Raw genomic sequence first — 72,089 nt, 5'->3', positions numbered from 1 at the left:
GTGAGCTAAGTAACAAAAACCTTTGTATTTAAGTATTATATTTGTTAATGTTAATTACTTTTTCAAAAGAGAACACATATTTTTAAGGATCAAAGATAATTGAAGTTAGTCTCATGGTTAGAAGTTGAACAAGCTTAAAAAGCCTAATTCGCAAATTAAGCATATAATTATAGATTATGAATTGTTTCCATTGTGCAACATTAGTTATGATGTTATGGATAAAGCTTACTTTCAGCCTTTGAGAAGAGGTGGCATCGGCATACAAATACATTTTGCCTTCCACTAGGTGAGATGACCATTACGTTAGATGATTTTTTGTGTTGTTACATATCCCTATTAAGGGACGATTCTTTCCATATGGTGTGTTGGATTTCGATAGTGCCTCAAGTTTATTGGTGGAGTTGTTTGGGGTGGATATGGGTGATGCGACTATAGAAATTAGACATTGTTGTGTTTCCATGTCAAATTGAATTGGCTCCCATAAGTATATGTTGACAATTGTGTCCACCAAAAATGGGACTGTTCATCAAGGCCTTACCTATGGCATCTAGTGGGATGCATTATATTTCCAAATAATAGTGTGACATCAATTAGCATATCATACTTGTAGTTGTTATGTAATATATGGATGTGTGATTGCTACTCGTGGAGAGTTGCGACACTTACCCATATGTATGATCAATTAGTGGATGTTTGCTTTGCCCAGGTCAAGTAAATAGTATAATCACTACCAAAAAATGTGTAAATACAAACTATTATTTTTGTAATTCACGTCATTTTTAACCGCTATTATTTACTCGAGTGACGATTTCTAGAAACATCGTAATTCTTGTCGTCACAAAGTATAATATGACGGTTAAAGCTGAACCGTCGCAACAACCGTCATTTTATACTACGTGTACAATGAAAGTTTGAAGAGGTAAAAAACGTCAGTTAAAATTGACGTAATATTTTAATTGGAGAACAAATATAATGAAAAAAGATGACATTTTAAACTAACATTATTATCATTATATTGTGATATTTTTAATTGTGAACATTATAATATAATTAATTCTCAAATTAATTACATTATTATCAAGTGTAATAATTTTAATATTTTAATTATTTATTATTTTTTAATTTTTATTATACTTTCATAATTCAATAAAATTATTTTTTGATGATAATTTAAAAAATACAAAAAATTATAACACTATAAAATAGAAATGAACCAACTAAATTGTTTCATTGTCAAAATAACATAACTACACCAAAGTACCAATTGAAGCACCCAAAAACAAAGACAACCTTAAGAGTACCAAAATATTCGAACATCTAAAAAAAATGACGACACTAAAAGTCCTAAGTTTAAGGTATTTTTCTTCCACCACTTGATCCTAGTATATTGTGTGAAGATGCACACCATTTCCAACATATGGTGTTTGTAATGAAGAAATAATCTCTCTCTCTCTCTCTCTCTCTCTCTCTCTATATATATATATATATATATATATATATATATATATATATATATATATATATATATATATATATATATATATATATATAAAAGAGTAAGTGAAATTGAAATAAATTAAGAGATTCATAGTTCTCATATTGTATACTATCATGAAATTTAAACTAAGTATTTTTTAAAAAATAAAATCAATGTTTTATATTTTAATAAATAAATAGATGATATCTAACATATTTAAAAATTAAATTATTATTCATCTTAATAATTACTAAAAATTGGATGGCCTATCTTTCACACTGTGATAATTACAACTTGAAAAGTTACAAATTCCTGTTGATAACTCAATGACAAAGTACAGAGAGAAAAAAAGGTGTGTTTAATTATGGGTTGTGCTACGATATCAATTTTTTTTTCATATGATATGTAAAAGAAAGAAAAGAAAGAAAAATACTAATAGAAAATAAAGGAAATAATTACTAACGTTAGTGTAACGTCCCAATTAAATAGATAAATCCAAGTAAAATGAAACGTCGCATACATAAAGTATTCGGAGAGTACAAAATTTGGGCTATGGAGGTATATTGCACCCCATACATATCCATGCCAAAAGAAAGAGACCACACACGGCCCAAACGAAGAACGCTAGTTTAAAGGTAGCATAAAGGTAAGCTGGTGTAAAAGATTCTTATATCATAACACTCAACATTCAATCACAAAGTCAAGCATAAATAACAGGAAACCACCCATGAGGTACCAAACCATCTAAGACTCCAAAACTAGACTATCCGGATACGCATAGTGAGACACCACCACGAGACCGTGGAATTATGTCCTACTAGTTAGGCATCACCGCGAGGCCTTCGCGGGATTACGTCCTGGCCTTGAGGCACCACCACGTTACTCTCGTGGAATTACGTCTTAATGTTGAGGTACCACCATGAACTCTCATCTCGAGGTTCATGGAATTAAGTCCAATAGGTGAGGCGCCACCATGGACTCTCCCTAAGAGGGCCCATTGAATTATGTCCATATGATGAGGCACCACCACGAGTCCCCGTTACAAGGTTCAAGGGATTACGTCATACTCAACCTTTCTAATACCTTATCGACCAATCATGAAGTTCCTATGCATACCATTAACATGTCATTTCGTATAAATAACCAACCATCAAACATATCTCATGCCAAGCTCAATACCAACTCATTATTTCCCACCCATAACATACATAGTACATGCATATCCACTCCCATTATATAATAAATCAGTGAATCAACCAATCAAACAACCAACAACTTTCAGAAAATGAAAAACAACAAGAATCCGAGCTAGGTCTCGCTCAAGCTGGGAGCCCTCGCTCAAGCGAGAGGAGTACTATCGCTTAAGCTGCAGACTCTCGCTTAGGTGAGACTGCGATAGTGACTCTAGGAGATTTCACGAGCTCTCGCTTAGACAAGGCGGTCTCGCCTGAGCGAGACAGTTCGTCGCTCAAAATACAGCGTAAGACCAGTAGATTCATATAAATAATAACTAATAAAGTACAAGTAATTGTGGGTTGAGAATAACCTAAGAGAATTTCTTGACAAGTATTATATAAGAAATAGTACTAGCTTAAGTGGTTGAGAGTACTTAGTTCTGTTGAGAGGACTTGGGTTCAAGTCTTGATGTGCCATTAGTGTGATATTTTAATTGTGTTTTATTTTACCAATATATTATGAGTGCGGAAGCATGGTTTAAGCTTGTATGTATGAGTGAATTAACATGAATCATGTGATAGTTTGTTGGTGTGCATGTGTTTGATGGGTAGGAAGGATGTGGGTTTGAATCTTGGCTAGAGTGAATATTATCTTTATGTTTTACTATTTTGCCAAGTGGTTAAATGATTTAGAAACTGTAGAAATTCTCTGGAAATCAGAAAGGTAGAAGTTTAGGTGTAGTAATGGCTATTAAACTTTAAATTTAAATTAATTTCGTTTTTTTATAATTTTTATTTATTTATTTTGGGCTGAATTGGTGAGAGGGAGAGGACTGAGTGAGAAAACAAAGAGTCATAGTGTGTGGCAAGTGAGTTCTGAGAAAGTGCAATCCAAAGAGGGAATTAGAATGGAGGCAAGGAGGGGAGCTTTGGGAAACAAGGAAGAATTCATTTGGAATTGTTTGAAGGTAAAACACTAGGTAAGGAGAGCTGCACATAATTAATTAATGTGTGAATAATGCATGTTTTGGTTGTATGTTGAATGCATGAGCCTTTTTTCTTTCGTTTTTTGATGGGAAAATCATGAGGTTCACGTATAACTGTGTGTTATCAGGTTCGCGTGATTAAACTGTACACGAATGAAATCTGAAAGCATGATTGGGGTCTTTATGTGTGCAATTGGGGGATTGGGTTGAATTAATGGTGCAGCCTGGTTCTTTCTGCATAAATTGAGGCGGCGTTAAAAAAACGAAGTATCTGTGATCTATTTTATTTTGTATGTTCTTAACTATTTCATTTTGTATGTTCTTAAATTTTCGTTGGTGGCACTGCAAAGCTAGAATTCAATAAGTAGATTCTTTTCTTTAGTAGGGTTAAGACAATGGTTATTTTGATGGGACATTTTCACCTAACCCTTGGTACTCTCTCCAATTTTACGTGTGGTGACTTGTGACTTGCAAGCCTTTTGGTTTCAAATAAAGTAACCAAGCAAAACCACTGTAGTACACCAAAGTGGGGTCTACAAATTTTGTCATTGAAATTGTTAGTAAGTGTGGGTTCCTTTTGTGGTCATGAATCCAAGTTCTTTCTTTTATTCTAGCTGCGGGTCCCATTAGTGTTTAAGATGCATTAAAGTGGTATTATATTGTCCTTGATATGTGTGTGGTGTATACCTTTTACAATGCATATACAATGGTACCTATTGTTTACGTGATGGATGGATTACGTGATTTCAAAATGGAAGTCATGGTTCACTTTGATTAAAAATGGTATATTATAAGTATTATTATTATAAGAATAATATGATTGAGTGGTAAATGATTGAGTGCAGAAGAGTAGTTTTCTGTGTGGACAAAATAGATTATAGAATAGTTCTATTTTGGTTGTTGTTTGGTTTACTGCATGGTACTAAATTATTATTTTTATTTTATGACCATTGGAAGAATTGATTTTGCTTAGATTAGTTGTAGCTTGAAAAGGATGTTCCTTGCTTTGTTTCCACTGCATTATATTCATATGACATAGTAGAAAAAAATGCTTTCAAAGTGTTAATGTTAGTTAATTGTTTTTTTTGGTTATTTTGATATTTAAGGTGTTTGAGTCCTTTAATTATTATGAAACCAGTGGTGAGTAATTTTTGGAATCCTGACAGTAATATAGTTAGATTGGATAAGTAAAACAAAATTAAAGGTATATTAAAGTTTACGTGTAATCTAATTTGTATAAAGTTAAATATATCATAGTGTACAAGAGTTAAAATTTGGATGATCTAGTGGAGTAAGAATATTTTTGGGTGATATAAGTTTTGGTTTATGGGTAGAGGATTCTTCTTCTAAGGTGCAGTAAATATTTTTTTATATATTATTTTATAATTGTATAACGTTGATAAAATATTATATGAATATAAAGGTTAGATTAGATAAGTAAAACAAAATTAAAGTTATATTAAAGTTTACGTTTAATATAATTTGTATAAAGTTAAATATATCATAGTGTACAAGAGTTAAAAGTTGGATGATCTAGTGGAGTAAGAATATTTTTGGGTGTCTTAAGTTTTGGTTTACGGGTAATATAGTTAGATTGGATAAAGAAAACAAAATTAAATTTATATTAAAGTTTACGTGTAATATAATTTGTATAAAGTTAAATATATCAGTGTACAAAAGTTAAAAGTTGGATGATCTAGTGGAGTAAGAATATTTTTGGGTGTCTTAAGTTTTGGTTTACGGGTAATATAGTTAGATTGCATAAGTAAAACAAAATTAAAGTTTTATTTAATGTCTTCTAATGTGTCAAATTGCATTCAACCAGTGGGAGAAGCAACGTCGTTAGGCTGGTTACTCAGGTCAACATTATCAAAGTTATCCTCCTCATCTAAAGTAGGAAGACCACAATCTTCATCTGCTAAACTAATGTGATCCAAACATATTATGTCATCTTGTTGCCCATTTTCCATCTACGGATGAAATAAAAATGCTAAGGAAAGAAGTGTAAGCAGACATGTAGAAAATTTGAAACCTTGTGAACAACTTCATAAATATTTTTTCCAATAGTAAATTAGTTTTATTTTATTACATTAATTAATAAGTAATATGATTTTCTTGATTAATGGGTTTTATAGTTTGGAGATGACCATGATAAAAGGAGGTTTATCTCATGGAGATGGTGGACAAAGAACTACTACATCAGTCATAAAGAGCACAATGAATATGTTAGGGTTAATTTTTGTGTTATTGTTGTTGATTCCATTGATGTAAGTGCAACTAGAGTTATTGTGCACCATGGATTCTCTAGGGAACCCAAGGATTACTTGTTGTTAGTGAGATTTGGAGATCATGTTGTAATTAGATTGTGGAAGGGTGAGCTAAGTAATAAAAATCTTTGTATTTAAGTATTATATTTGTTAATGTTAATTACTTTTTCAAAAGAGAACACATATTTTTAAGGATCAAGGAGAATTGAAGTTAGTCTCATTGGTTAGAAGTTGAACAAGCTTAAAACACATATTTCACAAATTAAGCATATAATTATAGATTATGAATTGTTACCATTGTGCAACATTAGTTACAATGTTGTGGATAAAGCTTACTTTCAGCCTTTGAGAAGAGGTGGCATCAGGATACAAGCACATTCTACCTTCCACTAGGCAAGATGACCATCACATTAGATGATTTGTTTGTGTTGTTACATATCCCTGTTGAGGGACAATTCTTTCCATATGGTGTGTTGGATTTCGATAGTGCCTTAAGTTTATTGGTGGAGTTGTTTGGGGTGGATATGGGTGACTCGACTATAGAGATTAGACATTGTTGTGTTTCCCATGTCAAATTGAATTGGCTCCCATAAGTATATGTTGACAATTGTGTCCACCAAAAATGGGTATGTTCATCAAGGCCTTACCTATGGCATCTAGTGGGATGCACTATATTTCCAAATACTAGTGTGACATCAATTAGCATATCATACTTGTAGTTGTTATGTAATATGTGGATGTGTGGTTGCTACTCATGGAGAGTTGCGACACTTACCCATATGTATGATCAATTAGTGGATGTTTCCTTCGTCTAGGTGATGTAAATAGTATTATCACTACCAAAAAATGTGTAAATACAAACTATTATTTTTGTAATTTACGTCGTTTTTAATCTCTGTTATTTACTCGAGTGACGATTTTTAGAAACGTCATAATGCTTATCGTCACAAAGTATAATATGACGGTTAAAGCTGAACTGTCACAAGAACCGTCTTTTTATATTACGTATACAGTGAAAGTTTGAAGAGGTAAAAAATATTAGTTAAAACTGACGTAATATTTTAATTGGATAAGAAATATAATGAAAAAATATGACATTTTAAATTGGCATTATTATCATTATATTATGATATTTTAAATTGTGAACATTATAATTAATTATAATTAATTATAATTAATTATAATTAATTCTAGAATTAATTACATTATTATCAAGTGTCATAATTTTAATATTTTAATTATTTATTATTTTTAATACTTATTATACTTTCACAATTCAATAAAATTAAATTTTGATGATAATTTAAAATATATAAAAAAATTATAACACTATAAAATAGAAATGAACCAACTAAATTGTTTCTTTGTCAATATAACATAACTACACCAAAGTATTGTTGGGGAAAAACCTCCCGAGAATCACTTTATTAATAGAGAAATAAAATAGACACAAAGAAACACAGACAACACACCCATGTCCTTTGGCCTCGAGTACACCCACACTCTCCGAAGTAATAATTTAACCTAAACCACGCTCTTATTACAAGAGTATTAACAAATAAGAGTGAGTCAAATATAAACTTTAAGTGTCTTTGACTCGGGACAGGAAACATCATGGACTTAGAGCCCATTATGTAGTCACTAACACCCACTTTCTTGGTTGTCCTAACATTCTCCATCTCGATTAAAATAAACACATCTTCATTGTCTATATCAACAATCATACTCAACCATAAGGGATATCACTTGGAATCAAGTTCACCCGAGAATTTTCACTTGGAATCAAACTATCCCAAGAATTTTCACTTGGAATCAAACCATCCCAAGAATTTCCACTTAGAATCAAACCATCTCAAAAATTTATACATGGAATCAAACCACCCCAAGAATTTTCACTCTGAATAGTTATCCCAAGAATTTCCATGGATCCTGCATCGATGCTAACCAATGCCTGTGTATAATCACCACACACCTCGCATCAATATTAGTCAATGCTCGTGCATAAACACGATACACCCTTTGTCCGGTGGAACCATGCTGCAACCCATGACACAAAACCACAAAACATTGAGAAAAGCAACAAATTGAACATTTGTACTTTGTAGCAACCGTGTCGTCTGACTCCCTTGCCGAAGACGCAACACCTACTGGCATAGCACCTCTATTGACTCTTGTCGAAGCAGATTTGTAAATCGTAGAGCACTTCCTCCACGTTGTTTTTTCAAACTATGACTCACACAAATCAGATCTCCATCATACATCACTCACCGAGCCATGCGAGCACCAACTACGGTGTCCTCTGCAGATCCAGGAGCATCTCGCCACACGCGTACTCCACTGCAGATCCAACACTACTCACAATCCTTGCACCACCATAAACACAACTACAAATTCACCACGTCAACACAACACTGACAATGATTCTTCCATCAAATTTCTCGTTGCAACTTCAACAACCAAGGATGATTCTCTAACAATAAGGCATTAATATTTTCTGATGTGGAAGATCAGACTAGACTACACTGCAACAACAAAGCATACTAAGAAAAAATCCTACCAACAAATAATAATTAATCTTTTCTGATGTGGAAGATCAGATTACACTGCAACCACATAGCATACTAAGAAAAAATCCTATCGAACCATGGCTCTTAATACCACTGTTGGGAAACCCCCCCCCCCTTATTAATAGAGAAATAAAATAAACACAAAGAAACACATAGACAACACACCCATGTCCTTTGGCCTTGAGTACACCCACACTCTCCAAAGCAATAATTTAACCCAAACCTCAAAACACTCTTATTACAAGAGTATTAACAAATAAGAGTGAGTCAAATATAAGCTTTAAGTGTCTTTGACTCGGGACAAGAAACATCATGGACTTAGAGCCCATTATATAGTCACTAACACCCACTTCTTGGGCTGTCCTAAGCAATGTGGGACTTTTCAAGACATGTTATTTTCATCAGCCCAACATTAATTTTTTTCCCGTGATAGAGGCCAAGTAAGTCGAGTCACAATCGAATAAATCATGGTTCTTGGGCTTGGTTGCACTCTTAAGTAAAAAGAGTTGTGCCCTGACTAATGGCTATAGCTTTTGGCCTAGTGGTAAGCGCTCGATCCCAATAATTGGTATCAGAGCCAAGGTCACGAGTTCGATTCCCAATGGGCAATTATTAAGGGGAAGATTGTTGCGTCACAATCCAAGTGGGATTCCTGGTAGGACAATTGCTGAGGGGGAGATTGTTGCATGTGGCATCAATTGTCCCGTGACAAAGACAACCTTAAGAGTACCAAAATATTCAAGCATCTAAAAAAATGACAACACTAAAAGTCCTAAGTTTAAGATGTTTTTCTTCCACCACTTGATCATAGTATAGCGTGTGAAAATGGCACACCACTTCCAACTTCTGGTGTCTATAATGAAGAAATAACCTAAGTATATATATATATATATATATATATATATATATATATATATATATATATATATATATATATATGAGTAAGTGAAATTGTAACATCCCATTTAATAAATAACTTAATTAAATGAAATATCACATATAATATAATATAAAGAGTCACACAGAGAAGTATATTTGTATCAACCGTTACAATTATCCATAAATGTGCTGGAGGTAAAGACTAGGCACACAAAGATGCCATGAATAGATTTAGAAAGAAAGGGGTCTAACAAATGTACTGGAAGGAAAGACTAGGCACACAAAGATGCCATGAACATATTTAAAAAGAAAGGGTTAATGAAAATTCTTCAAGCGTGGGCTCAATAGTGAGCCCAATACCAAACCATGCCCAACTAAGCTGTAGCATTTCCATCATCACTGCAATCACCAAGAGTTACCACATCCACTAAGACCAAGGGATTGGTGATCATTGCTAAAAGGAAAACCACACGATAAGACAACACAAACAAGAAGGGTAAGCTAGAGTAAAAAGGTTTTCATCACACAATTAATCATACAATTCACAAGTCAAAAACACATCAATCAATCAAGCATGTGATAGTAAGCAACATGACTCTAAGACTCAATTATCCGGATACATATAATCAGTTAGATTCATTGGATGCTTGCACTTGTAGTGACCTCTACTGCTCTACAGAGCCATTGCCAATGGGTTTCACCCTACCACGCACAAGGTTAGCCTTCGAACATCTAAGGCCATTATCCTGCCAAAGACTAGGGCCTCCTGCTACTCACCACTTGAGTCAGTCTGCTCTACATGAGACTAACAGACTCTTTAGAGTTTCAAGATGCAATCCTTACTTGAATCCTTACCTAATATTATATACACTAAGGTTCATGGAATTATGTCCATCACACAAGGTACCACCATGAGATCTCACCAAGAGGTTCATGGAATTACATCCAACTCATACCATTGCCATGTCTCACCAACCAACCATAGATTTATCATGCATATCAATCCCATGCCAATATCCAACCAATCAACCAATCATGATTCATGTATTTCTTCATACCAAGCTCATCAATTCCAGTCCCATACAATCAGATAACACATGCATATTCACATACTTCATGCTTTAGATATGGTAATCAAATCAATCACACAACCAACAACCGAAAACATGGAAGATAACAACCATAGAGCAAGTTCCTGCACTAGTCTCACTCAAGCCATGGCCCTCGCTCAAGCGAAAGGAGTCTTTCGCTCAAGCTACAGGCTCTCGCTTAGGTGAGACTACAACAAGAGAGCCTTGCAGGTTTTACGAGTTCTCGCTTGGGCGAGACCTGTAAGACCTGTGAAAATTAATTAATTAAATAATTAATTAATTAATAAATGCGGGTCGTGGAAGCCTTTATGGCATTTGATAGTGGTTGATGTGACGTGGAAAAGTACTAGCTTAAGTGGTTGAGAGTACTTTGATTGTGTGAGAGGACTTGGGTTCAAGTCTTATGTATGCCAATTATGTTTTATTTAATTATTATTGTTTTAATAATATGAATGTGCGGGTTAAGTAAGAATATAGTATTTGAATTATGTTAGTTAGCACGAAACATGAAATGGCTTGATGGTTTAGCATTGACTTCATATTTGCAAGGTTAGGGATTCAAACCTTGGTGAGACCTAAATTAAGTTTTCTTTTTGCTAAACTTGATTTTTGGCAAAGAAGAGAAGAGGTAGAGAACCCAGCAGCCACGTTAAGGTAGCCAAAAAGGCTGAAAAATAACCCCATAATGGTCTTGAATGACACTTATCACAAGCAATAAAACCAATTTTCGTTTTTGGCTAATTAACCTTCATTAAGAAGTAATTAAAAGACAAAATTGAAGGGAGAAAGAAGGTTTTTCTTGGTCTAGACTGGTACTGCACGAAAAGGGAGAGAAATCAGAGTGAAGAGAGTGAGTTGGGTGAATCTGTGAGGCGTTTTTCAGGAGGACTAAGAGAGACCTTTGAAAGCAAGTGGAAATCTAGAGCCATTCAAGTTTTAAGCAAAAGGATCTAGGTTAGGGGAGTTCTTCTCGATGTTTTGTATGATAAATTATATGTCTTGTGAGAAATATGATGAATGGAATACAACTGTCTCTGCATTTCTTTAAAGTTCACCGCATTCTGGAAATTCCAGAAACTGCCTTGTGGCATCGTGGCAGCCCGCCAGGCGACACATGCGCCAGAACCCAAATACTGGGTTTTCTCTATGAATCGCTTGGCGGCTAAGGATGATCCGCCAAGCGGCACAAGTTGCGTTGCCCAGATTTTTCTACTTTTTTTGGTGTTTCGTTGTTGTGATGATGTGTAGATTGAATTTTATTGCACGTATATTATTGGTAAATTAAATTACGATTGAAAATTATTAATTTGGCGGAAATTGCAAGAACTCACAATTGGAAATGGGGGTTAGGGTTTATGATGGAATCAGTGATAGATAAACATGAGTTTTGTCAGTGATTGGTGGGTTGGTTTTGCAGAACTGTTGTTACTGTGTATGATGTATGAATTCTGGATGATGTTTTGATAGAAAATTATGTCAGTATGAAGGGGGAAACTAGGATTGGAAGGTTTGGGTGTGGATCAGTGCAGGAAAAATCTGGAGATTTTCCAGATATGTACGCACCGCCTGGCGGTGCATGAACTGCTGCCTGGCGGCCTGCCAGTGCAGGAGGTCTTATGTAGTTTTGTTTGGGCTTTGTGTCGTTGGGTGCTTAATGGGCAAACTACATGTGTATGATTTAGAAATTTAACAGGTAAGAAGAATTTGACTTAAACGAGAGTAAGGGAGATTGAATTAAATGAAAGTGGGAGGTGTGATATAGATTGTAGTGATCTTTGAACGTTTGGGTGTATGTGGTAAGTTAGATTCAGAAAGTATGTTAATGTGGTAGAAAGAGTGAGATGGATTATATGAAATGGTATGCTAATAAATGAGAAGAATGCCAAGAGCAATGTGTGAAGTGCAATTCAGTTTATTAACATGTAGGGATATATGAGGATTATGTTTATTGGATGTTGTAGTTAATATGCTACATTGTTTGTGTTATTTTGGAGAAGTGTGTGCAATCTTGGTGACTATAATTTACATGATTAAAAAGGCGTGTATGAGTTGCTAGTGATAGAACTATGCTTGGTGTGTGTCCTAATTATTCTATAGTTTGGTGTGTTGTATGATTTGAGGTCCATTGGGATCTGTTTAAAGTGCTAAGAAACCAGTAGCTGGGTGCTACTGGTATGGCGCCTGACGGCGTGTGCGGGCTGCCAGGCGGACGAGACACAAACATGTGACAGTGGTCACAGTGTGAGCAGGGCGCCTAGCGGTAGGGAGGGTTCTGCTAGGCGGAATGGTGCAGTAGAGACCCTGATGTTGCGGTGGCGCCTGGCGGCGTAGGGCAGGTGCGCCAGGCGGTGGCCGTGAGTGGCGCTTGGCAGCATGATGGAGTCCGTCTGGCGGTGATGGTGCAGTGATGATGCTGCAGGTGCGTGGCGCCTGGCGGTGTGTGATGCCCGCCAGGCGGTTTGGACCCAGTGTTTGCCTAGTGACGTGAGATGTGCGCCAAGCGGTTTTTGTTCAGTGATGGTGCGTGAGGAAAGGTTTCTACACAACTTTAGGTGATGTCCATGATGCGAGGCTTTGGCTGGGGGTCCAGTTACGAGTGTAACCCGTATTGGAGTAACACGTGACCACTCTAGTTTGTAGCCTGGTGGTTTAAGAAGTCCATTGGAGTGTGCGAATTGTGGCTCGTACGGCGAGGTTCGGGTGATTGCCCTCTTCAGAGTATTCTGATAGAGTTTTGGTAGTCTGGAACAACTACAAACTTTATGTTTGTTTCGGGGAGCTCCATGGTGTCACGGTGAGATGCTGTGACAAGGTTATTCCCACGTGTGGACTACCAGGTGGTGGCCTGTAGTCGGAGGGGCGAGTAGACACTCGTGTAGCAAAGATCGATCATTGTTCTCACCTAAAGGGTATATAAATGATAGAAGTCTAATGAAAGTATCGAAAGTGGAGAAGTAAGGAAAAAGGGAGAAGCATACTAACCCGGGTTTAAATGTTTTGACGTTGTATTTAATATTTTATTAGTTGGTTTTATTTAAATGAGCTCACCCTATCTGTGTGTGTGTGGCGATGATCATGTAACTTGTTACATGGGAGCGGATGTTGATGCAGGTGAGCAGACAGGTGCATAGAGACAGAGTGGGGATCTCTTGGGGAATTTTCTCACTAGTTATTTTATTGGACTATGGTGTTATTGTAATAATTTTATTGACCATTATAATTGTATTACAGTATTAATGCGAATTATTTTATCTGTTTTGGCGCGTTGAACTTAAGGTTTGAAATATTTCCCGCGTTTTGGGAAATTGTTGAATAATAAATGAGGTTGTTTTATTGAATTTTATGTTTGTTTTATTTTAATAAGTAATTTTCGGCTAGGACGTTACAAGACCTCCTCGCTTGAGCGAGATTGCTCTTCGCCCAAAGGTGAGGTCTCTTGTAAGATCCGTAGAAATTAATTAATTAAATAATTAACTAATTAATAAATGTGGGTGGTGGGAGCTTTGATGTCATTAAATGTTAATTGGTATGACATGGAATAGTACTAGCTCAAATGGTTGAGAGTACTTTTTTGTGTGAGAGGACTTGGGTTCGAGTCCTATGTATGTCATTTATATGATGTTTGATTTATTATTATTTTGATAATATATTTGAGCCTGTTAAGTGATAGTATAATCATAGGATTATAATAATTATCACTAAATATGAGTTGGTTGGATGGTTATGCATTGAATTAGCATTGTGTATGGTCACAATTCAAACCTCGATAAACATGAATTAAACCATTTTTTTTGTTGGAATCAGCTTTGGCTTGAATGTGAAAGGGGAGAGAAAACCCTAGCAGAAGGGGCAGCCAAGAGGGGCTGAAAAACCACTAAATAATGGTCCTTAAATAGAAATTAAACCAACCATAAAGCCCATTTTCGTTTCAGCACTTAAAACCATCTTTAAGACACCTATAAAAGGCCAATAAAAGGCCAATTCTAGGTGAGAAGGAGGGTTTCTGCAGTGTGGTTATTTTAATTTTGAGAGGAGAACGAATTGAGAGACTGAATGGTGATTTTGAGAGCACAAGAGATTGAATTGGGAGAAAGTTTGAGGCAAAGCCTGGTGGGAAAAGGAACACTCATTTTCCCAACTTTAAGCAAGGATTCAAGGTTAGGGGAAGTTGTCCTTATGTGTGTAAATCAAATTATAGAGTTGTGCTTCTGCATTTCTTTCTCAATTGATTCTGTATGTTATGGAATTCGTGATATACCTAATGTGATTGAGAAGTCAGGGTAAATTGATGTTGTTGTAAAGTCTTTTATGCTTTGCGTGTCTAGAATGAGGGTTTTGGTACTACATTGGTTGCCTATGGTTAAACATTTGGTTTTGGCGATTCGAATGGAATTAAAACAGGTTCAAGTGATATGCTTGTTGATATACACTATTTTGTAATAGATGTTATGTGTTTTGGCATGCCCTCAATTGTTTGCTTGCGTGAACAGAGACAAAACTCTGCTATTTTCGCCCAAGCGAGTCACTCTCGCCTAAGCGAAAGTTGTAGAAACTCATCCCTGGTGCTGGTTCACACATCTCGCTCAGGCGACCAATTTTGGACTTGAGCGACACGTTCACTCGCTCAAGCGAGAATGGCTCGCCCAACCAAGGTCGTGATGAAACAGGTCACGTCTTGCGTTCGAATCCTCGTTCAGGTAAGGGATGGTGTGTTTGAGCGAATGAGGGTCTCGCTTAGGCGAGAAGGTTTCGCCTAAGCGAGAGCTCATGGTGAGCCATTGTTTCCCACTCGCTCAGGCGAGGAAGTCTAGCTTGAGCGAGACAGATGCACTCGCTTGGGTGAAGACCCCTAGCTTAAGTGAGAATGGTGAGCATTCATGCTTGTGCGTACTGTTTGCATGAGTTTAGTTGGTGTTTCCTACATTATGGGAATTATATGTATGTGTTTGTGGTGTTTGGGCTTGAAGGACTAAGTCCATAGGATTTGGGATGTGCTTGGCTTGAGTCGTGAGCAAGGAGTTCGTGATGGGTGGACCGCATGCGGAACGTGAACGGGTTAGTTCACCGGAGGTATTCTCATTGGGATGAGTGAGCGAGGGAGTTCATCTCATGCTTAACTTGAGAATGCTATGAACGAGGGAGTTCATAGTAGGAAAGGCGGGTATGCGTGTCCGGGTCCGAGCAAGGAGTTTGGATGACGGGTGAGAGAGTCCGTGAAGCAGGACTATGAACAGGATAAGCTTGCAGGTAGGACCATGAGCGAGGAGGGTCGTGGAAGCACAGGAAGTCCCAAGATTTAGAGTGCATGCATGAACTTATAATGGTTATGAGTGTGGGAAATTGGGTGTTTTGTGAAATAATAATATTTATGATTTGTCGGGTGGGTGTATTTCATATTTATTTATACCTATGTGCATAGCTCACCCTATCTGTTTGTATGTGGCGATGATCGGGTAACTTGTTATCCGGGAGCAGATGATGTTTCAGGTGGGCTAGGATATGCTTAGTGGCAGAGAGTGGGAGAGAGTATATGGGGATTTTCTAAAGACATTATTAAATTTTCATGTAATTTGATTTATAGAATTTTAATGTTTTGACCTTTAAAATTGTAAAGCTAAATTCTGGATATTTTGACTGTTAATAGCGTATTATTAAACTTTAAAGTTTTAAAATTTCCCGCATTTTTGGGAAATGAATTGATAATAAATGAGGTATTATTTATATAAATTGTCATTTTATTTATTGTTTTAAGTAATATCCTACCGGGATGTTACATCTCTCGCCTGAGCTACAACTGAAGCGAAACACATCAGGCTCCCACGAGTTCTTGCTTAGGAGAGACCCTCTTGCCTGAGCGAGATGATTCATCGCTCAAAACGAAAATACCCGATCTCGCCACTGTCCAAACATGCATCAAATAGACTTTACATATCAAACAACAGTTCAAGGTATTCCATGCAACCACAGTAGCACACAAGCCATACAAACACGAGGCAAAGTTGGAAATAGGCAGATATACGCAAAATACGAAAAACCCTAGCTTCCCTTACCTTAACAGTTACAAAACCAATGACAGCATACAAGGGAGAACACCCCAGTTCCACTGTAACTTACGAAGCTGGCACGAAGGAACAAGAAAAACAAAATTGAGATCCTAACAGAGATTAAAGTGGAACCAAGATTTCAAATGGAATAGAAAATTAGTTTCGGAGGTTTAGAGCTCTACTTACGTGAAGGGAGAACGCACTACAGGCTTGGAGGAAAGGAGGAGCTCGCTGAAACCCTAGCAGAGCTCTTTCCTTCAGTAGTGGAAGGGGGAGGGGTTTCTATTTTCTAAGAATAGGGCATAGTGAGGGTGTTAGGATTGGGAAAGAGTTTTGGGACACCCTATAAGCTGGCCTTAGGCCTAATAGTTAAGGCTAGGCCCTTAAACATTAGGACAAGAAAAAGTGGGCCTTACAGAAATTGAAATAAATTAAGAGATCCACAATTCTCATATTGTATACTATCATGAAAATTAAACTAAGTATTTTTAAAAAAATAAAAATGTTTAATATTTTAATAACTAAATAGATGATATGTAACATATTTAAAAATTAAATTATTATTCCTCTTAATAATTCCTAAAAATTGGATGGCCTATCTCTCCCACTGTGATAATTGCAACTTGAAAAGTTACAAGTTCATGATGATCACTCAATGGAAAAGTACAGAGAGAAAAAAAGGTGTGTTTAATTAGGGGTTGTGCTATGATATCAATTTTTTTTTCATATAATATGTAAAAAAAAAGGAAAGAAAGAAAAATACTAACAGAAAATAAAGTAAGTAATTACTAACGTTAGTGCAGACTTGTCTTAACAGGAGGAGGAGGAGGAGTAGTGGTGTTGATGACATCACTGAGGCTATTCACCGGATGGTGGATGCAATGCAGACATCGGTAACGGCACAGCCTAGGACGGCGATCGCACCAGTTAGGGTGCCAAAGGTGGAGGTCTTCTTGCGCCACAAGCCAGTTGAGTTCACTAGCAAAGCCTCTCTTGATGAAGCAGAAGCATGGCTCAGCAAGTGTGAAAAGATATTCAGTGTGATGAGTTGTGAGGATGAGCAGAAACTACTATTTGCCACCTACCTTCTGAATGATGATGCTTAGTACTGGTGGGCGGGGATGCAACAACAGATGCAGACCCGAGAGGAACAGATAGATTGGACCAACTTTAGGACGCGTTTCCTGGAGAAATACTTCCTAGACCCGGCTAAACAAGACAAGGAAGCTGAGTTCCTTGCACTATAGCAGGGGGATATGACGGTGCAGGAATATGTGAACAAGTTTGAACACCTAGCGAGGTATTACTCGTAAGCTATTTATGAAGAATGAAGATGTTTAAAGTTTGAGCGAGGACTCAGACATGAGCTGAAGAGGGTGGTAACACCGTTGCGAGAGAGAAGATTCCCAGTTTTGGTGGAACAAGCCAAGAGTGCTGAGGACCTGGAGAAGGGCCCTGGCCCAGTTGTGAGTAGACATCGGAGGAATGTCGCAGAGGCGAGGCAAATGAAGAAGTCATACAGCCGACCACAAACATCTCAGGGTCCCACTTGCTATCAGTGTGGCAGACCCCATTTAAAGAGAAATTGTCTACAGCTGACAGGTGGAGTGGGCGGGTCAAGCGACCGTCGCAAGTGCTTTATATGCGACAAACCGGGACACTTCGCCAACAATTGCTTAGAAAAGAAGAATTTGGGTGTGAAGAAGCCAGCAGCATCGCCAGTAGAGAGAGCTAGAGCGGCTGGCAGGGTCTTTGCTTTGACTTCCACAGAGGCTACTAAATCAGGTAATCTCATCCTCGAGCCATGTTTGTTGTTGGGTCAGTTAGTCTTGGTGTTGTTCGATTCTGGAGCAACACATTCTTTCATTGCTAATGCGTATGTGGGGAGATTGAATTTGGTGAAACGCAATTTGGGGTGTGAGTTGCTTGTTTCAACTCCCTTCTCAAGTCAAGTGGCTACCTTTCAGTCTGCGTTGGGTGTTCAATGGAAGTGGCAGGTCGCAAATTCAAGGTGAAGTTGGTGTGCTTGCCTTTGGAGGGACTGGATGTAATATTGGGGATGGACTGGCTGTCTAACAATCACATTATAATTGATTGTGGACGGCGCAGTTTGGTATTCCCAGAACATGAAGGATTGGAGCTAATCTCGGCTCGGAGAGCGATTATTGAAGTGGAAGCTGGAGCCACCTATTTTATGGTAGTGGCTCATGCAGAGAAGAATAACATCGCCGAGAAGATCAGTGTGATTCTAGTAGTGGAGGAGTATGCAGATGTGTTTCCAAATGAAATACCAGAGTTGCCACCGAGTAGGGATGTAGATTTCACCATCGATCTTATCCCTGGAGTTGTCCTAGTATCCACGGCGCCTTATAGAATGGCACCAGCATAGTTGGCTGAGTTGAAGAAGCAAATAAAAGACTTGCTTGAGAAGAAGTTCATCTGGCCGAGTGCATCACCTTGGGGAGCACTGGTACTCTTAGTAAAGAAAAAGGACGGCAGTTCGAGGTTGTGTGTTGATTACCGTCAGTTGAATAAGCTGACTATAAAGAATAAGTATCCACTACCGAGGATAGACGATCTACTGGATCAGCTGAGGGGAGTCACAGTGTTCTCTAAGATTGACTTGAGGTTTGGATACCATCAGATCTTAGTCAAACCGAAGGATGTGCAGAAGACGGCGTTCAGGTCACCATACGACCATTACGAGTATGTAGTGATGCTGTTCGGGGTGACAAATGCTCCTACTATTTTCATGGACTACATGAACAGAATATTCCGACCGTACCAGGATCAGTTTGTTGTCGTGTTTATTGATTACATACTGATATACTCTAAGAGTCGGGATGAACACGCAGATCATCTGAGAGTGGTGCTGGGAATTCTCAGAGAGCATAAACTGTATGGGAAGCTATCGAAGTGTGAGTTTTGGCTGGATGAGGTACAGTTCTTGGGCCATGTAATCTCAGCCCAAGGAATAGGGGTGGACCAAGCGAAGATTGAGACAGTGGTGAAGTGGGAGAGACCGTAGACAGTTACTGAGGTGAGAAGCTTCTTGGGTCTGGCGGGTTATTACAGGCGGTTTGTGGAAAGGTTCTCCAAGATGATGAGTCCATTGACTCAACTCACTAGAAAGGACCAGCCTTTCTCTTGGACAGATGAGTGTGAAGTCTGTTTTGAGGATATGAAGAAGAGATTGACCACTGCACCGATACTAGCTATTCCTGACATCACTAAGACGTTTAAAGTGTATTGTGATGCTTCATACTAGGGCTTAGGGTGTGTGTTGATGCAGGAGAAACGACCTATTGCTTATGCCTCTTGTCAGCTGAAGGTACATGAGAAAAACTATCCTACACATGACTTGGAATTAGCAGCAGGTTTTTGCTCTCAAAACATGGAGGCACTATTTGTATGGGGCACAGTTTCAGGTATTCAGCGATTACAAGAGTTTAAAATACTTGTTTGATCAAAAGGAGTTGAATATGAGGCAGAGGCGCTGGATGGAATACCTGAAGGATTACAACTTTGAGTTGTTATACCACTCTGGTAAAGCTAATGTCGTAGCAGACGCTCTGAGTAGGAAGAGAGCTCATGTGTCGGCCATGATGATTAAGGAATTGGAGTTGATCGAGAAGCTGCGAGATATGAATCTGGGATTGGATATGGAGGCAGGCCATATACAGTGCAGCATGTTGAGAATCACTAATGAGTTCCTGGATGAGGTTCGGGTAGAACAGGGTAAAGATCAGGAACTGCAGCATATTATTAGTGAGTTGGGCACAGAGAAGGGAAAGGACTTCAGGATGAGCAGAGACGGTATCCTGCATTTCAGAGAGAGGGTGTGTGTACCCAACAGTTGGGTATTGAGGAAGATGCTCTTGGATGAAAGGCATAAGAGTCGTCTTAGCATACATCCAGGTATGACTAAGATGTACAAGGACTTGAAGGTGACTTTCTGGTGGACGGGCATGAAAACTGATGTGGCAGATTATGTAGCATCTTGCTTAGTGTGCCAAAAAGCGAAGATCGAGCATCAGAGGCTAAGTGGTACGTTGGAGCCTCTTGAAATACCTCAGTGGAAATGGGACAACATTTCCATGGACTTTGTTACACACTTGCCAAGGTCGGTGAGGGGGCATGATTTTATTGGGTAATAGTGGATAGACTGACGAAGTGCGCTCATTTCTTGCCAATCAATCAGAAGATGTCCCTCGATAAGTTGGTGGAGTTGTATGTTAGGGAGATAGTCAGGTTGCATGGTGTACCTACGAGTATCATCTTAGATAGGTATCCGAGGTTCACCTCGAGATTCCGGCAGTCACTGCAGAATACCTTGGGCATTGAGTTGAGAATGAGTTCGGCATATCATCCTCAGACTGATGGCCAGTCTGAGAGAACCACACAGTCTCTGGAGGATTTACTGAGGACAGGTGTCATGGATCACCTCAGGACGTGGAATGATGTGCTACCACTGGTGGAGTTCTTTTATAATAATAGCTACCATTCCAGCATTGGGATGACACTATACGAGGCCTTGTATGGCAGAAGATGTCGGACACCTTTGTGTTGGCAGCAGGATGGAGAGTCTGTGGTACTTAGTCCAGAATTTCTACAACAGACCACAGAGAAAGTAAGGGTAATACAGGATGCGTGCAACTCAAAGTCGGCAGAAATCCTACGCAGAGTTACACCTACAACGGGTATTAGGAGGGCGTTGAAGTCTAGGAAGTTGACTTCTCGATTCATTGGTCCGTACCAGATTACGAGGCGAATCAGACCGGTGGCATACGAGATTGCATTGCCACCTCACTTGGCTAACCTACACAATGTCTTCCCTATATCACAGTTGAGAAAGTACGTGGCGGATCCTACTCATGTGCTGGAGCAGGATGATGTTCAAGTGCGTGAGAATCTGACGTTGGGAGTTGGACCGGTGAGAATTCTAGATTCTCAAGTCAAACAACTTAGAGGGAAGGAGATTCGAACGGTGAAGGTTCTCCAGGATGAGGCAACCCAGGAGATGACTTAGGAGATGGAGGATCTCATGAGGAAGTCTTACCCTCACCTATTTGCTGGTAAGTCTTATTTTCGAGGACGAAAACTTTTAAAGGTGGGGGTAATGTAAGAACCGTGAAATTAATTAATTAAATAATTAATTAATTAATAAATGCGAGTAGAAAGAGCCTTTATGACATTAATTATTGTTTGATGTGACGTGGAAAAGTACTAGCTCAAGTGTGAGAGGACTTGGGTTCGAGTCCTATGTATGCCAATTATGTGTTGTTGTTTTATTATTAATTTTAATAATATGTATGAGTATGGAATTGGTATTGTAAGCTTATGATGATTGGAGTGTATCACCAAACTTGACTTGGTTGGATTGGTTGTGCATTTGATATGATAATTGATGAGTCGTGGGTTCAAACTTGGTTGAGAATGATAATTAAATGAGACTTAACCATACCAAAAAGCCTAAATTCGTTTCAGCCCTTTAACCCAATAATAAGACACATATAAAAGGCAAAATTGAGGTAGAAAGGGGGTTTTTGCAATTATTTTCGTTTTGGTTGAGAGGAGAGCGAAAATTGGAAGAGTGAGAGGCTGAAATGAGAGTGTAAGGGCTGAGTGGAAGAGAGAGGTGGAAGCAAAGAATTTGGTGAACCAAGGAATCCCTATTCCCTTCGCAAATTCAATCAAGAATCCAGGTTAGGGGTGCTGAAATTAAGTGTACATGAATTTTGAATGTGTTCCCGAGTTTCTGTTCTCAATTGGATTCTCTGTGGTATGAATTAGTGTTATATGCATTTTGTGATTGAGAATTTGGTACACTTGGTGTTGTTGTCAAGTCCTTTATGTTTAACAAGTATTGGATGGGGGTTTTGGGCTATTACGTGGTTCTTTTGGGTAACTTTCGAGTTTTGGTATCTCCAATGGGTACAAAGCATGTTATATGGGTTTTATATTTAATTAGAGTGAATGGGAATGGTATACATTGTTTTGTAATGCTTGTACTGTGTTTTGGCATGTTTGTGCATTGTTAGAGTGAACTGTGCGCGTCATCAGACTCGAAACCCTGCAAGCCTCGCCCAAGCGACTCCATCTCACCTAAGCGAGAGTTGTAGAGTCTCATTTTTGGTTCTGGTTCGCATTACTCGCCTAGGCGACCTTAGATGGGGTTGAGCGAGGAAACCTAGATTGTTTTGAGCGCGAAACCTCGTTCAGGCAAGGAGTTTTGTGGGTTTGAACGAACTAGGGTCTCGCTCAGTCGAGACGGTCTCGCCTCAACGAGATGTCATGATCAAGTTTGATGTGTTGCTTGCATTGTAGCTCAGGCGAGTTTGAATTGGGTGTTTGGGCGAGAGATGACCTCGCCTAGGCGAACAGACCTCGCCTAAGCGAGGTATCATGGTGAGACCACTGTTTCACACTCGCTCGGGCGAAGTGATTTAGCTTGGATGAGATGAATGCACTCGCTTGGGCGAACATGAGTGGCTTAAGCGAGTTTATGCGAATTGCCATGTGTTTGTGTACTATTTAGATGGTTTTCTTGTTATTTCCTAAAGGATAGAAAGTATATGCTTGTGTTTGTGATGTTTGGGCTTGAAGGACTAAGTCCAATAGAGGTCTGGGATGTGCTTGTTGGTTGGACGCATGATGGGCAAGGAACTGTGTAGTTCCCGTCGGCTACTAAGTGGCGAGGAGTCCTTAGTATGGTGATTACATGCTCGGGCGCACAATGGGCAAGGAACTATGGTGTTCCCGTCGGCTGCTATTGGGCGAGGAGTCCATATAGTATGGTGTCAGGGTCCAAGTCGAGAAGGCTTGGATGATTTACTATAGACGGGGAGTCTGTAGGGTAGGACTATGAGCAGGATAGGCTCATAGGGTTGGACCACAAATGAGTTAGTTTCGTGGGAGCATAGTGAAGTCCCAAGATCTAGTTCATGCAATTGACTCATGAAGGACTATGAGTTCACGGATGGGTAATTTGAAAACAATGAGATATTTAATTATGTTATTTTGGGATGGGTGGCATATTAATTTCATGTGTATTTTTAATTATTGTGCATAGCTCACCCTTTCTGTGTGAGTGTGGCGATGATTGGATAACTCGTTATTCGGGAGCAGATGATTTGACAGGTGGGTCAGGAGATGCTTAGACTCGGAACGAGGGAAAGCTTGGGATTTTGTTTATATGTTTAATTTTTGGTTTTGAGATAATTATGTAACCTTTTGGGAGCCATTTGAACATTATTTTCAGTTTTATAAATTATGGACTCCCGTTTTGATTACATGTATATTAAAATTTTAAATTTCCCATGTTTTTGGGAAATGGTTTATATTAAATGAGGTAATTATTTTTATTTCTGATTTTATTTATTAAATATTAGTAATATTCCTTAGGGATGTTACAACAGTAGTGACTCTACTAGATTAAATAATGAACCTAATATTGATTCCAGAATAGAACAAAATCATCCTAAAAGGTCTAGACATAAAACACCTCTTGCCTATTTACAAGATTTCCAAACTTCTTTTGCTACAAAAACTAGAATTAAATCTAGATATCCTATTGAAGCTCACATCTCTCTTGCAAGATTATCTCCTTCTTTCAAACAGGTTATTTGTTCCATTGATTCTCATGCTGAACCAGAATCTTATGAAGAGGCTTCCTGTTGTGAACATTGGTAGAAAGCCATGAAAGAAGAGTTAATAGCCCTGGAATAGAATGGCACTTGGACAGTAAGCCATTTACCTAAGGGAAAGCATGTTGTTGGATTCAAATGGGTATACAAGGTGAAGTATAAGGTTGATGGATCTATAGAACGCTACAAGGCGCGTCTAGTGGCAAAAGGTTACACACAAAAAGAAGGGTTAGAATATCTACACACCTTTTCACCTGTGGCAAAAATAACAACTATCAGGTTGCTTCTATCCTTAGCTTCCATTCACAACTATCAGGTTGCTTCTATCCTTAGCTTCCATTCACAATTGGCATTTCAAATAGTTGGATGTAAACAATGTTTGCTTACATAGCAATTTAGAAGAAGAAGTTTACATGCAATTACCACCAAGTTTTAACTGTGATGATAAAAATCGTGTTTGCCACCTACATAAATCTTTGTATGGCCTTAAACAAGCTAGTAAACAATGGTATTCCAAGATTTCAGAATTTCTATGTTCACATGGTTATAAACAATCCTTTGTTGACCATTCCTTGTATCTCAAATTTAATAATTCACACATCACTGCCCTCCTTATATATGTTGATGATGTAATATTAGTTGGAGATGATATTGCTGAAATCAATTCAATTACTAATCTTCTTGATCATACTTTTAAGATTAAAAATCTGGGAAACTTGACATATTTTCTTGGCTTTGAAGTTGCGAGAAGCAGTAAAGGTATACAGCTGTGTCAACGAAAGTACACTACTGATATTTTGAGTGAAGCCAGGATGCTTGGTTCTACCCCTACATCAACACCCATGAATTTCTCTAGACACAAAAACACATAAATAAGGGAACTTCTCTTTGATTCAGCACCCTTTCGAAGGTTGATAGGCCGTCTCATCTACCTCACTCATACAAGCCCAGATATCACTTTTACTATGCATCATTTAAGTCAATTCATTGCTACACCTACAAGTCTACACCATCGAGCTTCCATGCAAATTATTCGTTATCTAAAACAACATCCGAGACAGGGGATTTTCTTCGACTCCACCAGCAACCTACATTTAAAGGCCTTTTGTGATTCAGATTGGGCTGGATGCCCCGACACCAGAAGATCTATTACTGGTTATATCATTTATATAGGTAAATCTCCCATTTGTTGGAAATCAAAAAAGCAATAAACTATTTCAAGAAGTTCCTCCGAGGCTGAATATTGTGCCATTGCCTCCACAACGTGTGAAATCCAATGGCTCTACCACCTTATGCAGGATATTAAAATCAATCACCAGTAACATTCCCTCTTGTACTGTGATAGTCTCTCATCCGTATAGATCGCATCAAATCGGTCTTCCATGAAAAAACCAAGCATATAGAGATAAATTGCCATTTAATTAGAGAAAAGGTCAAACAAGGTCTCATCAAGCTTCTTCACATCAGCACCCATCACCAACAAGATGATATTCTAACCAAGGCTCTTCCTCAAGCTCTTTTCAACACTCTTACATCCAAGTTGGGCCTGTTTGATATCTATGCCCAACTTGTGGGGACTGTCAGAATAATGATTAGGGTCACACTGCTTAGCCTGAAGATCACACTGCTTAGCCTGAAGATCACACAACCAATGATCAATATGTTAAAACCATTTTTACACATTCTGTTATTACGTCCATCACTTAGTCTCTCTATATAAACTTGTTTTGCTTTCCTAAAGTGAATCAATAAAGTCTCATTCAGTATCTTTTCACACAATCAGTTTTGCTTCTCTCTCTTTTCCTTTTTCTCGTGTTTCTTGTTTTCTTTCCCATGATTATTGCAAACCCATTCGATAATTCTTCCACTCTGCATCAAATTCGTTCTTCATATGGAATACAGGTTTACCATACTATTCACAAGAGGAGAACGAAACATAGTTAATGGTGCTCCTTGTATCAATAATGATAGCAGACATCTACGAAGGAGTCCTAATCCAAAGTCCTTTCGTGTAATTTGTAAATCATTTCCATAGCCACTTAAATTTTATATAAACGATTTTTATTAAATAAAAACGAAATTGAAGAAGAATGAAGTGTGAAACGACGACATAAGAGGACTACCCCTTCAGGAGGAGATCGTTTAGGAGTTTAATATGCACTTTAAGATGGTGCTTCGACTCAGATTTGTAAAGCTGGTGAGGGGAAATAAACACATACATGGTGGCTACTGTATTTGCGAGGTCAAAGCGTGATGCACACCAGTGCAGTTTTGGGATTTTGCCTCGCATTATAGGCTTAGGTTATCACAAAATCGAAGCATATCATGACACGGTGGCATTTTTGTAATTCTTGTTAGCTTTTTTACCTCGATTTCCCAAATATTCATGGTAAAAAAATTTTTTTTGCCTCGATTACAAAATGCATGTTGCCAAAAAGCTTTATAGGATTTGGTTTCATTGACCTAAAGCACAAAAGTTCGTTAGTATTTCAAAAGTGTCATTGGGAGAGTGACATTTGACCTCGGATGGAACTGAACCGATGCTAAAGTCCTATTTTGCCTCGGTTAAAAATTGAACCGAGACCATATACCTAATTATGGATTCAAAAATGCGAATGAACTGTTCTTCGTCTTCCATAGCATTGCACCTTTGACTCAATCGACTGTAGGACTAATATACACGTTTTGTGTAACCCTTAATATATTCAAAAAAACTTGGATCCGACTAACATAAAATGAGGTTCATTTCCTATTCTCAATGCAGAAGTAACTGAACCATAAGACGTCCACAATTGGTATCAAACAATTATCCTTGAGCTTCACTTGCACAAGTTTAATTCGTACACTATTATCAACATTAATAGAATATTGATGAAAAAAAGTAGATCAAGTGCATTATAGTTAATTACATGGACAAAATGTGAACCATGACATGTCTAATACATATGAGTCAATGAATACTGACATTTGAAGGAGGTTTACTTTGTAAGGAAAATGTTGTCATATTTTTTTTTTTGCTATATAAACACTCTAATATGACATTGTATCTGCTAGCTATAATGTACCCATGTTGGGTATGGTCATCCGTTTATCTAGTTTATGAATAATTAATCCGTAAAAAAAATATTGAAAGTATTTAATTACAATAAACTACCAAATAAATTATCAAGATCGTTTAAGTTGCTCCACTTTTTCGTAACCACCAAACATTGTAGCATATTCATCACATTGTTAGCGTAATTCTTTAAATAAGTCCATACGGACTAGAGACCAAAACTTTCCACCCATTCCTAACAATGTAGCAATACATAGATAACCATAATGACCATCAACTTTCACATCAATAACATCAAGTATGTAACGATGAAAATGTAATGAAATTGATCCAACTTGGAAATTGCTTGGTTTTTCATGAGAACTTTCAGTTTCTCCTCTTCTTGGTGGATTTTCATGAAGACGAACTATCATGCATGGAATAAATGGCAACAACATGCTCAAATATGGTGGGTCATGCTTTGATGGACATATCTATTTGATTAGATTGATTTGTTTGGCACCAAGCCCAATTATTGCACTGTTGGCTTAAATTCAAGGACCAATGAAACCTACTCTACTTGGCCCAATATAACTTAGACTTCATCTTCGTGTCTCTCTTGACCCATGTAAACATTAGTTTGGGCTTGTTGAGCTTTGTAGATACTAATGAGTTTTTATATTCTAGCATTTTCCTAACCATTACTCTAGTGGTGAGTCCCTTGGCTAGGGGTTTGTCATCACATAATTTAGACATTCAAAAAATAATGGCCATGGCAAAAAAATAACTTTGAATCATTTTATACACCTATCAAAAGCATTAAAATCATTACAATCCACAACAGTAGCTAAGAATGCTATCAACATCCCAAGTATCCACACAATCTGCTAACATTTTTCATTTAACTTTAACATTCTTAATAATGTGGAATCGACAAAGAAGCTTGGATGCTTGTGGAAAACAATGTTAATTGCATTTATTGAAACAAGGTCCTTGTACTTGACAATAACTTGAGGGGGAAGATCCGATGACAAAAATAATGTTCTAAGTCTTTCAAGTGCCCAAATGAAGTTATTTTCTCATTTACTTCCTAATAGCACAAAGGCAACAAGAAAGTTAATCTTGTGGACGTCTCACCTACAATTTCAAGCAAAGATAACTTATATTTGTTGGTTTTGTAAGTGTTATTCATAAAAAAATACAATCTTAAAAGCATTTAGCAATTTCAGTAAATACAATTATCACGCTCAAACAACAACATTAACTATTGCATTTCAGTTATGCATCCTCTTTATGATATCTTGTGTATCAGACATTATATAATTGCTACATCGTTATGGTATTTTTTTGTTCTTCTTTTTTAACGTGAGTAATATGTTCGATGGATTTGCTAGACATTTTGTCATGTCAATAAGCATGGAATGCTTATTCGGTTTTAATCTGCTATCACAGGGGTGACCAACTAATGTATTAGCCAATTCATGATTATGGTTGCCTCATAATACCTTTAAAACCCTACATACCCATTCAAGGAACTCATCTCGGGTCCTATGTACCTACACAAATACATTATAACATTAGTATATTTCTTGTCACTACATTTTCATACAAATGAATTAAATTCAAATAACCTCAACATTTGTAAATGGAAAAAGGCAATCCCCTTCAACCAATTCATCTTCATTTTCCACATATCTCATTATATTGGACTTTTCTATCTTTGACAATTGATCTATCTCATCGAATATTTTATCCAATATTCCATTTCTCTAAGGTGATTGCAAAATAACACAATAAATTTTAATTTGAGCACATTCAAATAGTAAAATAACACTCCAAATTTTTTAATTCAAAATGTTATTATACATCATCAAAATTACATTATGAATTGCACAATCTATAATGTACAATTATGTTATAGATTGCACAATCTAAATTACCAATTTCCATTTTTGATTTTACAATCAGGAATATAGTTTTCATTTTGGATTACCTTGCAAATTTACATTCCAGTTTAAATAATCCAAAATGCGACGAATCTACATTTCTAATTGTACAATCAGTAATGAAAACTTACATTCTAGAACTATAATCGAAAATATCTGAAATTAATATTTTTCAATATCAAATGGAGGTGAATGTAATCTGAATTCACTATTCTAGGGAAGATTTATGTTTTATACATTGTAGAATGGGTGTTCTGAAAGCCATTTCTGAATATGGAAATAATTTCCATAACACTTATTCTAGAAATTTTACTTAATATTCTGAAATACCTGTTTTGAAAGATATTTCTGAATTTAAAAGTACATTATGGAACAATCTTCCAAAATTTAAAATAAAATTTGAAATGAGTGTTCCATAAGTCATTTCGGATCTAGAAATACAATTCGCAACATCTGTTCTAGATTTTTTTTCTGGAATGGTTGTTCTGAAATGTATTTATGGATCTCAAAATATCTTTTGAAACACTCAATATGGAATGTATTTTTATACTTTCTAAATTGAGTATTCTGGAAGACATTTTTCAAATTTGGAAATACCTTTTGGAACACCTAATTCAGAAATTAGAAAATATAAGGAGGTGTAAGCAATTTTATTTTAAGGAGGTGTAAGAAGAAAAAAAGGGTGTAAAGAAAACTGCCCCGAAAGTAGAAGGGAAGTCATGGGTGGGAATTAAAGAATGTTGAACATAATTACGAGGAACCAAAGTGGGAGAAATTTCCAAGAAAAAATCAATTGAGTGCCATAAGACTTTGGTCAATTTATATTTCTTTAATTGTTTGTCTATACTTTGCATCTTAATTGTTCAACCACCAAGTTTGCTTCCTGTCATAACCATAATCGCGATGGGATGACGAACAAAAAACGAAACAGGTTTTAAAAAGAAATTTGGAGTCGCCACCATAGTTATTTATGGAAAACTATGGAAAACCATAAAAATAAAGCAAGTCTGCGAAAAATCAGATTTTTGGATCTGGGAGTCAGTTTCGCCTAGAGAAGGTGTTAGCACCCTACAACGCCCACCCAAAGGTGGTACCCTTAATTAAACGCGCAAAGTTTATGTGGTCTTGAAAACATTAATTTTCCCCAAAACTAATAAGACAACTAATACTCAAAAGAAACAATTTTTTTTTTTTTGGGTCTGACAAGGATTAACCTTGATCCTAGGTATTCTCATTTAAAGTGAGAAATCAGGGTTACGTAGTTCTTTAAAAAGAAATTTGGAAAACAATCGAGAAAATGATTGATTTTTTTGGAAGTGAACTTGACAAGGATTGACCTTGCTGCTATGTATCTTGTAATGAAGAATCAAAGATCACGTAGTTGGAAATGTTGATATTTTTAAATTTTTGAAAATTTTATATATGTTTTTGGTGCTTTTGAATTATTTGAAAATAAATGTGTCACACGACGCGAGCTGTCGAACAAACACTAAAAAGAAAAAGAAAACTATTTTTGATATTTTTAAGGGTTAAATATGTTTTTGGTCCCTCAAGTTTGAGCGAAATTTGGGTTTAGTCCCTCATCAAAAATTTTGACCAATTTAGTCCTTCATCTTCCAAAATGCGTAAATTTAGTCCTTTTAACCAAATTTTGTTAAGTTTATCTGACATTTCAAGCACATTCCATGATAGTATTTAAATTATTTATATTGTTTGACACATTTTTGCTTCAATGTTAACTTAAATACTATCATGAAATGCGCTTGAAACGTCAGATAAACTTAACAAAATTTGGTTAAAAGGACTAAATTCACGCATTTTGAGAGATGAATGACTAAATTGGTCAAAAGTTTTGATGAGGGACTAATTCCAAATTTCGCTGAAACTTGAGGGACCAAAAACATATTTAACCCTATTTTTAAAAATGAGTGTCACACAGTGCAAGTGACTAGACATTTTTAAAAAGAGAACATTTTTTTTCCATTTTTTAGATTTTTCTATTTTTGAAAAATTTTCATGATTTTCAAATATTTTTTTGTTTTTTAGAAAATATTAAAAAGGTGGAAAAGAATGGTAAAAGTGGAAAAAAAATAAGATATGAGTGCAAGAGTGATGAGTGAGGTGCATGAAGTAAATGAGGGGTGTATAGTGAAACATGGATTGCAATCAGTTACAACAAACAAGTCCAAAACAAACACATGGGGTGCAAGCCAGTAAACATCAGGGGTATAAAAACATAATAACAAAATAGGCCCAAAGATAGATGCAAACAGAGAGGTGCATGGTTATCAAATGTAGGGGGTGCACCAAGAAAATAAAACAAGTTAAAAACAAACACATGACATAGGGGTGGAGAGTTAACAAAATATGGAGGTGCGGGAAGGAAAAGTAAAGAGGTCCAGCAAGATAAAAAAACAAGTGGTGATGCATGCAGAGGTGCGACAAGTAAATCAATCAAATTGATCCAGCAAACAAACACAACAATCCAACCAAAACAGGTTGCAGAGATTGAAAAAAGGGGTTGCATAAGTAAAAGTGTGTTGAGCCCATCTCTTCAAACATTAAACATTAGGGTTCCCTCATCAAACCCAAAGAGCCCTTATTTTCCAACGCAACAGCCTCATCTTGCTACCCCTACGAGCCACCACGACTTCAACAACAGCGTCGTCGCCGCACATCCGACGCCCACGGAGAGACGTGACCGTCATCGCCAGCCACCACCAGAGGTGTCACTAATGAGAATCGAGCTCCCTGAATCATCTCCTTTGTCGTTTCTTCTTCCCACGTGCGAGACAGGGGTTGCTTCTTCTTCCTCGTCGCCATGGTCAGCACCAAACCCCTTCACGGCCGCAAGGCCATGCTTATTGGAGACTACTGTCATCGATTCCAGCCACCGCCGACCCTCCATTCGTCTCCAATCCTCGATTCTCTTCTTCCGCGAGAGAAAAAGGCGTCATAGACTCTACGACTTACCACCACCGTGCCAGCCACTGCGACTGGGTCCGCAAGCACCACGGAAGCTGCCACCTGGCCGTCGCGACCCAAACCACCATCATTCGAGACCCCAACTCGTTGGTGGCTTTCCTTTCTATTCTAATGTTTTGTGTTGTGAAAATGCTGGAGTGGTAGCTAGTAATGGAGGATGATGAATGATGGTCTGTGTAAAAGAAGACGAAAATGAAGGTGCCGAAGTCGATCCTCTCGGGCTGGATGGTTTTTTATTGATGATGAAAAATGGATGTGAATCTGGTCTTCGTGCGTATGTTGTGATGTTGAGGGAAGATGGATAGATATGGTGGAGGTTGGGCACGAAGATTGTGTGTCTTGGTGTTGGAATGAGTTTGTGTGGTGGTGATGGAAAACGTATTGGAGGGTGTTGTGGTGGGCTCTATTTTTTGCGATTGATTGGCATTCATGGTGAGTTGATGATAATGGTGTAAATCGGAGTTGATGGAGGAAGAACCGTGCCAAAAAGTCTAGGGGAAACTACTTGTATGTATTGGTGTTTTTATGAAGGAAGGAAATGAAGACCTCGATGAAGAGAGGAATTTGGAGGTGTGCAGAGTGAGAACGGTTCTGGAGAGTGGGGCTTTTTGGTGTTCACATGAATTGGCGGTGTTGGTTCTCTAAGTTCTGTAGAGGAAGAAAATAAAAAGTAATGAATGAATGACCAGTTGGGGTTCTTTGTGGATGGGCTTTTTGATGGGAAAGGAATGGAGAAGATGGGGTGTTTTTTTTTTTTTTTTGAGATATGTGATGGTACTAAGGGAGAAGAAGGATATGGTGAAAAAGTGAAGGTTACGTGTTGAACGGTTTTGTAGATATTGATAGATTGATCTTGGTTGTGGCATGTAATGGCTAAGGGAATAGGCCATGATGCCTGGGAAGGGGCTTTGGTTCCTGTTTTTTTAGGGTTGTAGGAGAGATTGGCTTTACATGAAAAGGTGCATAAAAAAAAATAAAAGTAGTGCAAGTGAGTAATGAATTGTGAACAAAAGAACCATTGGAAGGAAGGTTAGTGCAATAGAAAAAGTTAAATGGAGTATGAGTGACACGAGTCACTTCTTGAATGGAGGAGAATTGGAGGGGTACGAGTAGAAAAAGCATAGGAGTGTAACATTGGACCATTAAACCATTAAAGAGGAAAAAGAGATTTGACTCTTTATCTTTTAATTTTTTTATTGTATTTTTATGTTTTCTTTTTTCTTTGTTTTTTTTTTTTTTTACTTTTTTCATTGCTTTTTTCAAATCCTTTTTTTATCATTTTTCTTTCTTTTTCTTAAATAATAAAAAAAAGTAAAAATAAATATGAAGAAAAATAAAAATAAATAAAATAAAAATAAATAAAATAAAAATAAAATAAGATAAAAGGATGAAATAAAACAAAGTAAAATAAGAATATATATATATATATATATATATATATATATATATATATATATATATATATATATATATATATATATATATATATATATATATATATATTATAATCTGGACGAAATTGGGTATTGACACTACCACATTTGTCACTTATAATGCCTTCTAAGGCCATCATGCAAGGCAACTTGAAGGATATTAAACTCTCATTGAGTTGGTTAAAACGACTTATTTTCTTATAGATGATATAGTATGCATCAGACGACAAGATTATTAGATGACAAGTTCATTAGACTTTGTATTTTAATTATTAGACGTTGTGTTCGAAATATTATATGAGGCCAGTTTTAAAAAGTTTTTTAATGAAATTTATATAGTCTTTGGATTAAAAACTCATTTTTTTTAAACAATATGGTTTTAAATTATTAGAAAAACTAGGGATTAAGAGTTTCTATAGTCTTAGGATTAAGCATTATGAATTAAGAGTTTATAATTTCTCTACACTACTGATAGACATCTAAACTTATTCATGGATTAAAGTGTGTATGGTGTTGTATTGTTTTGTTCTGTGGGTTCATTGTAAATGTGTTATTTATTTGGAGATGATGATAATGATTGACTTTTTATGTAGGCAATAAATTAATTAATAAGTTTATGGGTTCACATGTGTATGCTGTTTTGAAGTTCAGTTGTGTGTTTTCACTATAAATTTGATATTGATTAGGAGATGATGATGATTTATGCACGAAAAAATTGATGTTAAAAAATCCAGAAATTGCATATGATATATCTCCAAATGATCTGGTTGGTGTGGTATTTGGAAAATAATATCCAGGTCGGGGAAGAGGACTCTCATTTGGAGCTTGTCCTACACTTGCTTTTCAACACCGTCCAACTATAAAATTAAGTGGAATCAACCTTGCTTCATCTAGTGGAACTTTATCAAATGTGAAGGATAAGGTTGTGAAGATGGAATTGCAACTGTCAAGAACCAAATGCAAATATTGCTTGCATTCATTGCTTCTAGAGAAGATGCAATGGTTATTTCTTTGGTACACCCATATGCTAATGAGGTACAATTTACTTAAGAAAATTACTTAATGTTATTGTATTCAACTACTTATATTCTTTATTCATTCAATGCATAGGATGTTCAAAATGGTGCACCATCTCCAAATGATGTAGGATGATCAACTGATGGAAGTAAAAAAAAATTAAAATTATACGTTTAATTGCATAATTGTAGTACAATTTGATAAATACGCTTAATATTGTCTATTCTATGTTTGGATATTTCAACCTTTTAGCACTTTGATATTGTTGAACAATCAATGAAATTTCTACTTTTTTGTCATTTATATATATATATATATATATATATATATATATATATATATATATATATATATATATATATATATATATATATATATATATATATATATATATATATATATATATGTTCTGGTTAGGAAAAGTGCTAGATAATCCTTAACCAAAAACAAAATGAAAGAAATATTTTTAACCCTAGCTTAAGACTTGTTTAGGTAAAAAACAATTTGTCCATTGACCATTGGAGTAACATTCTTATTTATACTAGAGTAATGAATTACAAATAATCAGTTACAAATTTGTAGATATACAAGAGATAATCCTCAATATCTTCCAAAATTTTAGCCACAATATCCCATCAAACTAAATAATAACCAAATAATTACATATCTCATCTTTACAATCTTAACAAATCGACCCCACCCAAAGACTATTAACCAGTTAATATCAACCTTCTTTGCCCGACCTTATGACTTCTTCATCACCATGTCAGCTTGTACGACGACGCCATTCTTCTATTCTGCACCATTATGACAATGCAAATCTTCTTCTATGCACTACCACCATGTCGGTTTCATGACGACGCAAATCTTCTTCTCTACTCTACCACCCTGTCGGTTTCATGACGACGCAAATCTTCTTCTCTACTCTACCACTCTGTCGGTTTTATGACGATGCCTACCACCACACCAGCTTTAATACAATGTAACTCCTCTACATGGCCCTTAGCACATCAGTTTTATGCCGACACTAATTATACCATTTCCTTCACATCTCCCCCCTCACCTGACTACTGCTACCCTCTTGGTGAGTACAATATATATATTCTTTTTCTTAATTTAAAGTGTTAATATTTTTAATTTAGATTATTTTTTAATTTATTTATTTTATAAGTATTTTTATTTATTTATTTAATATATATATATATATATATATATATTAGTTTCTATTTTATTTGAATTTTTTGGAGGTGCAGAAGAAATTTTGGATGTACAAGAAGACATTCTCTTTTGATAAAGGCTGAATAATTTGTAAATCATGTTCCCACAAAGAGTGACGGATCTTGCCCAATTATTTTGGTGGATCTCTATACAAAGTCACTAGATTCCATTCTCCACATGTCACAACATAGCGTGATAAGACTTTCTTTCTTCCACATGCGTACTACACCATCTTCACCTTATACTTAAATAAAGGATATGGAACAATTGTATCCTACTTAATCACCAACAACATTGGCATTATCTCTATTATGGGAGGAAGAAGTTTAAGAAGCAATGAATCAGATGACAGGGTTGGGGTCAAGGCTACCCCACCTTACTAAGGCCTACCATTGGTTACAAGGATGAGTTGTTGAGACAAATACAAAATAATAGTAGTTTCCTACTTTTCCCTTCTTCGTATCAGTCAATATGAAACTTTGGTGGATTCTCACATGAGACCAGACGATTTATGTATAAATTGTTGTAACCAACCTTCTTTAAGAAAAACTGAGTTGTAATTTCTATTAATAGTGATTTCTGACCGTAGATGTAAATTGAAGTTTGTTAACACTTCAATTGAATCCAGTTAATTTATCTGTATTTTCTTTGTTACTCTTCTTTTTTAACCATTAAATTGTTCCTTTGGATTTCTTCATTATGGTTGTTATTCATTTTTTTGATTGTTGTGTAGTGGGATTGTTTGAGCTATTTACACGATAGGAGATAAATTAGAAAACCAAATAAATATGTTCCTTACAATAATGTTGGTGAAATAGCTAGTTACAATTTTATTTTCCTAAAATAATAGTATCGAAGTCCATGTACATTACCTTATCAAACCATAAAATTTAGTTTTTGAAAATAGTGGAGAGATCATAGGACTATCAATTCCAAAAGACACAATGAATTTGAATTCTTGTCCAGCTTTTCCTATTTGCAATGTTTGGTTATGTCATTGCAATTCTTCCTCCCATCTTCAACAATGCCTTCAAGTCTTCACTAGATAGAAGTGTAGTGAGAGCTAAAATACAATTGTAACTTGTTTCCTTCAAATTGAAGAAAACATGCATTTTTTAGCTGATAAATTTCCCCAATGATTCATCCTTAGGTAAGTATCCCAATGATATCCATATTTCTCCACCTCAACAGCAAAACCATGTTTGTCTGATACATGAACTTCCAATTTTCAAAATTTAGTGATGGTACCAAAATAGAATAAGCCAATGTGATCTATTTGCTCTATGCCAACATCCTCATGTAGACTCATCGGAATAACAACATCAAAAATACGATATGTTTTTGTTTCCAGACAAATCTTTAAACTTGTTCCTCTTGGACGAGTTGAGAATAGTACACAACAAAAGCTGCCAACTTGCTACATAGGGGTAGATACTTCTATGGTTATTATACTGCCTATACCCATATGTTGATTATAAACCTACTTTGGTATTTCACTTCCTGGAATGATACTTGAAATAATAAGAGGCCATCCTTGGTGTCCGTTGGTTGAATAATTGTATCGGTGGTTCTCGTAGCACCACAAACACAAGTTTTAGGTTAGTTCTGGTTACATACAAAAAACAAAGAAATAGTGAGAAAGAAATGAAGGAAGAATCATGAATACACCTAAATAATTTTTATCATCCATGAAAATCCCATGCTTCTATAGCGTTCTACCTCAACTAATTCTGGGAAATTGTAAATATATAATCCTCCATTTCTAATATATGTTCTACTACTATAAGACCTGGGAAAATTAAATAAATAAATAAATATTTATTTAGTAAATGTGAGGGCGGGAATCCCTAAGTTAATTAATGTGGAAAGAAAAGATAAGGAATAGTACTAGCTCAAGTGGTTGAGAGTACTTGGTTACTATGAAAGGACTTGGGTTCGAGTCCTATGTATGGTTGTGTGTTTAAACCTTGACTTACGTGAATGAGAAGGGTTATATATATATATATATATATATATATATATATATATATATGTGTGTGTGTGTGTGTGTGTGTGTGTGTGTGTATAACTAATGAGTATGTTGTTTGGTAGTACTTGTTGAGCCATGTTGAATATATAAATCTATATATGTTAGCTTTAATGAATGATGGTATAAGTGCGTGAAAAAGGCCACTATTGATGAGTGTATATATGTTGTTGAAGATTAATTAATTAATAAATGCGGGAAGTGGAAGTTTTTATGGCATTTAATTCTAACTTGTATGACGTGGAAAAGTACTAGCTCAAATGGTTGAGAGGACTCGGGTTTAAGTCCTATGTATGCCATTTATGTTTTATTTATCTGATTTTATATTTTTATATATGTGATCATGTTGTGGAATGATATATATAATCATTGGACTATATTAGTTAGCAAGAAACATGAATTGGCTTGATGGTTAGCTTTGATTTGGCATTGGTATGGTTGTGGGTTCAAGCCTTGGAGAACCCAAATTAAACTTTATTTTTGCCAAACTTAGTTTTGGCTTGAATATGAAAGGGTAGTGTAAACCCTAGCAGATGTAGCAGCCAAGAGGGGTTGGAAAATAGTTCTTAATGAGCAATTGAATGGTAATTATCATATACTTTAAGCCAATTTCGTTTTGCCACATTAAGACACTAATTAGAGACCAATTAAGTGAAAAAGAGAGAGATTTTGTAGCTGGTTTTAATGAATTGGTTGAGGGAGACGAAAATCAGAGTGTAGAGAGTGTGGTGAGTGAACCATTGAGGCTGAGTTGAGGAGAATCAAGGGAGGCTATTGGAAATTAGGAAGAATCAAGAGTCGTTCAAGCTTTTAAGCGAAAAGATCCATGTTATGGGAGTTTTACTCGTTATTGATTTTGTGTGTGAATAATTGCATGATATGTAGTATGAAATGCATGGATATAATCTGTTTTTGCTTGAATTGTGGCGTTTCTGAAAAATTTCCAGAAACCGTCTGGTGGGCTATGCATAGCCGTAAGGCGACTCATCTTGGTTTGGTGATTTTGAGTTCCTGAGGAAGGAACCACCTGGTGGCACATCCTTAGCCGCCAGGCGACGCATGTGGCTTGCCCAGTTTTCTGGGTTCTGTATGAATTGCCTGGCGGTGATGAACACCTGTCAGGCGACGCAAGACAATTTTGACTCAATTTTAGTGTTTTAGCCTTCTTGGGTGAATTCTAATCGGTGGAAAAGGTGTTTAACTCTTAAGATAAGTGAATTATTATGAAATTATTATGTAAGGAGGGGAGATTGGATGATTATGGCACCATTCTCGTTTTAGGGTTCGAAATTTGGAAGTAGTGATATCATGAGCAGAATGGGTGGTTCAATTGCATTGGAAATTGTTGATCATCTGAGTTAGGGAATAAATGAAATTGAAAGTAAATGAATTCACTTGGGAATTAATATAAATTGCAAGGAATGGAGGATTTTGAAGGGTTGAAGTTCACAGGTGCAGGACGAATTGTTGGGTGCCTGGGATTGCAGGAACCGCCTAGTGGCACCCCGTTTGCTGCCAGGCGCCACACCAGAGTTGCATGATTAGGTGTTTTGATGAATTGTGGAAAACCATTTAGGGACAAGAACATTTGCTTGTACGAGTTCATTGGATAAACTTTGGGTTGGTAAGCATAGAATAGAACAAAGCATTGAGGCAAAGGAGATTGTGTAATAAGGAATATGGTATCAACAGTGTTGGCATTAGACTATGATGAGGATTCCTTATCAGGGGTAACAAACTTAAAAGTAACTTAAGGGTAGGGACTCTAAGAGTAATAATATGATTTGAAGGGATGAAGCTTGACTTGGTAATTTTGATGGTAGTAGTAGGATATGCAGTACTATCAAGTTAGGTGTTGGTAATTAAACTTCACCGTCGTTAGTAACCAACTAAGTTATAAGACCCTGGGAAAATGACCAGATGAGTATGATGCGAGCAATTGTGCCTGGACTGGAGTAGAAACCAGAATCGCGTAAATACTGTCATGGCACCTGGCGGTAATATGCGAACCGCTAGGCGATAGCGGTGATTCAGTGGGTTGTCTGGACTTAGGGCGCCTGGCAGCAGAGAGCTTCCCGCCAAGCGATACCTGCTACCACAATGGCACCTGGAAACTTGTGCGCCTAGCGGTGAGGGTGGTGTCGCCACGCGATATCTGCAGCTAGGAAGAAATCTGAGGCGTTACGCGCCTGGCGGTATGCGTCACCCGCCAGGCGGTCTGGAAGCTGGCAGCGCCTGGCGGTACGTGTCCCCCGCCAGGTGATTTTGATGTTGCAGCCTTGAGTTGTTGGATTCTACATGCATGATCTACAAGGCTTTTGGTGATGCTTCAAAGGTGGAATTGCTGGCGTTCCTTGAGTTGAGCTCGGAACGTATCCCTTGAGTTGAGCTCGGGATAGGGGTTAAGCATGTGGCATTCCTCGAGTTGAGCTCGGAATGGCATCCCTCGAGTTGAGCTCGAGATGGCGGATGAACACGAGGAACCCTTGAGTTGAGCTCGGGTTGGTGAGTGTGTTGGTTGTGGCCAGTATGGATGGTTCCAGATAGATTGGCCTGCTCAGTAAATAGCTCACGAGTTTGGTAGTCTTAGGATGTTACGAACTATGTTCGTATTTGGGAACTTCGCCTGGCGTTACGGTGTATGATCCATAGCAATGGTTTCCGCACGTGCTCTATCGGTTGTGGCCGATAGGTATGGAGCAAGTCACCTTGTAGCCTGGTGGTTGTGGAAGTCTAGTGTGAATGTGCGAGATCGTGGCTCGTATGGATGGGTCCTAGATGATTGCTCTTCAGTGTTAGCCGACGCGTTTGTTAGTCCAGGGACAAATACAGATTGCAGTTCGTATTGGGGAACTCCACTTGGTGTTGTGGATTATAGTCTGTCAAAAGATCATTCCCACGTGTGGACTACAGGTGGTGCCCTATAGTCGGAGGGGCGAGTAGACACAATGGTGGCAAGTATCAACTAAAGGAATTATCAGAGGGTGTAGAAGCTGAATGCTCATAGTGACAACCGTGGGAGGGGGGCTAGTGACCAAAGGTGGTACTTTTGAGAGGGTGGTCAGATTAAGTTAGTTAATCGGGGTTTGTGGGGTTGTTTTCTTTTATACTGTAGTTATTTCTTTTATTTTAAGCTCACCCTATCTGTTTGTGTTTGGCGATGATCGTGTAACTTGTTACATGGGAGCAAAGGATGTTGCAGGTGAAGCTGTTGAAGAGTAGAGCTTGAGAGAGGGCTTACATGGACATTTTTTTTAAAGAGTTGTATTTATCTCATTCATTTTCAGTGGAATAGGAACTTGAAGTTGTACTCTTTTAATTGAATATTGGTTTGGAATTTGTTTTCATTTGGCACGATTAATAAAGATGAAAATTTTCCGCGCATTTTTGAGTAAGATGAATAATTAAATACGATTATTTAATGATATCTTATTATATTTTAATTAAATTAGTAATATTCGATCGGGATGTTACAACAACCTCTAAAATAATAAAGGTACTGAGTTGAGTAGTGATGACGACTTAGTTCTTGAAAGGAGTTCACACAACTATTTTAACTGTGTCAACACCTAATTCGTCCGGGTGAATAAATTTATTTTCAGTAAAAAAAAAAGTAAAAAAAATGTTTTAGTTAATGGTAAATAAAAAAAGGTAAAATAAGATTTTCCTCAAAGATTTTCAAACTTTAATTTTTGAAAAATGAAAAAAACAAAAGATATTCTCTACTCTTCTTCTCTATTTCTCATTGCCACCCACACACCTCTTTTATTATCTCTTGAAAAAAATTAGAAAAGGAGAAAAGAAAAAAAAAACTGAGAAGGTAGTTATAATATACAAAATGAGAGGGTGACATTAATATAAGAGGAATTGAAAAGTTTAGAAGGTATGTTACTGCCATTATCCTTTTTTATTTATTCAATCCTTTTTTCTTATATTATCTTTTAATATTGAATGTGTTTTTGTTTTACACTTAACTTCGGTCTTTTGCTTAAGAATATTATTTTCTACTATTCATAAATATTTTATTTTAAAAATTATAAAAAATAGTTTTCTTCATTGCATGACACCAATTTTCCAAATTTCTTTTTCTAAAAAGTAGAAAAAAAAATATAAAGAACTAAAGATAAAAAACAGTTTACTTTTATTTTGTTTAATTTTTGCAAAAAACTAAGATCAAGTTGACGCATATATGAAAAGCCAAGCAAGGAAGGCAGCAAAGGACACGGTGAATCTTTAAATGATCTGGAATATAACAAAGATAAAGGCCACATTTTCATGGATGAGATCGTTGATTGGGAATGATTAGGAGCTTCACCTATACAATGCTTCTTCAAATACTCATCCCTTGGTTCATCTAATAACTGGATATCATACAATTTTGAGCAGCCTGAGATGCTCAGAATTTGAAGAGAATTGAGGACTAATATGCTGTTGGGTAAGCTTACCGGACTTTTGCAGTTTGTCAAATTGAAAAAAAATAAAAAGCTTTCTGAGATGACCAGTGGATGGATCGATCTACCTTATATTTATACATCCTTCCAGATCTATCCAGTCAAGATTTAGGGCCTCTCCAAAATGTGGTAACTTGATTAGACTTGTACAATCTTTCAAATTCAAATATGTAAGTTTTCTTAAATGACCGATAGATGGATCCATTTGTTTCAGTTGTATACATCTTTCAAGACATAGCGTTTCAAGATTTCTGACCTTAACTAAATTTGGGATCTTGATCAAAATTTTGGAACCAGAGAGATATAAACGTCTCAAGTTGTGTAGAGGCTACAGTGAAGGCAAAAAGTAGGAGACGAAATTAGCAATGACACTTGGTCTTCCTTTTGTTACTTTATTCAATAATTGCAGAAGAAATTATCGGAAGAGGGTCTTCTTTTTTACTTGTTCATTTAAACAAAAACAATACAGAACAAGAACAATGATTTACACTACCTTTGTGGCTTCCCATAGTTTTTTTATGTTATTGTTAACGAGGGACAGCTCCACAAGTTTGTCCGGCTGAAAACTAGGAGGCAAACACTTGAAAGGATATTTCTCCAACGCTAGATATCCTAAGTCATTAGAAAGATGATTGAGGCTACCACAAAAATTCACTCCCTCAAGCTTGAGCAACTGCAGATGACTCATTTTTGATAGACCGTCAACTCTTATTATTGTTTCTAGAAATTCATTAGGCCATAGGTCAACAACTATGGCTTCAAGATTTTATGTCGTCTACACAAATGCAAACAATTGTCAACTCTTTTAAAGTATATTCAGATTGTAGAAAAAAGACAACTTACAATTTTAAGCTCAAACTGTTTTACCATATTGTTTAACATAACATTCTGGAGATCTTTGTAATTCCACAATCTACTCCACTTTCTTGGCTCTTTAGGTGATTACTCTCCAACAATACACTTGCCCAAATCTACCAACAAATCATGCATGTTAATCAGCCAAATATTCATCTCACGAAACTCACAAATATATGTTATCAGTGATTTTTCAATGAGAACTTGTAGACCATATTCATGATGAAATCCACGAAATTCTAGAACTTCCTTCACATTTCGAACATTTTTCTATTGAAGAAGCAAGGAATATCAAGGAATATTTCCTTGTCTGAATCATCCAACTCATCAAAACTTATTCGCAACACATCTATTATATCTTTACTTTTGTTTTCCTTTAGCCTAGCCAATGCACTTCTTCATTGTGAGACATTTCGATCAAACAAAGATCTGCCCAATACTTCAATTGCCAAGGGATGGCCTTGAGCATGTGATAGTATATAATCAGTAAACCTTTCATAACCACTCTTTACATGTTCACTAAGGAAAGCGTTTTGGAAAATAGTTCAGCAACATCTGTGTAGTTCAATGGTTGGACATGGTAAACATCATCTACTCCATAAGTCCTTAATATATGTTCATCTCTAGAAATTATGATGATTTTGCTCCCTCTATCTAAGCTTTCATGTAATGTAACAAAGTCACTCTACTCCCTGTAAACATTTTTAGCTGTCCAACTTGATCAACGTTATCCAAAATAATAAGAGCCCTACTAGGGATGTCAACAGGACGGGTAGGGTACGGGTAGTAGCTCCCTCTTACCCTACCCGCTGGATAAATACTTGTCCCGTAGCCGTATCCAAATTCGTCGGGTATCCGTTATGTGGGTATCCGCATAATTTTTTAATATCCACGGGTACCTGCGGGTATCCAGGAGTATTTGCAACAAACTAAAAATAAACATTTAAGAACATATTTTAATTGTAAATTCAAAAAAAAATACAATACATAACATTCATAAATTTTAAACAAAGTTCAAATAACTCATTTAAATAGTGTTGAATGACATTTTACAAAGAAATGATTTTTTTTTTAAAACTAATTGATAAAAAAATGACTCATTCAAAATCAATATGTTCATATTTTAATCATGTTTCTTTTTATTTTTTATTTAATTTAAATTAGAGTATAGTGGGTACGGGTATCCACGGGTACGGATATTATGATACCCGTACCCGCCTCGTTAATATGCGAGTATTAAAATACTCGTATCCATTACCTACGAATATCCATTTATAATATTCATTTCATACTCGTTGCGGGTTTTATCCATGGATACCCGCTGGTATAAATTTTTTTGACATCCCAAAGCGCTACCATTGCGTAACCTAGTCCATACCAAGCTTGTTCCCTCGGAAACATTGAAAATTTTTAAATTATTTTCATTTAAACTCTAAGAAAGTAACTGTTTTTGTATTCCTAATGCTCTAGAATCTCGATAAAGTTTGCTTACATCATCAATAAAATAATGAAAATCATATTGATGAGAGATTCTTTCGTACAAAGCACGACCAACAGTTGTCTTTCTTATACCATCCATCCCACTAATTCCAACAACTCCAACATTTGACCCCAAACACTAAAGTTTTGATAATTCTTCAACATGAGATTCCATTCCAACCAAATTATCATTTGGTAGTTTTGAAAATTTAGCAACCAGTATGCTTATTACATTTTGAAAAAAAAATCTATCTCTGCCTATTATGGCCTGCAATAGAAAAAAAATTATATATATATATAAAGCATGTCAAATTGTTGGGAATCCAAGTGTGAGTTTAAGTCCCACATTGAGTAAAAATGAGAAAGTTGAGCATCATATAAGGATCAAGGCCCATAAACCCATCATCTTAAGGTTTTGGGTTAAGAGTGGTGTCAATCCCTTATGTGTGGGTTGGGCTCATGTTCATTGGTGTTGAATCTCTCTAATGATCCTCTCTCAAAAACCCAACAGTGGTATCAGAGCCTGGGTTCGTGTGGTGACCGGCTTAGACTAGACCATGTATCGAAAGTCTTCCTGATAATAGGTCAGGTAAGCGAGTCCCGTTAAGAAGAACAGCGGTGTAAGACCCGAGAAAATTAAATAGTTAATTATATAATTATTTAATAAATGCGGGTAATAGATACCTTTAAGATATTTAATGCAGAGAGCTATGACGTGGAAAAGTACTAGCTCAAGTGGTTGAGAGTACTTTGATTGTGTGAGAGGACTTGGGTTCGAGTCCTATGTATGCCAATTGTGTGTTATTTCAAATTATGCATTATTTTGATGATATGCTTGAATGCTAGACGTGATAATAAAATCCTAAAATTGTAGGAATTATCATGAAACATGATTTGTTGAATTGGTTGTGCACTTGACTTGGTAATTGATGGTTATGGGTTCAAACCTTGCTAAGAACAAATTTACTCTCTTTTTGCCAAATTTTACTTGGCATGAATATGAAAGGTTTTACGAACCCTAGCAGCCAGTTGAGAGGTAACCTGGAAAACACTTGGTTAGTACCCATTGAATAGCCTTAATCATCTTTTTTATTTAATTTTCGTTTTGGGTGGAGTAAAGGGTAATTAGTGTGTATTAACACAGAGAGAGAAAGGAATTAGTGGAGAGGTAAGACCTGTAATTTCGTGGGAGTCACTGGGCAGAGAAATTGAGTGAACTGGTGTTGGTTATAGAGGGATTTAGAGTGAAAGCTATTGTTGGAGGAGAAGCAAAGGTTGATAGAAGTTTTGGGTTAGAGATACTCCTCATATTCGAATTTGGAGCAAGGATTTGAGGTAAGGGGAGTTGTTTTAAATGGTTTCGATTCGTGAATAATGCATTATGAATTGTATGAATTGAACTACATGAAATCTATGCTGAATTACACTGTTTCGCAAAATTCTGGGTTTTTGCACAGAAACCGCCTAGCATGCATGAAGGTGCCGCCAGGCGGCACCCCAGTTTTGTCCCAGTTTCTGGGTTCTGCTTTGAGTTGCTTGGCGGCGAGATAAATCCGCCAGGCGGTGCAAGATGTCTGACGTTGTTTTGACATGGTTTCGTGAATTTTGTGGTGTGTTGCTATTCCCTTTCGGATGATATGTCTATTGGATTGTTTTTAGTGATTATATGCTTGGTATTATGTGTTTGTGATCATAAATGGAGGTGTGAAAATGGGGAATCCCTAATAGAATGGGTAATTTCATTTAATTGTTGGTTTCATAAGTGATGTGAATTGGGATGGGGGACGCTTGATATTAATTGGCGTAAAACTATGGGAAACCTGGAAATGCATTAGTGCGAAATCATAGTGCTTGAGATGACAAAATCTGTGAGAGAGGGAAATGGTTCACGAAGTGTCAATTTGGCCCCTAGCCCATGGGCCAGCCTTGGTCCACTCTTCATAAAGCCCCTTTTTAGGGGGACCCCCAAATGAGGGGGCCAAAAAAAAGTCCAAGCCCCTAAAGCCCCCTCTCTAGTGGGTTAGGGCTAGGGCTAAGGTGGGTTAGCCTCCCAAATAATACTACATTAAGTTAGAGTCAAAGATCAAGTTGAGCGACCCGGACGGGCCCGACGACCAAGACGGGCCTACAACCCGGACGGGCCAGACGACACGGACGAGCCAGACGACCCGGACGCGCCCAATAACCAGGACGAGCCCGACGAGCCGGACGGACCCGACAACCCGGACGGGCCCGATGAGCTGGATGGGACCGACAACGCAGACGGGTCCTCCGACCCAAACGAGCCCAACAATCCAGACATGCCAAACGATCCGAACGGGCTCGACGACCAGAACAAGCCCAACGACCCATATGGGACCAATGATCTAGACAGGCCCAATGACCCGAATGGGCCAGACGACTCGAATGGGCCCGACGACGCGGATGGGCATGATGACCAGGACGAGCCCGATGACAAGGACGGGCGCGACAACCCGAACGGGCCAAAGACCTGGATGGGACCGACGACCCGGAGGGGCCCGACGACTTAGACGATCCCAACGAGCCCAACGAGCCCAATGACCTGAACGATCCGACGACACGGACAAGCCTATTCGGGTCGTTGGGCAATTTAGGATCATAAGGCTCGTCCCGCGCGTTGGGCCCATCTGAGTCGTCGGGCCCGTTCGGGTCGTTGGGCCGTTCTGGATCATCGGGCCCATTCGGGTCATTGGGCCTGTCGGATCGTTGGCATGTCCGGGTCGTTGGGCCCATCTGGGTCGTAGGGCCCGTATGGGTCGTAGGGCCCGTATGGGTCATAGGGCCCGTCCGCGTCGTCGGGCCTGTTTAGGTCGTCAGGCCTGACCGTGTCGTCGGGCCCGTCTGTGTCGTAGGGCCCATCCGGGTCGTCGGGTCCATACGGGTCCTTTGGTCTATCTGGATCATCGGTCTCGTCCGGGTCATTGGGCCCGTTCTGGTGGTTGGGCCCGTCCCGGTCGTCGGGCTCGTTCGGATTGTTGGGCTCGTTTGGGTCGTTAGGCCCGTCCGGGTCGTCGGTCCCATTTGGGTCGTAGGGCATGTCTAGGTCATCGAGCCCATCCAGGTTGTCGGACCCGTCCGGGTTTTTTGGTTTGTTTGTGTCGTCGGGCCCGTCTGGGTCAACAGCCTCGTCCGGGTTGTCGGGTCCATACGGGTCGTCGGGCTTTTTTGGGTCGTAGGGCATGTCCGGGTCGTCGGGCCCGTTTGGGTCATAGGGCCTGTCCGGATCGTTGGGCTCGTCTGGGTGGTCGAGCTCGTCTGGGTTGTCGGGCCCATTTGGGTCATCGGGCACGTCCGGGTCGTCAGTCCTGTCCATGTTGTCGGGCCCGTCCGTGTTCCCGGGTTTATCCTTGTTGTTAGGGGTGTCTGGGTCGTCCGGGTCGTTGGGCCTGTTCGGGTCGTTGGGCCTGTTTGGATCATCGGGCCCATTAGAGTCGTCGTTCTTGTCGAGGTCGTCGGCAGGTCCGGTCGTTCGAGCTATTCGAGTTGTCGTGCTAGTCCGGTTCGTTGGGCCTGTTCCACAGATAGTAATATACAGATAGTAATATATTTTAAAAAGTAATATATTTTTCATATGGAAGATGAAAACCCATAGGTTGACCCTGTCCCACAGGGCTTTTGTAGGGTTTTTGGCCCTGTGGGCTTTTTTGTTGGGGGCTTTTTTTTCAATGTGGGTTTTTTTTTTGTCCGCATGGGTCAGAGCCAAGCCCTGTGGGCTGGGCCAAATTGACACCTCTATGACTAATGAGTCAACATTAATGGGAGATTATTTTTGTTCATAAATGGAAAAGATCTACGCTGATTCCAAGTCTTTGTAGACTCAGTCCTGGCTTCGTTAATGGGTTGGAAAAAATATACATAATTGTTTTTGTGTAATTAACATATATTTTTTTTATAATAATAATAATGAAATATTATTATTATAAATTTTAAGATAAATAAAAATATTTTGTATAATTTAATTAAACATAACTATTTTATTTAAAAAAATAATTTAAAAAATGTTGACAAATAAAAAATATTAATTTTAAAAAACGGCCACTTAAAAAAATAAAATTAGCAAAGTAATTATTTTAACTTCAAAAACAACCCAGGAGTATATAATTATACTTAATGTGGTTAGGGACATAGAACATCTCAAATAATTGTCGAGCTTTGGCACTTTGCAGTAGCAAAATTTAAAATATGTTTTATATATATTTCGCTTTCATCTTTTTCGTTTTCTAATTTACATAATAGGAAAATATATAGGTTAAATTACATATTTTGTCCATCGTTCGGTTTTATCCTTCTTTTCTTTTTTCAGTCAAGTTTTAATTTTCATCAATTTTATTCAATTTGTTCATGTTTTGCTAAATCCATTTAAATAATGATAGTAATGAATAATAGTTGTCATGTGTCACTTCGTGATTTTTCTGTTTTCTTTTTACTTTTTTTTTTATTTTTTATTTTATTTTTGAAATAGGGTCCACTTTCAATCCATTGGCATACCACTACATGTCGGAGTCAATGTTTTATATCCAATTTTTGTTCAATTTTTATTTTTGTTCAATTTAGTCCAATTTTTTTTATTAAATTTTATAATATTTTATTGGCTTAAATACATTTTTTGTCCTTATTTTCGTAGTGTTTGTTGCGGACAGTCCTTGTTTTGACAGAATATTTAAAATAATCCTCATTTCTACCGAATGTTTAAAATGATCCTCATTTTCGCAATTCGTGTTTTATTGGTCTTTTTCTATAACGCCGTTTAAATCATTAACGAAGCATTGTACAGGTGGCACGTAACACACCCTAATAACGTGGTACCTGTATAGCGTTCCGTTAATGATTTAAACGGCATTACAGAAAATGACCAAATAAAACATGAATTGCGAGAATGAGGACCATTTTAAATATTCGGTAGAAATGAGGACCATTTTAAACATTTTGTCAAAATGAGGACCATTTGCAACAAATACTACGAAAATGAGGATGAAAGTTTTAAAATTGATATTTTTATTAAATTTTTATAAGGGTTACAAATAATTTAAAATTAGAATGAAAGTTTTAAACATGAAAAATAATATAATTGATCTAAAATTTTAAACTAATTATAAACTTAAACCTAAACTATTTAATAAAAAATTAAATTTAAATAAAAACATCATTATAATTGTAACGTCCGATTTAATTAATAAGCGTAATTAAAAGAAATGCCACACACAAATAGTACAACAGCGCAGTCCTAGGGTCCTTAACACAACCCCTACAAAGCTAGGCACACCACGATGCCAACAGAAAACCAGTTGAAAGGTCTAACAGATGAAGGTAGAGTGATAAAGCATAAAGCAATACATGGGCCATGGTCCTAAAGAAAAGCCCATTAAGAAATTAAAGTCCAGTCCATACGAACTATGCAGCGGAACCATCACCTCCCTGTTGTCCATGGGTGTTCCTCGCATCTGCTCACATCAACAAGTTGATGATCATCGCAAAAGAGGGTACCACACAACAGAACACACAACAATAAAGTAGGGTAAGCTAGAGCACAAAAGATTTCATCCATGCAATCAGATATATTTTCACAATCTCATATACACATATCAACCAAGCATGTTATGACTTCTCAGACAATACACTAAGACACGACTTGACTCATCCGGATACATATAACCTGGTCGGATTCAGTGGATGCTTGCACTTGTCCTTACCAAGTTATATAGATGGGGCACCACCATGGGCACCCACTAACAGGGGCCATGGAATTACGTCCCGACCACTAGAGCACGACCCATAAATCCCACCTAGGGATTTCAAAAGAATTACGCACTGACACGGACCAAGCATACCAGACCAATCGATAAAGATTTATTACACATACATATATACATCACATACCATCTCTTGATAATTCGCCCTTTTTCATTTCTTTCTCAGTGGTTCCATACTCAACCATTTCTCTCAAAACATAGTTATGGGATTTTAGTTCATGCCAATACCATGCCACTTTAACACCAACCATCTCATTTAGTTTACATGCCAAGTTCATACCATACCCATCATACACCATCCATGAATTATATCACTCATACATAGTAGTTCATTATATATTTTTCATCATAGCAATCATTCCCAAGAAAGTACCAATCATCCAAGAGTAATAAACAATCAAACCACACACTGCCTCGCCCAACTCCTCGCTCAGGCTGAAGGGTCTCGCTCAAGCGAGCCCCCTTCGCCTAGGCGAGGGCTCGAAAAGGGAAACAGTAGCCTTGCGCTGGATCTCGCTTAGGCGAGACCCTTCTCGGTTGGGCGAGACACTCACTCGCTCAGAAAGGACGTGGGTCGCCTGAGCGACCGCTCGCGTGAAGCAGCTTGGGCGAGCCTCTGTTGATCTCGCCTAGGCGAGCCATGCTCGCTTGGGCGAGAAAACCAGTGTTCACCACTATTCTCTCGTGCACAAACTCCCAACAGATTCACCAAGGGTTCAATAATACCATACATAGGTTCACACCAATACACCAAGCATATTAAAAGGATAAAACAGTAGTACAAGCAGCACAACACAAATAGAGGGGTGAACCCTAGCTTCCCGTACCTGGAAAACAAGCTAGTAGCGGGTCCTTTGGTGCGAATAGGGGAACATAACAACTCCTAGGGTAGATTAGCGAGCTGGAAACAAGGAACAAAAGGGTGTTTAGTATCAGAGCTCTAACACTGCCCACAAAAATAGGACCAGAGACTGAAAGTTAGAGGTTGGGAATACTTACGTGAGCTAAGAACGGGGTCAAGCAGAACGCGAACTGAATGTACTGTGGAACCCTAACAGAAAAGATGGCTACGACTTTAAGCACCAAGGAAGCATAAATCTGAAAGTGTGGAGTGAGTCAATTAGGTCAGACTTGGGTGTCTTTATCCTTTGGGTCAGCCCTTAGGCCCTATAGCTTAAAGGTAGCCCTTAAAACTTTAGGGCAGAAAACTGGGCCTTACAATAACATTTATATACAAATTAAATTTAGTCTCAATTTTAAGAGAGACAACATTATTCCATTTTAAAACAAATTGGGACTAAATTGAACAAAAATAAAGAATATAGGGATCAAATTAAATATAAAACATTAACTCTCATATGTGATAGTTGTTGGTTGATGTAAGGCCCACTTATATTTTAACCCTTTATTTTAAGGGTTGCCCCAAAATCTAATGGGCCTAAGGGTTGGCCCATAGGGCGTACAAGGCCCATAAGGCAGCCAAACACCTCCCACTCTTGCCATTCTTGCAAAACAACACCTTGCTTACTTTCTTTTTCTCTCCCTAGAGCTATGCTAGGGTTTTGAAGTTCAATCAGATTCAAGTGTAGCTCTACCTCGTTTCTGCTCACGTAAGTTGTTTGTCAACCCATATTCTTCTTCTCTAGTTTGGTTCTTCGTGTTTTCTGTTAGGGTTATGTGAAGTAATCTCGTGCCTCATATGTATTAGGGTTTTTAGCTCCTCAATCTACTCCAGGAACTCTCGTACTCATTCGCTTAAGTGTTAGAGTCGTTTGGCTAGCTCTTTCCAGGTAAGGGAAGTTAGGGTTCCTTGCTTTCAAGTCATATCTGTTTGTAGTAACCTTGTTCTGTGTTTAAAATGCTTGGGTGTTGTTGTGAGAGGTTGTAATGTTGCTAAAGGTCGTTGGATTTTTGAATGATGGCTGTTGCACGAGGGAACAATGGTGATCACTGGTTTTCTCGCCCAAGCGAGCGTGTCTTGCCTAGGCATGACTAACAGAGGCTCGCCAAAATCTTTTGCACGAGTTATCGCTCAAGCGACTAATCTTCGTTTTGAGCGAGGAATAGTCTCGTTCAGGCAAGGAGGTCTCGCCTAAGAGCGAAAGTGCAGAAGGCCATTGTTCCTGCTTGTCGAGCTCTCCCCTAGGCGAAAGGAGCTCGCTTGAGCGAGACCTTTCTACCTGAGCGAGAAGTTGGGTGAAGGAGTGTTTTGTTCTATTTTTCCTCTGTTCTTGGATGTATGCCACTTGTTTGGGTTGGATTAGTATGTTAAAGTATGTTTTGAGTGATGTTGCATGTATGGATTGGTTCATGGATTGAGAATGATGAGTTTGGTATGGTTTTGACATGGAACATGAATGAAGGTTGGTTATAAAGGATAGCATGAGATTGGTATGCATGATAGGTATTTACTTGGTTGGTGGAACACGATTTGTATGTGGTTAGGACGTAATTCCATGATAGTTTCGTGGTGGTGCCTCATTGGTTAGGGCGTAATTCCATGAGCCTCTAGGTGAGACCTCATGGTGGTGCCTCATTTGGTCGGGACGTAATTCCATGACCTTTGTTGGTGGGAGTTCATGGTGGTGCCCCATCTATATAATTTAGTAAGGATTCAAGGTAAGGACTGTATCCTGACACTCTAAAGAGTCAGTTAGCCTCACGTAGAGCGTATTGACTCAAGTGGTGAAAGTAGCAGGAGGCCCGAAACCCATTAAGGGCTAACCTTGTTTGTGAGGGATGAGACACTGAAACAATTAGCTCGATAGAGCAGTAAAGACCACCACAAGTGCAAGCATCCGCTGAATCTGACTAATTATATGTATCCAGATGAGTCGTGTCTTGAGTCTTAGTGTATTGTTTGCGAGTCATAACATGATTGGTTGACATATGCATATTAGACTATGAAATTGTAAGTGACTGTATGATAAATCATATTCACTCTAGCTTACCCTTTCTGCTTTTTTGTGTTATGTGTGTGGTTTTCTCTTTTTGTGATGATCATCAATTTATTGATGGGAGCAGATGCGAGAACTCCCCATGGTCATCAGGGTGATGGAGGTTCTGCTGCATAGCCATCTGGGCTGGATTCCGTTCGTGTGAGTTCTCTTTTTGTGATGATCATCAATTTATTGATGGGAGCAGATGTGGGAACTCCCCGTGGTCATCAAGGTGATGGAGGTTCCGCTGCATAGCCATCTGGGCTGGATTCCATTCGTCTGAGTTTCTTTTAGGGCTATGGCCCATGTATTTTCTTGTCATTGGGCTTTATTTTGAAATATTGTCGATCTGTTATGATACTTTGTTATTGGCATCGTGGTGTGTCTTAGGTCTTTTCTTGTTTTCTTTTGGACAATTGTAAAGAGTAGTGTTCATACTCCAGGACCTCGCTTCTATCACTATTTTGTGTAATGTTTCATTTATTTATGTCATATTTTAAAATGGGACGTTAAAGTTGACACGTGAATATATTTTCAAAAATAAATAAAAAAGAAAATTTAAGAAAAAAAAAAACTAAAAAACCCATGAAGTGACACATAACACTAATTGTTTATTATCATTAATAATTTAAATAGAATTAGTAAAAAAAATACCAAATTGAACAAATTTGACAAAAATTACTGATTAATAAAAATATAAAATTAAAATTAAATTGACAAAATTGAACAAAAATAAAAATTAAATTTAAATAAAAATATTTTTTTATATGTGAATTATTTTCAATTAACATTTTTGTCTCCACATATTTGAATTATTTGTCATATTTTTGTAGACTCAGTCCTAACTCCCTTGATGGGTTGGGAAAAACAAAGACAATATTTTAAATATACATAATTGTTTTTGTGTAATTAACATTTCATTTTTTATAATGATACAAATTTATTATTATTACAAATCTAAAAATAAATATAAATAATTTTTATAATTTAATTATACATAATCATTTTTTTAAAAAAAATAAATTTAAAAAAGCTTTCAAATAAGAAATATTATTTTTAAAAAACGGTACTTAAAAAAATAAAATTAACAAAGTAATTATTTGAACTTAAAAAAACAAAGCAGGAGTATATAATTATTCTTAATGTGTTTAGGGACGTAGAGCATCTCAAATAATTGCCGAGCTTTGGCACTTTGAAGTAGCAAAATTTAAAATATGTTTTTTATATAATTATACTTAGTTATATATTTAATTTTAATATAAATTTTATAATGTTTTTTATTAAAATTAACCAATTTATTAATTTTTTTTAAATTGAAATCAAATTCAACTTATATATATATATATATATATATATATATATATATATATATATATATATATATATATATATATATATATATAATGCTTTTATTAAAGTTCACATTTTTATTAAATATTTTTTGTTTAAGATTAAAATTAATTTAAAATTGGGAACACAAATTTTAAAGATGATTACTAATATCATTGATCTAAAATTTTAAACTAATTGTAATCTCAAACCAAAAACTTAAATTTGGTCTCAATTGGAAAAGGGACAAAATAGTTTCATTTAAAAAAAATGGATTAAATTGAACAAAAATAATAAATATAGGAATCAAATTAAATATTAAACATTGACCTTGATACGTGACATGTTGCAGTGTTGACGCGTAAATATTCTTTTAAAAATAAAAAAAATTAAAATTTAAAAAAAAATTAAAATAAAGAAAAACCAAAAAACTCATGAAGTGGTACAAGACTGACTCTGTTCATTACCGTAAATTACTCGAATGGAATTAGAGAAAAATAATCAAATTGAATAAAATTGACAAAATTAAAACCTAATTGATAAAAAGATAATATTATAACTAAATTGACACAACCGAATAGAAATAGAAAGGTTTAATTATGCCTTTGGTCCCCATTTTGGAGTCAAAATCTCAAAATGGTACCCATATTTTTAAAAGTCTCAAAATGGTCCCCTTTTTTGTTGAAACGTCTCACGTTTGCCCTTGCCGTTAAGTCAAGGTTGACGCCGTTAGAGGGAGTGCCACGTGTCAGTTCCTCGATTTTTTTAATTTTTTTATTAATTTTTTTTTTATTTTTTTTTTATTTTTGATTTTTATTTTGACAATGACACGTGGCGTAATACTGACACGTGTCATTTTGTTAGTCTCAATTTGGTCCCTTTATTTTAATTTGTCTCAATTTAGTCCCAATTTTTGTAAAAATTAGCAATTTTGTCCCCCTTCAAATTGAAACAAAATTTAATTTTATATAAATGTTATACAAATATTTTTATTAAATTTGATATTTGTATTCAAATTGATATTTTTATTAGGTTAAAATACTCCGTTGGTCCTCGTTTTTGTTGCAGAATCTCAATTTGGTCCTCGTATTTTTATTAGTCTCAATTAGGTCCTCATTTTTGTAAATTAGTATCAATTAGGTCCTTTCCGTTAGTGACAGTGACACGTGGCGTAATACTGACACGTGTCATTTTGTTAGTCTCAATTTGGTCCCTTTATTTTAATTTGTCTCAATTTAGTCCCAATTTTTGTAAAAATTAGCAATTTTGTCCCCCTTCAAATTGAAACAAAATTTAATTTTATATAAATGTTATACAAATATTTTTATTAAATTTGATATTTGTATTCAAATTGTTTATTTTTTTTTATTTTTTTTTAATTTTTTTTAAAAAATATTTATGCCACGTGTCACTTCTGTGATGTGCCACGTGTCAATCTAATATGGTGACACGTGTCAAATTAATGTATAAATCTCAATTTGGTCCTCATATTTGTTAAATTGATTTGATTTGAGTCCCAACTTTTTTAAAAAAATTTCAATTTCGGGCAATCCAAATTTAGACCAAATTTTACTTTTATATAATGTTATGATTATTTTTATTAAAATTGATATTTTTATTAAATATTTTAATAATATTAATTATATTTAATATTAAAATTTTAAATATATTTATTTTAATTTTTTATAAAATTATTTTAAAATTTTAAATTTGAATTTATAAAATTGTTATTTTTAAGCCAACTCTAAAATATTGTTGATATTGAATATTATACAAATATTTCGAATATAAATTTATTAATTTATATATTTATAATTTTAAAATAAAATTTAAATAAAGTTTAATGTAAAATATAAATTTAAATAAATTAAATGTTGTTAAAAATATGTAATAGAAATATCACTTGTAATAAAAGTATCATCATTACATTTATAAAAAAATTAAATTTGTTCTAAATTTGGAGCATATGAAATTAAAATTATTTTAGAAAAATTTGGGACTGAAATCAAATCAAATTAACAAATATGAGGACCAAATTGAGATTCATACATTAATTTGACACGTGTCACCATATTAGATTGACACGTGGCACATTACAGAAGTGACACGTGGCATAAATATTTTTAAAAAAAATTTTAAAAAAAATTTAAAAAAAAAATTTAAAAAATTTAAAAAAAATAAAAAAAATTCAAAAAAATGAGAAGCTGACACGTGGCACCTACTTAACGGTGTTAGTTGTCTACTAACGGAAAGGACCTAATTGATACTAATTTACAAAAATGAGGACCTAATTGAGACTAATAAAAATACGAGGACCAAATTGAGATTCTGCAACAAAAACGAGGACCAATGGAGTATTTTAACCTTTTCATTATATATTTTTAACATAGCTAAGTTTAGTTAAAATTATGTTTCACATTCAACTTTACTTAAAATTGTTTTAAAATTTTAAATTTATATGTGTTTTATTGTAACATTAACTAGGTAATTTATGAATTTTTTTCTATGAACATTATTTTCTATTAACAACTTTTAAACCATTTTAAATAAAGTTCAATGTAAAATATTAATTAAATGAACGTAATTTGGTTAAAAATATTTACTTGAAATATCAATTTTGATGGAAATATTTGTGTACATTTATACATAAATTAAATTTGATTTCAATTTGGAGAGGGACAAAATTGCTCCTTTTTACAAAAATTGGGACTAAATTGAGACAAATTAAAATAAAGGGACCAAATTGAGACTAAGGAAATGACACGTGGCGTAATATTGACACGTGTCACTATCACTGCCACGTGGCACGATGACAGCTTGACACGTGGTAATTTTTTTAATCTTTTTAAAAAAATTCAAAAAAAAAAGTAAATAATAAAAAAAAATTCAAAAAAAATAATAATAAAAAAATTCAAAAAATCGAGGAACTGACACATGACACTCCCTCTAACGGTGTCAACGTTGACTTAACGGCAAGGGCAAACGTGAGACGTTTCAACAAAAAAGGGGACTATTTTGAGACTTTTAAAAATATGGGTACCATTTTGAGATTTTGACTCCAAAATGGGGATCAAAGGCATAATTAAACCAAATAGAAATAGAGACATAATTTAAACAAAAGTATATTTTTATATTTGAATTATTTTATTCTATTGTTGTTCATAAATGGAGAAGGTCTACGCTGATACAAAGTCTTTGTAGACTCAGTCCTGGTTCCCTTGATGGGTTAGAATAAAATATACATTATTTCAAATATACATAATTGTTTTTCTGTAATTAACATTTCATTTGTTATAATAATACAAAATTTTTATTATTATTATAAATCTAAAAATAAATATAAATAAATTTTATAATTTACTCATACATAATTATTTTATTTAAAAAACATTTAAAAATCTGTCAAATAAAAAATATTAGTTTTAAAAAACGGTCACTTAAAAAATTAAAATTAACATAGTAATTATTTTAACTTAAAAGAACAACGCAGGAGTACATAATTACTCTTAATATGTTTAGGGACATAAAGCATCTCAAATAATTGTCAGAGCTTTGGCACTTTGAAGTAGCAAAATTTAAAATATGTTTTTTAAATAATTATATTTCTATATCGATAAGAACTCAATTGTTTTTGGCTTTCATCTCTTTCTTTTTCTAGTTTACGTAACATAAAAATATACAGGTTAAATTACATATCTTTATTCAATTTTTTCAATTCAGTCTTAATTTGTTTTTTCAAATTTTAATTTTCGTCAATTTTAATTGATTTGGTCTTTCTATCTAACTCCGTTCATTTCGTGGTCTTTTTTGTTTAAACTTTTTTAATTATCTTTTTTTTTAGTTTTTTTTAAATTATTTTTTAATGTTTTAAAAGATGTCCATAGTCAACTCAAGAACATATCACGTGAGTCGATGTTTTATATTCAATTAGCTCTTTATATTCTTTATTTTTGTTCAATTTAATCTTAATTATTTAATTTTTATATAAATGTTATAATGTTTTCATTAAAATTCAAATATTTATTAAATGTTTTTTGTTTATTTTATAATTAATTTAAAATTAGAACGAAAATTTTAAAGATGATAACTAATATCATTGATCTAAAATTTTAAACTAATTCTAACCTTAAATAAAAAATATTTAATAAAGAATTGAATTTTAATAAAAGTATCATTATAACATTTATATAAAAATTAAATTTGATCTCAATTTGGAGAGGGATTAAATTGCTCTATTTCAAAAAACATAATTGAGACTAAATCGAACAAAAATAACAAATATAAGAACCAAATTGAATATCAAACATTATTGTTGGGTTAACACATGAATATTTTTCAAAAATTAAAATTAAATTAAAAAAACTAAGAAAAACACGAGGTGACAAGTTTTAATCAATGTTGTTACTGTTAATCATTTAGAGAAGTTAGTCAAAAAAGAAAAAGACCAAATTAAATAAAATTGATAAAAATTAAAACCTAACTGAAAAAAAATAATATTATAACTAAATTAACAAATGAATGAAAATAAAGATCAAATATATAATTTAACCAAATATATATTTTTATATTTGAATTATTTTGTCCTATTTTTTGTTCATAAATAAAAAACTTCTATGCTGATACTAAATGTTTGTAGACTAGTCGTTCTGACTCCTATAATGGCGTTGGAAAAAAGTACAATATTTTAAATGTACATAATTTTTTCTGTGTAATTAACATTTCATTTTTTTTATAATACTCTCACACCCGATCTATTCACATTATTTTCAAAATTGCTATCCTAATTTTTTTTGACCGGTTCATTACAACCGATTTAATATGATGGTCTAAAAATTCTTATTTTGCACTAGTATGCGTTTTTCACGGTATTAGGGTAGGACTAATAATGTGCTTGTAGGAAATTTGATAGGTTAGCTTTAAGTGTAAAAAGTGGGGATTTTTTAGACTAATTGTGTAAATTTCATATTACATTCTAACTTCTCTTTTTTGTTTTAAATCTTAACGTGGAGAAATGCTATATTGAGTACGAGAAGTCATGTATTGATTTAATGACTTTATGCAAATATAATCTTTTATATTCGTTATGACAATTTTTTTTTTTGTATTTTGGTTTAGCTTTAAGATTTGTGTAGAGTAAAAGTTTGTCATATAATAGATGAATTTTAATGTATTTATTATATATTATATCTAGTTTATCACAAAATAAATTTATATTTAATACTTAGTTCACTACTACATATATTAATTTTAATAACATTTTAAAAATGTTGCTAAAATCTAAAAAAGTGTTAGCATTTGTAAAAGTAACATTTATACACATGTTATTTATAGTGCATGTTACCAAAAAGTTTTAGTTGTTATAAAATAAAGTGAATAACATAGAGAATGACGACAGATAATAGAGAAGAGAAGAAACAAGAGATAATAGAGAATGAGAGAATAGGAAGCAATTCATCTGTGTCTTATTATTGATAGGAAGAGTCCTATTTATAGATACAATATGTAATCCATAAAGGAAACAAATCAACTTAGTTAATACAAATATCTACCATAAAGAGTAATGAATCATATGAGTAAATGTATCAAATCAATGGACAATCATTAATTCATAACACTCCCCCTTGAGTGTCCATTGATAAAGAATGTGCCTCGTTAAAACCTTACTAGGAAAAACCCTTTGGGATAAAAAAACCTAGTGAAGGAAAAAGAGTACAACATTCTGTATTCTTTAATACAATATTGTTTATCACATATTCTATTTCTCCCCCTCATGTAAACTTACATCATTAAGGTGACAGAGTCCGAATTTGTGAGTCATTTGCTCAAAAGTTTTTCTTGGCAAAAACTTTACAAATAGACTTGTCATATTTTCAGATGAACGAATTTTTGGATATCTATATCATCCTTTCAATTGAACAATATACTATTGTCTTCATATATGGTTGTTGATTCCATCTTTCTCGGGGATAGTCACAAGTTTCTTGCACATGTTAAATTATAAACCTTAACCAAACATATTCACAACTTTCCTCATAATTTTGTATGATTAGACGGTGTTGCTATTATGGTTTGTTTCATATACCTTAATGAAACCATTGTGCTACCACATTTGAACAAACATCTTGTTTGTGATCAATCATTGTGACATTGTAAGAATATGTAAAATAACATGCATATCCATAACCCATTGGTCTGAATTTGAATCATTTGGATGGAATATATTCGTAGTACCCTTAAAGTAACGAAGTATATGTTTTACTCCAAACCATTTTCTTCTTGTAGTTGAAGAACTATATCTTGCTTAACAAATTTATAGCAAATGCAATATTAGATCGAGTATAATTCGCAAGATACATTAGTGTTTCTATGACACTAAGATATGGTGCTTCTAGACCAAAAAGATTTTCATCATTTTCTTGAGGTCTAAGAAGAGTCTTTATCAACATCTAACGACCTCACAACTATTGGAGTGCATAATGGACATGACTTGTCCATTTAGAACATTTTAAGCACCTTAATTATATAAGCTTCTTGATGTATAAAAACACCTTTATTTAAATACTCAATTTCTAATTTCAAATAAGACTTTGCCCTTCAAAGATCATTCATCTCAAATTCTTTCAATTGCCTTGTGAGCTTATTAGTAGTTTCAACGACGTTTATGTCATCTACATAAACAATAATTATGGGCAAATTCATTATTTGGATCTTTTCATATAAATACAAGACCAAATAGGATCATTTTTTATATCCTTCTTTTAATAAGTACTCAATAAGACGGTTATGCCACACACGTCTTGATTTCTTTAATCAATAAAAGAGCATGTTCAATTTTATTGAATAACCCTCTTAAGAATTTGTCTTGTTGGGCAAATAAAATCCTTCAGGGATTTTCATATAAATATGATTCTCAAAAGAATCGTACGAATAGGTTGTAACATCATCCATTAGATGTAAATGCAAACCTTGTTGTGCAACTAGGATAATCGAATATTGCAATGTTGTTGCATCCAATACTAGTGAATATGTTTTTTCACAAATCAATACAAGGTTTTGTGAACAACCTTGAGCAACCAATTGTGCTTTGTATCTAACAATTTCATCATTCTTAATTTGATTTTTGCGCAAAAATTCATATGTACCCAACGGGTTTCATAACTTCAGGTGTGCGAACTATATGTTCAAAAACCTTTCGTTTAGCAAACAAATATAATTATGCTTCTTTGCATATTTTCATTTTGGCCAATCTTTTCTTTGCCGACAATCTTCAATGATCATTGCTTATTGATCCTCATTGTCATTCATAGCATTCATCGCTATGTTATAAGTAAAAGTTTCGTCAATGTTAACTTTATTTTGGTTCCATATTATATGATTCATGACATAATTTATTGAGATCTCATCATTTTCAACCATTTCAGGTACCTGAGGTTCTTCTTGAACCGAACCATTAATTATGTCAAATGAATCTTTTGGGATTTCAACCTTTTTGATTAGGTTATTTTGCATATTAGCCCCCTTTCTCATTCAAGAGTTTTTATCTTTGGAACCAATAGGTCTACCACGCTTCAAACGTGTTCACATGAGTTTTTCAACCTTTTTTTTTCGCATCATAATAAATGATCATGTCAAACAAGGCAATCATTTTGATTTGTAAACTTCTGGTTTACCATGACATGCATTTAAATTGTACTAATAAACTTGTAGTACAAACTATAAGAGAATGTTGATAATTTCTCCAATACACTTTCTTTTTCAACTCAATCATAGAGATATAAAGATATTTCATATCTTTTTCATTGTTTGTCTCAATATAACATCATTGAAACTTAATAAGTTTCTATTCAACTTCTTGGTAGAAGTATAGTAGCTCTTTTAGAGTCTTCAAATATATTTGTAGTACTATAAATAATACTAACATCGATGTCTCACATTATCAAACAAGAGAGAAATTTATTACTCTTGAGAATTTTGTTGTACTATCAATAAGACGCATATCTTTTGGTACTAGTGCAAAACATTCGTTTTTCATATAAACGTAAATATCAATATGAGATTTTTTTTCAACACTCTCATAATCAATTAGGTGATCAATGCTTTCATTTGCTTTAGCAAAGAAAATAACAATATTAAGATGAGTAGCATCCATATAGCCATAATCAGAATCACCATCTTCATAAGCAAAATGCCTTTGTATGTTCTTCTCATTATTTGTAAGATGCTCTGGTGTACAATGATATATACCTTCATCTTTTTGTCAATATTTTCACATTTTCCTTTTCCTTTTTTCACATTATCGTGCCACTTCTGGTGACAAAATGTGTCTTTGAAATTTTCTTTATAACCATGTCCATAATCAATATCATGATCACGATCATGAAAATATAAATCAAATGTTGCGGCATTCACTTCTGGGAATGGAGCAGAACCAATTTGGACAGGTTTTTTGATTTTCTATCAAAAGCTCATTGCTTTGTTCAGCCATACAAAGGCATGAAGTAATGAAATAAATTCATAATATTTATTGCTGCATTCACTTCTGGGAATGAAGCATATTAGGCGGATCTCATGATTTTTCATCAAAAGCTTTATTGCTTTATCCAGCCAGCCATACATAGGCATGAAATAAATTCACAATATTTGTGAAATCTCTTTTCACAATATTTTTGTCATGTTGCTTGGATGCTTTATTTCTTTATTGAATGGTATCTCAATATCCATTGCATCTAAATATATTTCAACATTTAAAATCCAATATAAGGAATTCTTCCTTGTAATATCAAGGGTCACAAATCCAAATTTTGCAACATTTTGTGTGTTTAGAACTAGCACATAAAATAATAATATTAATAATAATAATAATAATAATAATCACCGTCATAATAAAAATAAAAATAATAAGACGGAGATGAAAATTGATAAAGTTAAACAATTCTTATCGCAAGAGAAAGAATATAAGGTGAAATTATAATTTGAGAAAGGATTAGAAAGAGCCTGGATTAAGACACGCATAACACTGTCGTTATAGAGAAAAAGCTTTCACTAGTCCTGAATTGGTTGGAGCATCGTGCTGATAACGTGTTATAAAATAAAGTGAATAACATAGAGAATGACGACAGATGAATTGCTTCCTATTCTCTCATTCTCTATTATCTCTTGTTTCTTCTCTTCTCTATTATCTGTCGTCATTCTCTATGTTATTCACTTTATTTTATAACATTAGTAACATTCTTACGTATTATTTATATCATTTTTAAAAATGTTACCAATCAACATTTTTACTAACATCTATAAAATGTTATGAATTTAATTTTTTTTAACATTTCAAAAATGTTACTTATAAATTTTCTAACATTTAAAGAAAATGTTATTGATATATTTTCTAACATTTAAATAAATGTTACTAATTATCTTATTTTGTAACATTTTAAAATTGTTATTAAAGATGAATGATTTTGTGCTCATCCAAGATTCTCAAAGCATTGGATCATGCAAAAGAATAGTGGATATTTCATATTGTTAGGTTCTCTAAAACTATTAAGAAATACCTCGAATTATGTAATTTACAATTCTCTAGAGCAAGGATGCTTTCATCTCCTCAACAACACCTTCAATCACAACTTTTACCCCACTATGGACCACATTTCTACTCTATTTGGCGCTCTTCAAGCCAAAGCCTTTGATGAGCTAATTCAACTATGAAAACTTAGGATAAATTTAAGCAATAGTATAACCAATTTCATGTTTTGACACGACAAAAATATCTGTATACCAGCAGCACCAACTTTGTTACCAGTATCAAATCCTTCCAATTCAGTTCTTCCCGGTTCATCTAGATGCACATGCCTGTCAAAGTAAGTAATTTAGATAATCATGTTTAAACATATAATGAACCAGCTGGAGTTGATAATCCACTCTTCTAGTCTACCATTCCTACTCTAGTAAATTCTTGCATGCCCAAACGTATGATTTTAAACTATTCAACATTGATGTATATAGAAAATGCATCAAATAACATTGTTACAATAAACAATAAGAAGATGAATTTCAAATCTTACATATCAACCAGCTTTTGGCTTCGGGTCCGCAACCGCTGCATATACGACCGAGGTAAAAAGCTAGTAGTTTATGCCTCGGTTACAACCCGAGGCATATAAAATATTTACTGCCTCGGTTTCCGCACAACCGAGGCCTAATGCGTACCAAAAATTCAAAAAATAGAAAAAATTTAATATACTTTCTGCCTCGGGTCTGTTTTGACCACGACAGAAAGTGAACTTTACTGCCTCGGTTCTGGTCTAACCGAGGCATATGGCCATTTAAAAAAAAAATTAAAAATTCGAATGATCTTCTGCCTCGGTTTTGGTTACAACCGAGGCATAAAACTTTTTTTTTTTTTAAATTCTGGTCCTATTTCATTCAAATCTAGCACATTTAACCTGCAAATTTTGAACCAGAAATACAGAACCAGCCAGAAACAATATCATATTATAATTGATGGACTCATTACAATACTTAAATACTATTCATATTGTAGCACTCATTACATTATCATATGCTTTCATAAACAAATATACTAAGTACTATTGTACATTTGAATAATATACTTTGCCAAAGCTATCCTTAAATATTTGATGGACTTGACGGGGATTGATGTACTGGTACCAAATCTCTACACACAAGAGAATAATTTAAATTAGTATATAAACTAAGCGAAAATTGCATATAAGTATTTCATATAGTGAAATTATTACGGTTTCCCAACCACTTGTGATACGAGCACGTACAATGGTTGATATCCATTGCATTACATAGTAACCGCACTCATATGAGTCGGTTTGTAAATTACACTACAATGAATGCACATTTATAAGTAATTGATGAAGAAAAGAAATTGAATAATTATAATACTGTAGACCAAAATAGCAAACCTTGAGGCTCAACCATGCTAGCCTTTTTGTCATAGCAGTTGATTTCCCTAACAACATGCTATGTCCAGCGATTGAACTATGAAAAAGGTAAGGTGTTAAGATACAATTATATAAGAAAGAAAGTTCATAAAATTAAGGTTCTTACCAATCTATAACTTGTCTAAGATGGTTAGGAGGAGGCCTGTGCAAGGAACAAAGTCACACAGCAATGTTGTCTTTCATCGAAATTACAACTAGTTGCCAATGATGCCTGCAATAAAAACAAAATTCGTTGTTGTACCTTAAAATAATATATTATAATTAGAAGTCAACAAACTACACTTACCCAGAAATATAAGGGACAAAATATATTTTCTTCCCTTGTCCAAAGCATTCAGTGACGTATGCTTGAATGTCATCAAATTTATTGCCTACATGAGTGAGTTGGGGTCTATGAACCCATATACATCACTCAACCCCATATTGTTACTGACACTAACAACATCTCCATAATCTTTAGCATCATCATTTCTACATTCTCTTTTGAAATTAAAATATATAAGATTAGTTCAATCAATCATCCTACAAAAACACAATACCAATACAAGAAAAAGTACCAAGCCAACTATAGGGAGTATGTTCTTCTAAATTCGAAGATCATTCTCAACTTTTGCACTTAACGAACAAATAAAGAAAGTGAACCGAGCTATGAAATGAATCTAATTAGAATAAGCAATCATGGTTTCGATGTTCATGTGGTCTATTTAGGTGTTATTTTCCTGCCCTCTTCGAGTCAGGCCTTCCTCCACTCTAGACTCCACTCTATGCTGCTTTATTCTGTCCAAAAAAAGGTTTTACAAGAAAAATAAGCAAGTATGATTCATAGCAAGATATCAAGTTTCCCAAATTTGGTTTTGATGAAATAAGCTAAAGTTGCAAAACTAGCAAGGTCACTAACATCAAGCAGATGAAAAATCAGAAGGTCTGAGGGACCAAACTCTTTCGGTGTTTCAACTGCTTTCAAGCCCCTCTCCTCGTCTCTAGCTGTTAGCACCACCACAACCACATTTGAAGCCAACTTCTTACGCACCTCAAAACAAATCCCTTTGTTTGCTGCTGTCACAACAGCAAACCTGAAAGATATGATTTTATTAATGTCTCAAGATTAAGAAATTACCAAAACAGAATAATATATAACTAATATGTCAATTCACAGTAACTATTTTTTGTCAAAAAATATTGTATTATGTCAACTCCAAGAACGTCCATAACCATTTCACCTACCATTTTCACTATTTAAAGTTTTAACTTTAGATCTAACACCTTGAAAAGGTTTAATCATTACTTTAATCTTTACAACTAATTACAGGTTTTAATGTTATCCTTTTTAATCATTTCTTTCTATTAACTAATACTGCAAAGATAAGATACATATAAAATTTAAGTCTGAAACACATGTGTATAAAATGTTAGACGTGAGTATATGAAGAATTCAAGGAAGAAAATCTATATGACAAGTTTTGAGAGAAAAAATAAGTGATGGTTATGGCAAATATATGGTGAGTAAAAACCGTACCCTAGCGGTCTTTGCGAGCTAAAGTAAATGTGCAAAGACACATTTAAAGTTTTTAAATGATAATTGTCAATAAGGAAATTTTAAAGGATGCTTATACTTGGTTGATTATCGTTACTCTAATTTTGGATTGCAAGGAATGATTGAAATCTTTGATGAGCATGAATGTTGGAGGTAGTCCAAAGGAAGCAAAATTGTGATTTAGAGATTGAAATGACTTATGTTTTAATTGTATTTCTCTCTATATTTTTTTTTCTTTGCTTAATTTTGTAATACATTAAATGTATTTTATAGACTGAAATAACTCAGAGAATTTCGTAACACAGAACTCTAACAATTACACATATAAAGAGTCATGTGAATGCCACTAAATACTCTTAATAGACAAACGTCAATTTCCATTAAACACTTATAACAATACATTATTCAATAGACCATGAGTTATTAAATCAACTCAGTATACATTTAAATGTTTAAGAATGAAAACTTGAGCAGAAGTTTTGGATCTGCAACCACACATAATGATTGCCAACCTAGACATAGTTTATCTAATTTTAATGCATTTTCTAAAAGAGAAGTTTTTACTTCAAGAAGGACAACTTGAGTACCAATATCAAGATCAATGCTGCAGAAAAAAACCATAAAATGCACAAGTAATACTAAGTTGATATATTATATACCTTAATGAGTACCACAAGTAATCACTTCTATCAACAATTTTGAAATACTAATAGGTTCACTAAGAGCACTATTGTTATCGAATATAACACTATTATTAACATAAAGTATGTTGAGATCTTGACACAACTTCTTGTGAATTTTATACAGAAAATAAGAATAGAGAAATTCAAGTAAACTTAGAGCATAATTTAGAGAATAACTAGATGGTCCCTCCCTTGTAATAGAATGTGTCCCTTTTGTAAAAAATGTTTCTAATGCATTGTGCTATGTTAGACACTTAAATTGTCCATCTCAATAATCCCTCTAATCCATCTTAAATCTATCTTTTGGTGAAAAATTAATATATATCAAAGATATTTTTATTGCTAGCCACTATGATACAATGATGTCCAAATCAGAAACAACTTACTCAAAAAATTTGACAGTAGGCTTGATTAGAATTTTGAGTTTACTTTTATTGAAGTTTATCTATCAGTAACTTGAAAAAATCATAAGGGGCAGTACATGTCTCTCACCTTTACGGTGCAAACGAAAAATTGACTACCATTGATGTTAGCACCAGCATTTGCCATGCTTAAAACTCTAGAACTAGAATGCTTCATTGCAAGAAATTGTTGAAACTAGAAATGTAAGCAGATTAATTAAAGTGAATTTTAAATTGGAAAAAAAAAGCTTAAACTGAATTTTTATCATTATTAACATTATTTATGGTAGCATTTTTAATTATATATGGTAACATTTTTTAAAAAGTATTATTATAGTTATTCATAATATTCATAAGGTAACATTTACAATAAATATAACAAAAAAATTGTTGCTAAATCTAATAATTCTTGTAGTGGTTTTTGAAACTCAGTTTTTGCTTCTTTTAAATTAAAACCATGTGACAACCTAACCTAACATTTTGTAAATACAAATTTGAGTTTCAAAAAAATTACGACATCATCGTTTTTTTTTTTCTTATCCATGTTAGTTATTGGAACACATTTGATTATTTAAAAGAAAAATTGAAACCAAGTCAACATCCTAACTCATTACTTCTTTACACAATACTTCTTTTTTATTACCATACACATTTGCACTTCAAAAAATTATCACGTTGTTTGTAATTAGTCATACATGTTATCTTAAAACCTACACATATGTGTGCAAAAACTGTAATTTCATTGGCCTCCTAAGTATATTCGATAATTAGTTCTTGGATCACATTGATTATTTTTAAAAAGTAAAATTAACCCATGTGAACTTCAAAAACTACAGTATCATTATTTATCATTGTTCATACATGTTAACCTATAACCTAGTCATAAGTTTGCAAAAACTGTAACCCTGTTTCCCAGATAATAAATTTATATTTGATACTTAATTCTTGGAACACATTTATTCTTTATAAAAAAAATTGAATCCTTCAAAAGCTTAACCCAATTTTTTTATTAATAACTCTACTTAAAATAAAATTAATTAATTAATCATTTTGTAGTTGTTCATGCATGCATGTTAACTTAAAACCTATACATAGGTGTGCAAAAACTATAATCTCGTGAGCACAAAATGAATTTATATTTGGTACTTAGTTCTTGGAACATATTTTGTTGTTTAAAAAAAATTTGAAACCTTGTGAACAAAATGACAGACAAAGAACTATTGCATTGGTCCATAGAGAGCACAGTGAATATGGTAGGGTTAATGTTTGTGTGATTGATGTTGGTTCCATTGATGCAAGTGCAACCGGAGTTAATGTGCACCATGGATTCTCTAGCGAACCCAGGGATTGCTTGTTCTTAGTGAGATTTGGAGGTCATGTTTTAATTAGATTGTGGGAGGGTGAGCTAAGTAACAAAAACCTTTGTATTTAAGTATTCTATTTGAATGTTAATTACATTTTCAAAAGAGAACAAATATTTTTAAGGATCAAAGACAATTGAAGTTAGTCTCACTGGTTAGAAGTTGAACAAGCTAGAAGCACCTATTTTTCAAATTAAGCATGTAATTCTATATTATGAATTGTTGTCATTGTGCAGCATTAGTTATGATGTTATGGATAAAGCTTACTTTCAACCTTTGAGAAAAGGTGGCATCGGGATACAAACACATTATGCCTTTATATCCCTTTTGAGGGACAACTCTTGCCATATAGCGTGTTGGATTTCGATAGTGCCTCAAGTTTATTGGTGGAGTTGCTTGGGGTGGATATAGGTGATGCGACTACAGATATTAGACATTATTGTGTATCCCATGTCAAATTGAATTTTTGAATTGGCTCCCAAAAGTATATGTTGACAGTTGTGTCCACCAGAAATGGGACTGTACATCAAGGCCTTACCTATTGCATCTGGTGGGATGCACCATATTTCCAAATAATAGTGTGACATCAATTAGCATATCATACTTGTAGTTATTTCGTAATATTGGATGTGTGGTTGCTACTCGTGGAGAGTTGTGAAACTTACTCATATGTATGACCAATTCGTGGATGTTTTTTTTACCAATGTGAAGAAAATAGTATTATCACTACAAGAAAAATGTACAAATATTGACTATTATTTTTGTAATTTGCATCGTTTTGAACCATCGTTGTTTACTCCAGTAATGACTTCTAGAAACGTTGTAACAACTGTCCGTTTACACTAAGTGACAGTTTAAAGAGATAAAAAAGTCAATTACAATTGACGTAATATTCTTCCGTTCTTGTCTTTGTTGGATTAACAGAAGAAACATTATCAACACATCTTCCATACCCACACAAAACAAATGGAAAAGTTGATAAAATACAAATATCACCGGTGATTCCAAGCCCTAAAATTTTAAGTAAAATATAGTTAAAGCGTAAAACAATACAAATTTATAAAATATAATTTTGGCTTAAATAAACTATTCTTCTAAAAGTGTGAAAATTAATATTCTTGTGACCAAGACATCACAATAGAATTCATGTCTGATAAATGGAATTGAATTTGGTATTGCGAGGAAAAGCTTCGGCTCTTTCACCGACAGAAGTAACAAGGATAGGGTATTGAAAGCCTCAAGACGCAGTGCAATTACAATTTACAAATTCATCATCGTTTTGATTAGAGGAACGTTGAATGCAATTAACATTTGTACCTCCTACACCTGAATGATGAATTTAAGGATTACAATATTAGTTGTTGCATAATAGATTGACCTCTAATTTGCAAGAAAATAAATATCAATAACACCCCTACAATTTCAAAGTCAACAGTAATAGAAAGAAAAAGATGAATAAATCAGCTTCAAAATGTCAAACAAGTGATCTAATTGGTAGAATATATCAAAAAGAACATAAAAGCACACACTTTTGAACATTTCAAATTCACACACCACGTTTAAAATTAACATTAATGCAAAGTTACAAGATAAATACTAGTAAAAATGACATTATTTATAAAGAAAAGGTGGCTGAAGAGCAGAACACGAAATCCTCCGATTGAAAAGGGGGAAAACACAACGAAACATTGTCGTGTGCCTGCCACACTATTCACAAGAGGAGAACGAAACATAGGTAATGGTGCTCCTTGTATCAACAATGAAAGCAGACATCTGCAAAGGAGTCCCAATCCAAAGTCGTTTCGTGTAATTCCTAAATCATTTCCAAAGTCACTTAAATTTCATATTAACGATTTTTATTAAATAAAAACAAAACCGAAAAAGAATGAAGTGTGAAACGACGACAGAAGAGGATTACCCGTTGAGGAGGAGATCGTTGAGGAGTCCAATATGCACCTTCAGATGGTGTTTGGACTCAGATTTATAAAGTTTGTGAGGGGAAATAAGCACAAACATGGTGACTACTGTATTTGCAAAGTCAAAGTGCACACCCGGTGCAGTTTTGGGATTTTGCCTCGCATTATAGGCTTCAATTATCATGAAATCGAAGCATATCATAGTGTTGTGACATTTTTACAATTCCTGTCAACCTTTTACCTCCATTCCCCAAATATCCGAGACAGAATATGTTTTTTTGCCTCGATTACAAAATACCTGATGCCATAAAGTTTTATAGGCTTCGGTTTCATTGACCCAAAGCAAAAAAGTTAGTTGATATTTCAAAAATAGGTATAAATACACATTTGGTACCCAAACTTTTTCAGAAAGTTCAATGTGGTACCCGAACTTTAGGAATGTTCAATTTGGTACCCCAATTTTCTAAAGAGGTTCAATTTGGTCCTCTCCGTTAAGTTGGAGTTAACACCGTGTCCGTACAGGACACGTGTCAAGCCATGAAATTTTTATTTTTTTTTTAAAATTAATTTTTTTTTTCAAAAAATTAATTTTTTTTTTCGAAAAATTTA

The 72,089-nt window shown here is 35.1% G+C and overlaps 1 protein-coding gene and 1 pseudogene across 1 annotated transcript; one reads left to right on the top strand and one right to left on the bottom strand.

Annotated features, from left to right (window-relative positions):
* Window positions 1-17,742: 17,742 nt before the first annotated feature.
* LOC114170263 (uncharacterized) lies at window positions 17,743-18,875 on the top strand. Its single transcript, XM_028055748.2, has 3 exons — window positions 17,743-17,786; window positions 17,847-18,497; window positions 18,596-18,875. Exons 1-3 carry the CDS (start codon window positions 17,743-17,745, stop codon window positions 18,873-18,875), a joined length of 975 nt encoding a protein of 324 aa, XP_027911549.2.
* Window positions 18,876-41,844: 22,969 nt separating this feature from the next.
* Window positions 41,845-46,168, bottom strand: LOC146881705 (TMV resistance protein N-like; annotated as a pseudogene).
* Between the last annotated feature and the right edge of the window lie 25,921 nt (window positions 46,169-72,089).

Source organism: Vigna unguiculata, chromosome 11 (genome assembly GCF_037176805.1).
Source record: "Vigna unguiculata cultivar grain cowpea cultivar isolate G323 ecotype 2 chromosome 11, ASM3717680v1, whole genome shotgun sequence".
NCBI classification, from domain to species: Eukaryota; Viridiplantae; Streptophyta; class Magnoliopsida; order Fabales; family Fabaceae; genus Vigna; species Vigna unguiculata.
This window is presented reverse-complemented; position numbering and strand designations above follow the sequence as displayed.

What these genes read in the sequence shown, in the direction of transcription:
- LOC114170263 (XM_028055748.2), top strand. Translation starts at nt 17,743, where the DNA reads ATGACGGTGCAGGAATATGTGAACAAGTTTGAACACCTAGCGAG. An exon ending in AAGTTTGAACACCTAGCGAG is followed by an intron (nt 17,787 to 17,846) that starts GTATTACTCGTA and finishes GCGAGGACTCAG; the next exon opens with ACATGAGCTGAAGAGGGTGG. An exon ending in TGGCAGGTCGCAAATTCAAG is followed by an intron (nt 18,498 to 18,595) that starts GTGAAGTTGGTG and finishes TGGACGGCGCAG; the next exon opens with TTTGGTATTCCCAGAACATG.